The sequence below is a fragment of the Canis aureus genome, chromosome 30 (genome assembly GCF_053574225.1).
Source record: "Canis aureus isolate CA01 chromosome 30, VMU_Caureus_v.1.0, whole genome shotgun sequence".
Taxonomy (NCBI): domain Eukaryota; kingdom Metazoa; phylum Chordata; class Mammalia; order Carnivora; family Canidae; genus Canis; species Canis aureus.
The window spans coordinates 10982390-11054478 of NC_135640.1; positions in this window are offsets into that span (position 1 = coordinate 10982390).

Here is a 72089-nt window from a genome sequence, read left to right on the forward strand (position 1 = left end):
CAGATAACCTTAGGACATTGCCCTAGAACTAGAGGAGAGATGAGAGTATTTGAAGACACCGCCCTTTCTTTCTTTGCCAAGTTCATTTAAATCACTCTCCATTCTCACTCAACCTATAGTGGGTTTATATGGTGACTCTTTCCCTACAAAGGATAGGTTCAAGTTCTTAACCCTGGACACCAGAGTGTGTGATTTTATTTGGAAATAATCTTTGCAGATGTAATTAAGACTTTTGAAATGAGATAATCCTGATTTAGGGTGAGACTTAAATCCAATGATTATTATTATTTTTAAAAGATTTTATTTATTTATTTGACAGAGAGCGCACAAACAGGGGGAGCAGCAGAGGGAGAGGGAGAAGCTAAGCAGGGAGCTTAATTGCGGGGCTCAGTCCCAGGGCTCTGGAATCATGACCTGAGCCAAAGATAGATGCTTAACCAACTGAATTACCCAGGTGCCCTGATTATTGTTTGTATAAGAGAAAGGAGAGGAAGGGATTTGAGAGACCTACACTGAGACACAGGTAAGAAGACCATGTAAAGATGGAGGCAGAGATTGAAATTAAGCTAATTAATTTAAATAAACCAAGGAACACCAGGAGAATACTTTGAAATCAGTCTGTTTTGTTTTTGTTTTTGTTTTAGGAATTTCATATTTTAAACCTTTTGTAGAGAGAATATTTTTAAAAATTCTAAATTACACAGAGTAATAATACAGTGAATGTCCATGTATTCACAATTCACCATCCAGACTTTAGAATTATCGATTCTGCCAATCTTGTTTCACACATAACCCTTGTAACATACAAGGTTGGTTTCTCAATTCTTTGTGTACTTGTGCCTTCCCGTTGTTCTCTCCAAGACAGTAGTGCCTGGGAATTTATAAGTTGTTGCATGGCTCTTGAACAATTATTGACAGATGTGGAGCATGGAAGTATAGCTCCTATGTATTGGGTCTGGAAATCTCAAAGGTTTAATTTGTACACCTGACCTCCACTGCAGGATCATGTTAAAGCTACCTTCTGCAGAACATTCCATGAAATCCCACCTGTACTCATTCTCATTCGCTTTCTTTGGCTGGCAGAGCTAACTTGACAAAAGAGGACCATAAATCCTTGTCACCGGGTCTGCTTTGGGGGAATTTGACTTAATACCCTCACCTACTAAGATCCTACTGTGTTATAATGAAATAATCCACAACCTAATAGCATTTCAACTATATTTCAATATGTTTCTCAAAAAGTTAAGGACTGAGTATCTGAGTGACTCAGATGGTTAAACATCTGGTTTGGGCTCAGGTCATGACCTCTGGGTCCTGGGTCCTGGAATAGGGCCCCGCATAGGGCTGGCTCAGTGAGGAGTTTACTTCTCCTTCTCCCTCTGCCTCTCCTCTGCTCAAGCTCTCTCTCTCCCTCTGTATCTCTCTGTCTCAAATGGATAAATAAAATCTTAACAAAACGTTGAGGGCTTTATAAAAATGCATTACCATTATCACACCTAAATATGACAATAAAATCTCTTAATGCATAACATACCAGTCAGTATTCTTACAATTGCCTGATAAATAAATATAATTGTTTGTTTGATTGATTTGATATGCAAGCAAGATTTTCACAGTGCATTTGATTTGAAATGTCTTCTTACTCTCTTAATATAGTGGTTTCCTCTCCATCTTTTCTTTTGTTGATGTTCTTGTATTAGAAAAACATTGTCATTTTTCTTTAGTGTTTCCCACAGTCTGTATTTAGCTGACTGAGTCTTCATGGTGTCTTTTAGCATATTTGTCTAGCCCCCATATATTGTATGCATTTGTAGTTGAATTTAAAAGCTTGATCAGATTCAAATGTGATATTTTTGCTAAATCTCCTTCATTGGTCGTGATAGATCCTTTCATTAGAAAGAAACAAAATTGTGTTTCTCTTTCTGTTACTTAGTTGCCATTAATGATTAATGTCTTTATTCATTAATATTTCAGGGACTGAAAACTGGTGATACTCTGATTCTTTTAATTCCTTTTTCATTTATTACTGGGTTAATTCTGAAAAGACAAATATTTGGTTTGTCTATTTGGTTATCGTTTGGTAAAATTCACATAGAGAAAGCAGGATAAATGTTTACTTTTTTTCTTTTTACCAGTTTTTAAGATAGTGGGTTAATTAGTTGACCAAATATTTTTTTTGTATTTCAGTATAATTATGAATTCATTAGTTGAAATATATTTGATGTACTTCCTCCATTATAGTGATTATTCTTCTAGTCCACTCCTTGGCCAATGGGAGTTGACTTATTTCTTTTGGTATGACTAGAGTAGTCTTTGATATCTTCCTTGAGAGTTACGAGCTTCCATGATCATCTTGTATCGATATTATGATTACATTTTTAAGGGTAAATATATCAGGAGTTCAACTGATTCTTTTCATTATAATTCAAAACTATTGAATTTTTATTTAACCAATTCTAATATTATTTTAGGTCCCCTTTCTGCCACACAGAGAATGCCAATTCCCAATAGTGCTAGTAATGATAGAGTATCATCTGCTTTCTCCCACAAAACATACAGAAGTCTCTGTTGATAATTATAATTTTCACCAACAGTATGATTATCGAAATCAGTGTAAGTTTTTGTTTTTGTTTTAGTTACATTACTATATTAAAGACTCATGAAATATCTATTCTCTAGGTGGTTATGCCACCAACAAATTGCACAGTTTTGTTTATTGTTATTTGTTATATATATATATTTTTATTTTTCAGGAGTAAATATATGTGTGTATGTGTGTGTGCGTTATGTGTTCAAAGGTATATAGCTCCTATTCCTTTGTCTGTGATCTTAAACCCTTGTTCTACCTATTGGTAAGCATTTTTTTTTTAATCTTGGTTTTATTTCATTGCTTGTTTGTCAAATATAAACGTGTATATTCATATTCTTTCTTAGGTAAACAGTGATATACTCACTTTTTTTCTCCCTCGCTTTTTTTCAATTAATGATAAATGTAAGAATATATTCTAGAGTAATATATAGAAATTTTCTTCATTATTTTTACAGTAGCAAAGTGTTCTACCTTGTGGTCCATACCATAACTTATTAAAAACAAGTTTTATATTGATGGATATTTAGGCAAATATCACTTTTTATTTCTAATATAAAAAAACAGTTCTTCAATAAATAATCTTGTCCATATTCCTTTTCATATTGTTACTAGTATATTTTTGGGATATATTCCTAGAGATGGGATTGTTGGGTCAAAGACCAAATGTATCTGTACATTCAGTAGTTAATATTAATTTTTTTCTTCATAACAGCTATACTGCTTTAGGAAGTATATTTTTGTCTACTTTAAAATATCACTTTGAATGTTTTTATTTCATGTGAAACAAAATGTTTTATTTTGCTTTACTTTAAATAAATGAGTTATACCTAGTTAATATGTATTGGTAAAATCAGTGTATATAGTCTTACCTTTGTCTTGTTATGTTATAGGAGTAAGGTTTGTCTTTTTCTGACCATTAAACAAAATAGGACATCCAGTGCCTTTAGAACACAATAAAAAATTCCAACAAATATTTTGTCAGTTACAGTCATATTTTGAGAGAGCACATTCTTAGAATTTCTTGGAAAACAAGAGAATTTAACCAAATATTATGTTAAAGCTAGTATAAACTTGTAAATCTACTTGTTATTATATTGTGTTAAAGAGAGGAGGATACTGTTGGGTGATTCATGGTTGACAAGAAGAAATTAGTGAACTGCCCCTAAGTACTATCAACCTACTGTAGATTAGGACTCTTCTTCCATCTGCTTCTCATATTTTCTGTTTCAAATTCTTCATGTAGCAATGTCAAAAGCAGCTGTGGGTGTTTTTACCTAGTTGCTGTATTTCATTGTCAGGCTGTTTTTATGATTCATTATTTGGTCCAAAAGGATCCATATTAGATGAATCTCTAGCCTCAGATTATCCTTTGTCATCAAGCACATTTACTGCCTGATATGTATGACTACCCCTTGCTGAATATAATATTTGTTACAACTGGAGCTTCTTACTTTGACTTGATATTTGGAGATGAGATTAGTTCTGTTCTGCAGTTCTACTTTGTGCTATAGTATTTTCAACAAATTTGATAATAATGCATGCAGGTATATATCTTATATGAATTGGATATTTTCAATTTACTTTTCCCCCCATTTCATTGTGTTATCTCACCTTTTAGGGAAACATGTATATGGATATTGAATAAAACAAACAAACACAAAATAAAATAAAAACAACAAAAAATAGCTTTGATGTAGGAAATAAATATGTCACTTCAACTGTCATTTACTAATTTTTGGAATTTGGAAAAGGGTAATGATTAAAGATGACAGAAAACAAACAAACAATTTTTTTTTCTTTGGAAATCCTCTGCCCAAGATAACTTCAATATTACTATTGGGTAAAGAAGGATTCTTTAATGAATGCATTGATATGATGCCTTTTTTGTAAGCAAAATAACTCCATGAATATGCTAACAATTTGTGGTTTGATGTTAATGAATAGAGAGTGGGACAGTAAAGCAAAGAATACTGGATGGGTGATCCAGCAGCCCACCTCAACAGTTTATAAAATAATTTTGGTATGCCAGAAGAGAGAGAATGAGATCAGTGAGGGCAGCTTTGTATATACTTGTAGCTCCTGATGTTTAGGTGAGGTGAGGACAAAAAAATGCTCATTGGTTTGCATGAACTAATCCATGAACATTTTGCTAGATCAGTAAATGGACAATGAGAATAAGTTCTTTTTCCCCCTACTTATTGTTACTACTTCATACTAGAATTAGAATCACAGGGTAGCATAAAATGTTGCCCACGAAAAGGATTTTCAAAGTTATATATGATCCCTGATAAAGAGGATGATTCTTCAGAGACATGTCACTATCACTTGGAATCTTTGTGAATGTTATCAAGAGGGGAGAACACAATCATTTAAACCTAGCCCACTTTGGTTTTTGATAGCTTTAATTGTTACATACCTTATCTTATATTTTTCTTATATTTTCTTATATTCCCTGTACTTTCCCAGTATAAATTCTAGTCCTGCTTTCTGGAGAAATTCAATGTAAGGTTAAACTCCATTTGGAAGCCAGAAAAGTCCTTCAAATATCTGCAGATGAATATCAAATTGGTCTTAGATTTTTCCCTCCCTCATTCTCCCTGAATGTCAAGCATTCCTCAGGACAAACTCTATCTATACCAATACAAGCTTTAAAAATTTGGTTTCCCAAACTGACACAATGCTTAGGATGTTGCATGACACATCCAGCATTTGGTTAATGTACTATATCTGTAAGTTTCAACACCTTATTTTCTTTAATCATTTCCCATTTTAGTACTGAGTCATATTGCTAATCCTTTCATAATATTAGTCAACAAAAACTTTAGGCATTTTTCATATGAACTATTTTTTGTCAAGCTTTCCTAAAAATATAATTATAAAATTGATTCTTTGAGCCCACTTGCAGGATATTTATTTTGGTTAAATTGATTTGTGTTAGTTTGGGCCCATCATTCACCCTGCCATTTTTATTTTTGCACCTTGATAATATTAATTGCATTAGTTAATCCTCTCAGATTTGGATAATCTAAAAATTTAATCAGCATTTTTCTTTCTACATCTAAGGCATTAATAAAAGTGTTAACTGGCTCAGAGTCAAGGACAAAGTAAAAAACTATGACATTTATTAAGCATCTTTCTAGTTACATATTGATCCATGGTTCAATGCTTTTGTGTATTCATTTAACAAGTATCTATTGAGTTTTTATTATGCGTCAGAGACTAATCAAGGTACTGAGGATATGACAATTAAAGCATACCAAATGCTTGTCCTCATAGAAAGGACTATTGATGCTTTATATTGCACCTTTGTGCAAATTATTAAAAAAAAGTGAAATAAAACAAAACAAAGTACCCTGTCAGGTGAATTCAAGCTTTTAAAAATTATTAAATAAAAAGTACCTCTTTTATTGGAAAACAGTCAAGTGTCAGTTGAATGATTTTTTAAGAAGAGCTGGCTGGACATCAGTTTCCAAGAGATCTGCAACTGTCAATTTTATTCGATGTACAAACTGTACAACTTTCTATGATGAGCCCTGCACAGTCTGTTATATTCACATTCAACTCTTTCATGCCCTTATTAATTTTTACTCATTATTCGATATTCATATTTGTTGGACTTGCTTATAATGCTCTTGGAAGCATTATAAGCATTCTACTACATTAGAATGAAGAATGATTAATCTACCTTATAAGAATTACAAAAACAAGAAATGGAGGAAATGTGAAGGTGGTTTAAGATGATGATATAAGGAGATCATGAACTCACCTTCTTTCAGAGACACAACAGAAGTATATATAGGAAAAATCCTCTGGAAAAAAAAAAAACCCGAGAACTAGCTGAAACCTGCCACACGACAAGGATAAAAGAACCACACTTTGAGATGGGTAAGAGGGGCAGAAACATGCTTTCAACAAAAATCCCACCACCTTGTGCAACAACCTGTAGATGAGAGGGACCTCAAAGAATAAAAACCAAAGATTTCTTTTTCTCTGAAAAGGATGAAAGAAAAGATTGGTACTCCACAACAGGCAACTCAATACTCAGGTTCTGCACTGGAGACATAAGCCCCAAACATCTGGCTTTGAAAATCAATGAGGATTATGTTGGGGGGGGAGGGGGGGGAACATAGGGTCATAAGGAACAAAGATTCTACTCTTTTAAAGGGTTCATGAGCAGACCCACTTGTCCTGGGACCTAGCACAAAAAAAGAACAATTTGGGGACCCCTGAGTGGCTCAGAGTTTGAGCGTTTGCCTTCAGCTCAAGGAGTGATCCCAGGGTCCTGGGATTGAGTCCCTGAATGGGGCTCACTGCAGGGAGCCTGCTTCTTCCTCTGCCTATGTCTCTGCCTCTCTCTCTGTGTCTTTCATGAATAAATAAGTAAAATCTTAAAAAAAAAGAAAGAACAATTTGAAAAGAGCCCAGAACATAGGTAAAGAGATTTGCTTGCTAAACTTAAAGTGTCTGTCGGAGGGTCAGAAGTCTGTTGGTACTCTCTCCAGGGGCAAACCACTGGTAGATACCATCTTTATAGTCTCTTTCTACATTGTTGGCACTGGCTTTGGAAGGTGCCATTTTTGCACCCTCCTTCTAACCACCTTACAATGGCAAGTAAACAATGAAGAAATCAAGGAGAAATTAAACATTTTTTAAGACAAATGAAAATGGAAATATGGCATTCTAAAATGTATGGGATGAAGCAAAGATAGTTCTAAGAGGGATGGCCATTTCATAACAATATAGACCCACCTCATGAAACAAGAAAAATTTCAAATAAATAATTTAATTTTATCCATAAAAGAACCAGAAAAGAAGAACATATGAGGCTCAAAGTTAGTAGAAGGAAGGAAATAATAAAGGTAACAATGGAAATAAATGAAATAGAGGCTAAAAAATAATAGAAAAAATCAATGAACTAAGGACTGGTTCTTTGAAAAGATAAAATTGACAGACCTTCAGCAAGGCTCATGGAGGAAAAAGGGAGAGGGCCCAAATTAAATCAGAGATGAAAGAGAATTTACAATTGATATCACAGAAATACACAGGATCATAATGGAATAGTATGAACAATTATATGCTAACTAGTTGAACAACCAAGTATCAACCAACTTGATGCATTATATTAACAAAATGAAAGATAAAAACCATATATCATCTTAAGAGATGAAGAAAAAAGCATTTGACAAAATTAATACCAATTTATGATAATAACTCTTAACAAAGTACATATAGCAGGAATAATAATAGCAAAGGCCATAACTGAAATACACAGCTAACATCATACATGATGGTGAAAAGTTGGAAACTTTTCCCTTAAGATCAGGAACAAGGCAAGAATGCCACCCTCCTCACCACTTTTGTTAAACATAGTATTAGATGTTCTAGCCACAATAATCAGGCAAGAAACATAAGTAAAAGGCATCTAAATTGGAAAAGAAAAAGTAGAACAGTCAGTAGTTGCAGATGACATGATATATTAAAGGGTACACCAAAAAGCTATTAAAACTAATAAACCCAACAAAGTTGCAGGATACAAAATTAATACATAGAAATATGTTGCATTTCTATATACTAATAGTGAACTATCAGAAAGAGAAATTAAGAAAACAATCCCACTCATAATTTCATCAAAAAGAATAAAATACCTCGGAATAAATTTAATTAAGGAGTTGAGAGTGATACTGATGAAAGAAATTTAAGAAGATACAGGTAAATAGAAAGATAAACTATGCTCATGGATTAGAAGAACTAGTGCTTCTAGAAAATGTTTATGCTGGGTAGCCCGGGTGGCTCAGCGGTTTAGTGCTGCCTTCGGCCCAGGGCGTGATCCTGGAGACCCTGATCCAGTCCCATGTCGGGCTCCCTGCAGGGGGCCTGCTTCTTCCTCTGCCTGTGTCTCTGCCTCTCACTCTCTCTCTTTCTCTCTCTCTCTGTCTCAAATAAATAAAATATTTTTTTTTAAAAAAAGGAAAATGTTTATGCTACCCAAAGCAACCTACAGATTGAATTAAATCTCTACCAAAAAATCTCTACCAGAAAAAAATCCATGCCTATATGGTCAATTAACTTACAACAAAGGAATCAAGAAAACACAATGGGGAAAGGATAATCTCTTCAATAATGTTGTTGGGAAAGTTGGGCCACTATCTTATACCATGTATAAAATGTAACTCAAAATGTATTAAAGATTTAAATGTAACACTGAAACCATAAAACTTCTTAGAGGAAAATATTGTCAGTAAATTCCTTGACATTGGTTTTTAGCAATATTTTTTCTGATCTGACTCCACAGGCAAGGGCAACAAAAGCAAAAACAAATAACACTAAACAAAACAAAAAAATGTTTTCACAGAGAAGGAAACTACTAACAAAATAAAAGGCAATGTACTGAATGGGAGAAAATATTTGCAAATCATGTATCTGACAAGGGGCTAATATCAAAGATATACTAAGAATGTATACAACTCAATAGCAAACAAAACAAAACAAAAAACCAACAACAAAACCCAGAGAATCCAACTTAAAAATAGGCAGCTTTGAACAGACATTTATCCAAAGAAATACAGGTGGTCAATAGGCACTTGAGAAGGTGCTCAACATCAATAATCATTAGGGAAATGCAAATCTAAACTACCATGAGCTATCACCTCAAACCTGTCAGACGGCTATTATCAAAAACAAAGCAAAACAAAACAGCAAAAACAAAAATGAAACAAGAAATAGCAAGTGTTGGCAAGGATGTGGAGTAAAGGCAACCCTTTGTACTGTTGGTGGGAATATATATTGGTGCAGCCACTAGGGAAAACAGTATGATGATTCCTCAAAAATATTAAAAATAGAACTACTGCATGATCCAGCAATTTTGCATCTGGGTATTTATCTAAAGAAAATGAAAACACTAACTCAAAAAGATATATGCATCCCTATGTCTATTGTAGCATTATTTACAGTAGCCAATATATGGAAGTGACCTAAGTGTTCATCAACAGTTGAATGGATAAAGACGATGTGGAATATATTTACAATGGAGTATTACTCTGCCATAGAAGAATGAGATCTAGTATTTGCAACAACATGGGTAGATCTTAAGGGTATTCCACTAATTGAAATAGGTCATATAGGAAAAGTTAAATACCATTAATCATTTATATATGGGATCTAAGAACAAATACAGAATAAACAAACAAACAAAAGAAAACAAAACCAGACTCAAAGATGTGGAAAACAGACTGATAATTACCAGAGCTGAGGGATTTGGGGATTTGATAAAATGGTTGAAGGAGATCGAGAGATACAAATTTCTGGTTAAAAACTAAATAGGTCATGAGGATGTGATGTACAGCACAGGTAATATAGACAATAATATTTTATTAACTTTGTATAGATGACAGATGGTAAGTTGCCATACTATGATGAGCATTTTATAATGTTTATTTTGTTGTACACCTGAAACTACTATAACATTGTATTTCAATTATACTTCAATTTGGGAAAAAAGAAAATAAAAAGAAATAGAAGAAGCTCAACTGAGGCATGTTCTTTCCTTTTAGAAATATCTTTTTAAATTTTTTTTTAAGAATTTATTCATGAGAGACACAGAGAAGCAGAGACATAGGCGGAGGGAAAAGCAGGTTCCATGCAGGGAGCCTGATGCAGGACTTGATCCTGGGACCCCGGGGTCATGAATGACCTGAGCCAAATGCAGATACTCAACCAGTGAGCCACTCAGATGTTCCTAGAAACATCTTTCTAAGAGAACAATTACTATTACTATTGGAAATTGTGGAAGGGACAATTATCTGTCCACTAAAGATTTGCATTCCTGGTTGTAACTTCCTCATTCTCATTCCCCAGTTGCACATGAAAAGAAAATACATGATGCCCTCCTGTAGTAGGTCTCAAGATCCCTCCCATTGCAAGCTTAAACAATACCGAAGATCTCAAGAGCATTCATATTTATAAATTATATCCATCAATACTTACTATATTAGAAATGAAAATTGAAAAAAATTGGGATCCCTGGGTGGCACAGCGGTTTAGTGCCTGCCTTTGGCCCCGGGCGCGATCCTGGAGACCCGGGATCGAATCCCACGTCGGGCTCCCGGTGCGTGGAGCCTGCTTCTCCCTCTGCCTATGTCTCGGCCTCTCTTTCTTTCTCTCTGTGTGACTATCATAAATAAATAAAAATTTAAAAAAAAAAAAGAAAATTGAGAAAAATTTTAGAATTATTTATTTTAATACATTTACCATAAAAGTAAAAACCCATTACATAAACAATTTTTATGACAAATAACTATATTTTCCAAAACAAAAATAGAGTCAGAAGGGTGGCATTGTTTACATTTTGAAACTCTTTCTTAATTCCTCATTCAAGTGCCTATATCAGATATTATATAGTTTTTGAACATGCAACTATTCACCTCTGGGATAAGAATGAAAGAAAACAAATGGCATTTTATTACTATGTTAAAGCTAACTTTATTTCATGGATCCACTGAAAGTGTCTTGGGATTTTTAGGGGTTCTGGATCATTGCTGTCCTATGGGAATCCTAGGGAGCCATGACATAGAAGGAGCTGTGGTTTGTGAATCAAATGGAGGAAGCTGAGGTTTCTGAAGGAGATGGGATTTCTGGAGTATGGAAATCCACATCCTACAAAGAACACACATTCTTTACATGAGAAAATGTACTGTATAGTACATGAGTAACATGACTGTTACATGAAAGAGAAATAAAATGCTTTTATGTTAAGTCACTAAGATTTAGGAGTTTCTATATTACAGAAGTTAGAATCATCCTGTCTAGAACAGAAATCCACAGAATATACTAATTCTGATATAGGAAATTTTACTTTTTATGATGTTTATCCAGGAATGGCTCTTTTTTTATTCCTAGCATACATACCCAGCAAAATCCAGCAAATGAAAACTGACATACAATATCCACAGGAGGCCCAAGAAATAATGGGATTTATTTGGTTGGGAAAAGAATTTTAACAGGAAAACTAAAGGTATTGATCTAGCTTGGAAATGAGATGGCCATGGGAACTTACTATTACTTTTTAAGTTTATGAAGTCTTATCTAGATGATAGCTTATAATACTGTGTGTATGGGGGGGGTATTGGTAGAATGACAGAGAAGAGGCTGAAATTAGAGTACCTCGAATTTGGGTTAATCAGTAGAAATGATGACATGATCACTATTGTTTTGAAACAGGAAATTGCGTTCTTCAGAGCTCTACAAAATATTATTCTTTAGAAAGATGAGTAAAGATGTGCTATGAAGAAGTCTTCTTGAGAATGGTTAATACAGAAAGAGCACTGAGTACGTGTGTACATAATCACATATAATGATAAACTCACAATAACAATGAATATTAGGTGGAATTACTGTTATAACCAATCCCAGAGAGGGAACATGGAGGGAAACTGAGGCCTGATTTATTTATCTTTGAAATTTATGCACTGTGAAGGGGAAGAATTGGTCATTTGAACCCATTTTTAGACCGGTTTCAAATGATTTCTTTTTTTTAATCTTCGTAAACAAGTCTTTATTTAAATTCCGGTCAGTTAACATATAGTGTAATATTAGGTTCAGGTGTATAATACAATAATTCAACACTTTCTTGAACTCATTTGATGGAAGAATTGATGAATACCTATACAGTGTTGTGTAAGCTTGATTGGCATCTATTGTTAAGAAAAAAATGTTCTGTTTGTAATAGCTAAGTCTTGACACCATGAAAATTTTTTTTCTCCCATTTCTTACTTAAGAATAAAGTATCAGTAATTACATTTATTGAGCAACACATTATAGTGCTATGGTAAAAAATACTGTTGGCGGCTTCAACTCTTGACACTCAGAAATTTAAGAAGAGAACTGTGTCACATTTGATAATTCAAAGAGTGATCTGTAATTTATTTTGGGGTATTTATTATATAATGAATTACTGAGTAAGCACTGGAAAAATTACTGTGTAAGTACTGATTTAAGGATATCTATAGTTGTCATTAGACGTTATAAAATTTCTCTTTAGGATTTGGCTTATGGCTTACAAATCTTGGGAAAACAGAATTATTGACTTCACAAGGGATATAGTCTCACTTTCCTTCTTTTAAGTCACTTTTCTCCCGTATTCAGCACATGCACTATTATTTATAAGCGTTAAGACGCACACTTACATACTTCACTGAACACAAAATTAACTACAGAGAACAGAAAATGGCTTATTTATCCTCAAGCAAGTGCAGATTGAAATAGAACATGAAGATGGGAAAAGAGAGTCTATTTTGATTTATTGATCTTTGGTCTTTCTTGTTATTCTGTTCCTCAAATACTTCCTCTGTCCTGTCCTTTAAGGAACCGGGACTTCAGATGGATCTTTTGACTTTCTATGAGCTTCCTTTCGAGAAGTACTTCTCTCTCATTCTCTTTTTCTCTATGTCTCTGGGTCTTTGTCTGTCTCTGTCTCTCTTTTCTTCCTCCAATTTAATATTTTGCTTTCCTCAGTGCGTCTCAGTACTTGGGATGGGATACTTGGTGTGAGGTGTTACATGGGAATTCTGTGCTTCCTGTGGTAAATGACAAACAAGAACAAAAAGACAAAATGAGAATGGTCCAATGGTTTATGCAAATGTTGGTGGTGAGACAGAGAGAGTTGAGGGGCATGCAAGTGGAAGAATTTAATAGAAACGCACAAATATGCTTTAAGGAGATGTGAGTCCTGTGTCTAATTTCCTGGTTCATGCGTCTGAGTTACTGACCGTGGCAGTAAAGTAGGTAAACAAAGAGTCCTCCTGTCACCTCTAACTAGGTGAACTCTAGGTGCCTTAGCCTGGACAGCTCACACGTGTACAAACTAAATGTATATAATAAATGTGAATTTTTACAGACTCTACCAATAGATTGACCAAGACTTATGGTGTATGCCATTGTCAATTTTATCTTGTCTGTGCATGTTGTCATGTACACGTTAGTGATATGTTGGGGGATATTTTCGTCATGAGCTGGGTGACAGATGCCATTTTCAAAGAGAAATTCTCTTCTCTATTTGCTTTTGAACTGCAGATATGCAAGTTTCAGCTGCTAATAACTCTTTGGTTTGGGCCTAGTAATCTCTTTTAAAATGGTTTCTACTTCAGGAAACCTTCCAAATCATCAGTCGTGAAAGAGATGACCGAGAATGTTTGGCTTCTGGCTCAAAACATGCTTGTGATTAATACTACAATGATTTGAAAATACTGTGGTTTTTCCCTTTAGAATAAAGGTATAACTTTAATAATAATAATAATAATAATAATAATAATAATAATAATAATGTCCTTTGACCAAAAAGTTGCTTAATTGAGATGCACAAACAAGACCTATCATTATGAAACCACATCCAGCAATTACTCTGAGTCTATTCCTCTATCTTGGCAGCTCCAGGGAAAAAAGAAGAAATTCAACTTTAGCTAGTCAAGGGGAATCCAGTACTTTTTCAATCACTAGCGTTTTCCTGGGATTGTATCTGAACCTAGTTTTAAGGACCAAAAGGTTCAACACTATTCATTATTCCACTGTTCTGCTTCTGAAATCAGATGCACTGTTTCACTTTCAACTGTGAGGTTTTTCTAGTGTCTGAGCTTATTACCATACATCGGTTTAAGCAGATTCTCATTTTCTTCTATTCTGCCCCTCTTCCTTCCTTTTTGGTTCTTCTGCATGATTTCCCTATCCTCACTGTGTCTGCTTTGTGTTTCGTTGCTCATCTTAGAGCAAGCTTGCCTACTTGCAGCATATCTATCCTCCTCGGGAGGCATTTAAATGGCTTGTTGTTTGCAGCCCACTGCACTCTGGGGCTGCAAATGGAAATAAGAGGAGGGCTTGTGGACATTTCCCATTGTCCTTAAATATCCAGGGAGCTACACTGTGATGAATTAACTGAAGATTGTAAGAAACATAGGAACGAACAGATACAGTCTTCTTTTCTAATCCGCGTTATACAATTTTTGTGATGGATTTTTTCCTGATTCATCTCGTTCCCTTTTTGCTCGGTTTTGTGAAACAGGCTGAAACACATTTTATTTTCCTGCTGTGAAGCAGCCTGCACGAAAATGAAGCCCATTTCATTTGTCTGGTGTCACACTAAAATACTGCAATTAAACATATATAATAATTTAATTAGGATTCATTCAAATCTGCTCCTCTCCTATTTATTCTATTTTCAGGGAAGGATCATTAAAATGCCCAGAGATGTCAGCTCCTGTTGCTTTCTAGTTTTTCTCTTACAGATACAATGGAGGATTAATTGCTGCATTGTCTTGAAGACTCTGAATGCTATCAACAATATCATTTTCAATCTTAGAGATGGGTCATAGAGTGCACGCCTCTTATAAATCCTCATCTCTCTTCTTTTAATCCTACCAGTTGACTAATTGAAGTGAGAAGCATTTCCTAGCAGCATTTCCAAGACCTGATTTTCAGCCTACCTGCCTTTGCCTGCCTAGTAAAAGAATGCACACTCTGTAAAAGAATACAAGAGTCCCCTTTCCCTCCCACTCCCACTCTTACAGGTTTTTTCAGATGGCTATAATCAAAATTCTGCAGCTTCCTCTCTGATGTTATGTTCTTTACATGACATCTAGAGGCCAAAATTGATGTGAGCCATAATTAATCTTTCCACGTGGCAATGCAGACCCTTGGTATATCAGGGATGAGAATCACACTGTCTGCATACTTAAACTTACAGAACATCCCAGCACCAATCTATATTCTGAGCAATGCACAGTTTGATCCCATCATCCTACGGATATAAAAGATATAGGAAAAGAAAGCAGCCTTATGAGGAACGAAAAGACTTAAAAGAACAAAACTCCTTTCTTCTGAGTTTGCGCTTTATATGCAATAATGTCTGCTGTTAATTTCCACACAAATTGTGAAATAATCTAATTAGTGTTCCTGACATTTACCCATGACAGTCAAAATCCTGCTGGTAATCAATAATGTAAATGTAAAGTGGCTGATTAAATTTCCTTTTTTTCCCCCTCAAAAATTTTAAGGGCAAAATTCATTTTATGGTCCCTCATGTATTCTCAGAACAATCTTCTGACTCCAGCTTTAATCTGCAAATTCGCAGAAGGCAAAGAGAAGAATTTAACTCATGTGAAGGATAATTGATACTGTCACCACTTGGCTATGAAGCAGTTCTCTGCATTTTTTAGTAGTCCTCCCCAAATAAGTATCAGAACCATAGAATCACTTTAGCTGTAATTAAGGACATATTCCAAGCTTCCTTTTCTTAAGATCCGAATATCAGAAAATGTAAATCCTACCATTTTGTAACTGAATCATGGGGTAGATTAAAATGTTTAAAATCCTTATATACTGCAGTGATGCAGTAGAAGGAATGTTTATGTCCTCCCCCAATTTCATATGTTGAAATCCTCAGCCCCGAAGTGGTGGTATTAGGAGGTGGGGCCTTTGGAGGTGATTAAACCTGAGGGTGAAGCCATCATGAATGAGAATAGTACCTTGATAAAAAGAAACAGGGATGGGGGTGGGGAATCCCTTCATTCTTTCCCCACTGAATGAGAATACCAAGAGAAATTGGCAGTTTATAATCTGAAAGAGGGTTCTCACCAGAATTTGCTATGCTGGCGCCCTGATCTTGGCTTTCTAGCCTCCAGAACTGTGAGAAATAAACCTCTGCTGTTTATCAACCCCTCATTCTATAGTATTTTGTTAGAGCAGCCTGAACTAAGACAGAGGATAACCTTTTAAAATATGTTTCACACACACACACACACACACACACACACACACACACAGTTGATTAAGTCTTCCATAAATATTTTGTGAAATTTATTTTTTACACACACATATCTGGTCTAAAATTATATTCCAACTCATTCAAACAATGTAGTAAAGAATTATTTTTGTGTACCTATTTGTGTGGGTGCACGCTCCTGTATGTGTGTGGGGTGACCTTGATCACTTTCCCGCTCTGCTTTGCAGCCATCCTTGTTGCTCTGCCACAAGTGGCTTCCTGCATCTTGATGCTGCGTTATGGTCCACGCCTACTACACGTTACTGACCGATTCAATTCCCTGGTAACTGCTACTCTAGGACGCCCACATTTTCTATTACCATGGAAAATGCTAAGTCTCTCTATATATATCACGACACTGATTTGTGCACGTGTTTTCTGGAACATATACTAAGACTGAGATTTCTGTGTCATAGGAAACACGCATACGCAATTTTGCTAAATATTGCCAGATGGCTTTCCAGAATGGCTGTTGCAGTATAGACTGCCAGCAGGGCGTGAAAGTTCCTGTCTACCCACATTCTTGCCAGTAATTGGAATTAACCCATATTCTGAATGCAACATTCTGATGAACATGAAATTTTAACTCGTTGTTACAACTTGCAATTATTTCGGGCAGCCCCAGTGGCTCAGCGGTTTAGCACCACTTCAGCCCAGGGCCTGATCCTGGAGACCAGGGATTGAGTCCCACGTCGGGCTCCCTGCATGGAGCCTGCTTCTCCCTCTGCCTGTGTCTCTGCTTCTCTCTATCTCTGTGTGTCTCTCATGAATAAATAAATAAAATCTTAAAAAAAGAAACAAAAAATCAAAACAAACAAACAAATCAAAACAACTTGCAATTATTTCATTAATAGTAAGTTTGAACAACTTTACGTATGCCTGTCAGATATTTGGGTCCTTCTACAAAATGTCTTTTCAAATCTTTTGTTCATTTTTCTTTTTCTTTTTTTTTTTTTAGATTTTATTTATCTCTTCATGAGAAACACACACAGAGAGAGGCAGAGACACAGGCAGAGGGAGAAGCAGGCTCCATGCAGGGAGCTTGAGGTGGGACTCGATTCCGGGTCTCCAAGATCAGGCCCTGGGCTGAAGGAGGCGCTAAACCGCTGAGCCACCTGGGCTGCCCTTTTGTTCATTTTTCTATCATATTTTCTTTCTTTTTCTGGGGACTTGCAAGTATTTGTATATTCTCTTTTTAAATCATTTATCATAAATTTTAGATGTTGCAAATATATTCTTTCAACTGCCCTCTATTAAATTGGGCATATTTACTTTTCTGTAATTGGTTCCTTAATCTGAAGGATATGTTTATCTATTGTGTAAAGTAGGGACCCAGATTTAACTTTTATTTAAAGTATAACTTAATACTTCCCTGGAGTATTGTGAAAAAAAATCATCTATCCTTTTCCCATGACTTTGTGATGCCCTCTTCCCTCAAGTAAGCTTTTTTGAGACATAATCGACACATAACAATGTGTAAGCATAAGATATACAACTTGATTTGATATACATATATATTGCAAAATAATTATAGCAATAAGGTTCGTTAACATTTCCATCTCCTCACATAATTACTTAATTTTTTTTTTTTTTTGGTGAGAACATGTAAAATTTGCTTTCTTAGCAACGTTCAATTATATAAGACAGATGTCATAGACTATTGTTAACTCTTTTCACCATGTTGTATATTAGGTCCTCAGAAATTATTTGTCTTAAAACTGGGAGTTTAAGCCCTTAACCAACACCCAGCCCCTGGCAACCACCATTCTATGCTTTGTTTCTATGAATTTGGTGTTTTTGTTTTTGTTTGATTTCACATATAAACAAGAGCATATGATGTTTGCTTTCCTCTGTCTGACTTATTTCGTTCAGCATAATGCATTCGATTTTCATCCATGTTGTTGCAAATAACAGGGTTTTCTCTTTTATAATGGCCAAATAACATTCCATTTTTATATATGATACATTTTCTTTGTCCATTCATCCTTGATATGCACTTAAGTTGCTTCCATATCTTAGCTACTGTGAATCATGTTACAATGAATATGAGAGTGTAGGCAACTCTACAGATGGTTATTTCGTTTACTCCAGATGTATACCCAATAGTGGAATTACCAGATCATATGGTAGTTCTATTTTCATTTTTAGTTTTTTGAGGAAACCCTATACTGTCTTCCATAGTGGCTGTACCAGTTAATATTCATACCAACAGTACATAAGTATTCCCTTTTCCTGAAATCTACTCCAAACTTATTTTTCAAAATATTTTTTCTTCATTCAAATTCAAATTGCCAACATAGAGTATAACACCCAGTGGTCATCCCATCAAGTGCCCTCCTTAATGCCTATCATCCAGTTACCCTATCTCTCCACTCATCCCCCCTTCAGCAACCCTCAATTTGTTTCTCAGACCTTTGTTTTTTAAGATTTTATTTCTTTATTCATGAGAGGCACACACACACAGAGAGGCAGAGACACAGGCAGAGAGAGAAGCAGGCTCCCTGCAGGGAGCCTGACGTGGGACTCGATCCCGGGTCTCCAGGATCATGCCCTGGGCGGAAGGCAGGCGCTAAACCGCTGAGCCACTCAGGGATCCCTTGTTTCTCAGACTTAAGAGTAGCTCATGGTTTGTCTTCCTATCTATTTTTTTCCCATTTGGTTTCCCTTCCTTCCCATATGGTCCAGTGCACTATTTCTAATTTTTCACGTATGAATGAAACCATAATCTTTCTTATAATTTTGATAGTATCCATTCTAACAGGTATGAGGTGATGTCTCATTATGGTTTTCATTTGATTCAATGTTGAACACCTTTTCATGTAACAGTTGGCCACTTGTATGTCTTTGAAAAGTGTCTAGTGAGGCTCTCTGCCCATTTTTAATCAAATTAGTTTTATAGTTATTATTCGCTCTTAAGTTGCTTGAGTTCCTCATATATTTTTGGACACTAACTTCTTACGCAATATATGGCTTGCAAATATTTCTCCCAATTTTTTAGGTTGCCTCTTCATTCTATTGATTGCTTCTTTTGCCATGCAGAATCTTTTTAGATTGATGTAGTCCATCTTATTGATTTTTGCTTTTGTGGCTTGTGCTTTTGGTATCATCTGCAAATATTTTTGCCATGACCAATGTCAAGTAGTGTTTTTCCTCTGTTGCCTACTAGGAGCTTTATGGTTTCAAGTCTTATATTTAAGTCTTTAATCCTTTCAAGTTAATTTTTGTAAGTGGTGGGATGCCTGGGTGGCTCAGTGGTTGAGTGTTTACCTTTGGCTCAGGGCATTATCCCAGGTCCTGGGATCCAGTGCTTCATCAGGCTCCTCACAGGGAGCCTTCTTCTCCCTCTACCTGTGTCTCTGCCTCTTTCTCTCTGTGTCTCTCATGAATAAATAAATAAAATCTAAAAAAAAACATTTTTTTTGGAAATGGTATAATAAAGGGTTCCAATTTCATTCTTTTGCATGTGACTATTCAGTTTTTGCATTATAATTTATTGAAAAGACTGTATTCTTCTCATTGGGTATTCTTGGCTCCCTTGTCAAATTAGTTGACTATGTGTGGGTTCATTTCTGCATACTCTATGCTATTCTATTGGTTTATATATGTGTTTTTATGCCAGTATCATACTGTTTTGATTACTAAAGCTTTGTAATGTAATTTGAAATTAAAAAGTGTGATGCTTCTGGCTTTGCTCTTCTTTCTCAATATTGCTTTGGCTATTTGGAGTCTGTTATGGTTCCATATGAATTTTAGGATTTTTTTTTCTATTTCTGTAAGTAATGTCATTGAAATTTTAATAGGGGTTGCACTGAATCTATAGATGGCTTTGGATGGTATAGGTATTTTAATAATATTAATTCTCCTGATTGTGGTGCCATCTCATTGTGTGTCAAGTACTTATTTATACATTCTATTATTTAATTTATTTACCTGTTCTACACTGGTACTATACCCATGTTTTGTGCTAAACTTTCTAACTATGCTTCTGACTGGTTGGATGAGTCATATATCTTTGTTCTTTATCAAAAATTACCCTATGTATATGTAAACTCTTATATTCAACGTGAATATTATAAACATTTAAATTCAATGTGAATATTATAATTATTTTGTTAAGTCTTAAAAGTATTTCTCCTTGTGGCACCTGAGTGGCTCAGTCGGTTAAGTGTCTAACTCTTGATTTTGGCTCAGGTCATGATCGTGGGGTCCTGGGATTGAGTCCCATGTCAAGTTCCATGCTCAGCAGGGACTCTGCTTGAGGATTCTCTCTCTCTCTCTCTTTCTCTCTCTGCCCCTTTCCACTCCCTCTCTCTCTCTCTAAAATAAATAAATCTTTAAAAACTAAAAAAAAAAAAAATCTCCTCGAATATAATTGATTTTGTAGATTTGAGAGAAATTTAAGTGCTGCCATATCCATATGAATATAGAATATTTTTCCACATATTTAAACCTTATTTTTGTCTTCTAATAGAAGTTATAAATTTTCTCCAGAAAGTTCTTATTCATTTTTGACTGCATTAATAATGAGAATGATTCCTCATCTTCTATTACAGTTTCTAATTGGTTGTTGCTGGCAAGGAAAACAGCACTGATTTCAAGTTGATTATGTGTCTAGAAAACTTGAGGAACTCTTACAGTAGTTATAATATTTGATTGTTTCTGTTGGATTTTCTTATAGTTTATTGCATCATCTGGGGCTAGATTCATTGGCCTGAGGAGATCTGTTGGATATTCATTATTTGCCCCTTTAGATTAACTTCTCATCATTCTTCACCTTACTATGTGCCCTGGGAGGCTATATAACAGAATCCACTAGCTGGCTTCTTTGCCTTCTGGCTTTTGATTGGATTCAGTTAGAGTTACAAGCTGGAGGATTCCCTGGGTGGCGCAGCGGTTTAGCGCCTGCCTTTGGCCCAGGGCGTGATCCTGGAGACCAGGGATCGAATCCCACGTCGGGCTCCCGGTGCATGGAGCCTGCTTCTCCCTCTGCCTGTGTCTCTGCCTCTCTCTCTCTCTCTCTGTGACTATCATAAATAAATAAAAATTTAAAAAAAATAGAGTTGCAAGCTGGATATCAGAGGGTATCTGTCAAATGAGTCTAGGGTATTTATTCTGCTGGCTCATTCTCAGCCTTGCCACTATTCTGGTAGTGGTTGGATTTCTCTACTGATGATCACAGGTTCTGCTAATAGCTCTTTTTCCTATAGCTTTGATTCCTTCTCTGACTTTGGTAAATATTTATTTTACTGTTCAGGCTTTGGTGTGGTAGCAGCTTCCATTATTGCCAGTCCTGAGGTACTGTCCCTTCATTTGTTAGTTTTCATTAACTCTGTTTACAAAATGGGAGGAAAAGAATCAGCACTGGGCAATGTGCCACCCTCAGAGGGAACTAGTGCCAATTCTATACATGCCAGATAAGACTTACCTTTTCTTCTTGCCACAGTCCAATATTAGAGGATCCAGGCATCTTAATATAAGGAGGATAAGAAGTAGAAAACTAAGATATGGGAGAACAGAGGACTCAGCATTACTACTCCACCCAGTCCTGACTTCTGTATTGAAATCAATTAAAAGCTGGGTGGGAGAGAAGCTTTATATTAACTAGGTATTTTATCATTTAATTAAGACTGTTGTTGTGAATGAAAGTGGCTAATTTTTTTTAATATCTAAATGTATCCAGGAAAAGTTGGCCTTGTCTAAAATTTCATATGTAGCCAGAGAAGAACAATGAGCAATCATGAAGATTGTGATAAAAAGGACATCTGAAAGAATATATTTTTATTTGTTTTGTCTATATTCCATAGAGTTCAACTCGTTTTATAAAAAGGCTACTTATATTTTATAAAATATGGAGGTTCATTTGCATGGATATTTCTCACATATTTGTCTCTTCATAGTATTAGGATATGAAGAGATAATATCTCTTTGGGATCAAGAAGGTCTAAAAAACTTGTTAGAAACATGGGAAATATTGTAATCTATAGAGAATGTAGTAAAATTATGACATAAAAATTAAATATGTATATTGGAAAGAAAGGAAAGAGGGAGGAAGGGAGGGAAGAAATTTTTTTTTTTAAGATTTTAATTCATTTATTCATGAGAGACACAGAGAGAGAGAGAGAGGCAGAGACATAGGCAAAGAAAGAAGCAGGCTCCGTGCAGGAAGCCCGATGTAAGACCCGATCCTGGGATTCCAGGATCATGCCCTGAGCATGAAGGCAGGCGCTCAACTGCTGAGCCACCCAGGAATCCCTGAAGGGGAAATTTTAACAACAAAGAGTACAGTTTCAGAAACTGACTATTTTAAAGATCCAGTAGAGCCCACCTCTGACCTTCCAATATCCCTCAGTCAAAGATGACCAAGAATACCCTAGTAGCTGAACAAATTTGATGTATTGCTTTGTTGCAGTGAAAGACAAAATACTCCAAGGGGAAGGATGGGGAAGTTTCAGTAAAAATGTTAGAAAGTCTTATTACAGGATTTAAACTTGTGTTAAGTAATTTTGGAGAGGTTAAGAAAGCAAATATTTGCTCTGGATTGAGCAACATTGGGTATATTAATACATCTTACCTAGAAGACAAGACTAGAATGAGGCTAATGCTGTAGCTAGTAAAGGGGCAACAGTCATTGTTACTATTCAGTTATAGGGGATGGCTCATCATTTTTGCATCTTGGACAATGTTCATGATTTGTTTCTTTATCATTATCCATCATAGTTACAGACTATTCTTGTCTGATGTGGATATTCTCTTAAATTATTTACATCTAGTAAGAGAACATTAAAATCTGTTTTTTTTTAATGAAAAAGCATTTGAATGGCTATTAATCATAAAGGCTTTTTTAAAAAGTTTTTTTTTAAATTTTAATTCGAGTTAGTTAACATACAGCCTTATATTAGTTTCAGGTATACAATATCATGATTCAACAATTCCATACATCACCCAGTGTTTGTCGTGGCAAGTGTACTTTTCAATTCCCATCTCTTTTTTTACCCCTTTCTGACCCAACCATCAGGTTATTCACTAGAGTTAAGAGTCTGTTTCTTGGTTTCTCTCTCTCTTTTTTTCCCTTTGATCATTTGTTTTGTTTCTTAAATTCCACATGAGTGAAATCATATGGTATTTGTCTTTCTCTGACTTATTTTGCTTAACATTATACTCTCTAGTTCCATTCATCATGGCATTGCAAATGGCAACATTTCATTATTTTTATGGCTGAATAATACATATATATATAAATTTATATATATATAAATTTATATATATGTGTATATATATATGCTACTTCTTCTTTATCCATCCATTAATTGATGGACTTGGGCTGCTTCTATATTTTGGCTATTGGAAATAATGCCACTATGAAGATCAGAGTGCATGTATCCCTTTGAATGAGAATTTTTGTATTCTTTGGGTAAACATCTAGTAGCGTAGTTGCTAAATCACAGAATAGTTCTATTTTTAACTTTTTGAGGAACCTCCATACTGTTTTTTACAGTGACTGCACCAGTTTTCATTCCCATCAACAATAGAAGGGGGTTCATTTTTCTTCACATCTATACTACCACCTTTCATTCCTTGTGTTTTTTATTTTAGCCATACTGAGAGGTGTGAGGTGATATCTTCTTGCAGTTTTGGTTTGCATTTCCCTGATGATAAGTGATGAGTATCTTTTCATGTGTCTGTATGTCTTCTTTGGATAAATGTCTTCTGCCAATTTTTAATTGAATCATCTGGGGTTTTTTGGTATTGAGTTTGATTAAGTTCTTTATAAATTTTAGTTACTAACACTTCATTGGATATGTCATTGGCAAATATTCTTCTCCCATTCAGTAGATTGCCTTTTAGTTTTGTTAATGATTCCCTTCATTGTGCAACAGCTTTTATTTTGATGAAGTCCTAATTATTTATTTTTTAATGTTGTTTCCCTTGCCTCAGGAGATATTTCTAGAAAAAAGTTGCTAACACTGATGTCAGAGAAGTTATTGCCTGTGCTCTTTTCTAAGATTTTTATGGTTTTGGGGCTCCCATTTACATTTTTAATGCATTTTGAATTTGATTTTGTGTATGGTATAAAAAAGTGGCCTTGTTTCATTCTTTTGCGTGTTGCTGTCCAGTTTACTCAACACCATTTGTTGAAAAGACTGTTTTTTTCCCCATGGATATTCTTTTCTGCTTTGTTGAAGAATAATTGACCATATAATTGTGGGTTTATTTCTGGGTTTTTATTCTGTTTTATTGATCTGTTTTTTGTGTGTGTGTGTGTGTGTGTGTGTGTGTGTGTGTGTGTGCCAGTATCCTACTGTTTTGATTACTACAGCTTTGTAATATAACTTGAAGTCCAGAATTGTGATTCCTCCAGCTTTGTTTGTTTGTTTGTTTCAAGACTGCTTTGGTTATTTGGGGTCTTTTGTGGTTCCATATGGATTTTAGGATAGTTTGTTCTAGTTCTATGAAAAATGAAAAATAGTAGTTAGTATTATTTAGTAGTTAGTTTAGTAGTTACTATTTTGATACAGATTACATTGAATGTGTAGTTTGCTTTGGGTAGTTATAGACATTATAGACATTTTAACAGTATTTGTTCTTCCAATCCATGAACATGGAATGCTTTCTATTTCTTTGTTTTGTCAGTTTCTTTCATCAGTACTTTATAGTTTTATAATTTGTGCTGTCTTCAGCTCTTTCATTAGTGCTTTTAATGGAAGTACAGGACTTTCACCTCTTTGGTTAGGTTTATTTCTAGATATTTTATTACTTTTGGTGCACTTGCAAATAGTATTGTTTTCTTAATTTCTCTTTTTGGTGGTTCATTATTGGTATACAGAAATGCAACAGATTTCTGTACCCTGTTCTGTAGGATTTTATATCCTACAACCTTGCTAAATTTGTTTATGAGTTCTAGTAGTTTTTTGGTGGAATAAACAGGGTTTTCTATATATAGGAAGTCATCTGTAAGTATTGAAAGTTTTACCTCTTCTCACTAATTTTTATGCCTTTTATTTCTTTCTATCATGTGATAGCTGTGGCTAGAACTTCCAGTATTATGTCAAGTAAAAATGGTAAGAGTAGACATCCTTGTCTTCTTCTTGACCTTCAGGGAAGAGCTCTCAGTTTTTTTCCCATTAAGGATGATGTTAGTAGTGGGTTTTTCATATATGGCCTTTATAATATTGAGATATGTTCCCTCTAAACTTACTTTGTTGAGGGTTTTTATCATGGAATGATGTTGTACTTTGTCAAATGCTTTTTCTGTATCTATTGAAATGATCATATGGCTCTGATACTTTCTCTTGTCGATGTGATATATCATGTTGATTAATTTACAAATATTGGACCACCCTTGCAACCCAAGAATAAATCTCATGGATCATAGTAAATGATTTTTTTTTAATGTGCTGTTGGATTTAGTTTGGTAGTATTTTGTTGAGGATTTTTGTGTCTATGTTCACCAGAGATATTGGCTTATAGTTCTCTCTCTCTCTCTCTCTTTCTCTCTCTTTTCAGTATCTTTAATTGGTTTGGGTATGGGGTAATGCTGGCCTCATAAAATGAATTTGGAAGTTTTCTTTCTTTTTTTTATTTTTTATTTTTAACAATTTGAAAAGAATAGGTATTGACTCTTTTTTAAATGTTTTGTAGATTCTTCCTGGAAGCCATCTGGCCCTGCACTTTTGTTTGTTGGAGTTTTCTGATTAGTAATACAATTTCTTTGTTGTTAATCTGACTGTTCAAATTTTCTATTTCTTTCTGTTTCATTTTTGGTTGGCTATATGTTTCTAGGAATTTATCAACTTCCTCTAGGTTGTCCAACTTGTTGGCATATATTTTTTCATAATATTCTCTATAATTATATTTCTGTGGTGTTGGTTGTTACTTTCCTCTCCCATTTGTGATCTTATTTATTTGAGTCTTTTATCTTTTTTTCTTCATAAGTCTGGCTAGAAGTTTATCAATTTTATTGATTTTTTTTTTCCCGAAGAACCAGATCTTGGTTTCAGTGATCTATTCTATTGTTTTTTAGTTTCTATATAGTTTTTTAAAAGATTTATTTATTTGGGGGAGAAGGGCAGTGAAAGAGGGGAAAGAGAATCCTCAAGCAGCCTCCACACTGAGCATGGAGCCCAAAGTGGGGTTCAATTCCAGGACCCTGAGATCATGACCTGAGCCAAAATCAAGAGCCAGACACTTGACTAAATGAACCACCCAGATGTCCCTAGTTTCTATGTCATTTACTTCTGCTTTAATCTTCATTAATGCCTAGTTTTGAATGCCAGGTCAACTCATACCAACACCAAGTTCTAGCTGATATATCAAGCAACTAATGAATGTCAGGGGATGCTTTTCAATTTTTTATACCCCATATATTCAACAAGCCCTGTTTCAAGTGAGAGCACTTTCAAGTGAATGATAACAGAGAGGTAATAGGATTCCTAAGAGTTTTCCAGTGTATGCAGAGAAACTTTGTATAAAAGTAGAGTATTTTCTCCTAGAGTTTTGTCATTGAAGGAACAATTGGATAGAAAGAACATCTCACTGTAGCACCCGATGAGTGAGCAATGGCACTGACAAATATCCAAACTGTATATTCTCTAATACCAACCAAGTAATGGCAGCTCTTCATATGTCCATATATCCAATTATACAGACTGTTTTTCACCTACCTCCTACCATTTACATAGGTCTAGGACTCAGGACCTTCACAGATTTTAACAAGGTTGCAAACATATAAATTCAGTGTGTGAATTTTTGAGGTCTATATAGAAGGAAAGGATAATATATTAAGTAGGATGGAGTGTCCCAGGACATATAACAAATTGTTATTCCCCAAAGTTCCTCCTCATCATGCTGCCATTTTAGCTCTTCGATGCTTTCCCTTAGAAGACTCTAGATCTTTGATTGCCTTCACATATTTTAGATTTTGATTAGGACCACCAAATTTATTATCTCTGCACTCTTAAGAAATCAAATAATGTAAGCCACTCTTTAAGAAGAAAAATCATATAATCATAGATATAGCCTTTTACAAAGAAAGAATTCACCTTTAAAGGAAAACTATAATTTGATCATATGGAACTATTGTTTTTCTTAGTAAATTTTGTTAAAATTTTGTTTTTCTTAGAAAATTCTATTGTTTTGGAATATTTATGGCTATACTTTGTTTTATGCAAACTTGCTAGCTATTTATTAGACAAAAAAAAAAAGCTCACTTTTCCACCTATCTTTGGTTTTGACAATTTCATGGTATACTAAAAAATGTCACTTAAGTTTGTGCATATTGTGAGTTAACCTCTAATAAATGGCACTTTTAGGTTTGTGCAGCGTACAACCTATATAACTGTATATGGGCGTCCTGGGTGTACTGATACCCCAAATCTTTTTTTTTTAAAGATTTTATTTATTTATTTATTCATGAGAGACACACACAGAGAGAGAGAGAGAGAGAGAGAGAGACAGACAGACAGACAGAGACAGAGACACTGGCAGAGAAAGAAGCAGGCTCCAGGCAGGAAGCCTGATGTGGGACTTGATCCTGGAACTCCGGGATCAGGCCCTGAGATGAAGGCAGATGCTCAACTGCTGAGCCACCCAGGCATCCCTGATACCCCAAATCTAAAAAGATAATACCTCTCTAAGGTTATTACAGGGTCTATCATAACTTAAAAAATAGAAATAATTGTTTATCCTATGTATGAGTATCAAGGTCTGTAAAATATACTTTAGATAATAGCTAACAGAGGAGATAGTGATATTGTATAAGTTATATCTGCATTTAGTCCCTTCAGGTGTAGGTAAATAAAGCCATAGGCAGTTCATTGAGATATATGTAGAAGTTTGTTAGATGAAGGGTGAGGGGATAGAGTTTAAAGTGACTCTCAGTTTATGAAAGCTTAAAGGGAGAGAGGATATATATGAAGATTTATATGTGATAGAAATATAATGCTGAGAGTTTAAAGTATTTTATTTTTTCTTGTATGTAACAGAGAATATGAGGCAGAGAGTGGCTATATATGACAAAGATTGAGAATTTTAGTGATTAGTCAGTGGCTGGGGCTAGATTTCAATAGAGTTTTAAACATACTAAAATTTTTAGAATTAATCTCATGGCGAATTCTATTTATTTGATTTCTTTTGCTGTCTTTTATGATTTAGCTTTGTTTTTGAGGGGAATAACTTATAGATAAGAAAATACTCAAACCATAAGTGTACAGCTTGATGATTTTTAAATATGTGTATACCAGCCAACTAGATTATTAAAAATATTCAGTATTTCTCAAAGCTTCCTTTCTGATATCTATATTTGTTATTTATTTTTGTTGCAATATTTCACTAATAACATGTCCAAATAAAGCATTGAGTAGTTGTTCCTAATTCTTGGGGGAACATTTAAAGTTCCACCACTAAGTTAAATTATAAGATATGAGTATTAAAGCAAAGAAGCATGGGGGGAAAAGAGAGAGGGGGTGCAAACCAAGAAACAGTCTCTTAGTTATAGAGAACAAACTGATGTTGACCAGAGGGGAGGTAGGCAGGGGGATGAGTTAAATTGGTATTTGGGATTGAGGCCAGCATTTGTGATGAGCACCAGGTATTGTTACGGTAGTGCTGAATCACTAAATTGTACACCTGAAACCAATATTAAATTGTATGTTAACTAAACTGGAATTTAAATAAAAACTTTAAAAAGAGACGTGGGTGTTTTATAAATGGCTATAAGAAAAAATCTGAAGCTATTGTTGATGTTTGGCTATGGGCAGCTTTTAAGTCCTACCCTCCTCCCTCTCCTTTTGTTTTACTTTGGGAGAGCTGAAAAGAAAGCCTAGTTACTTCTCTTGTGCTGGTGGAAATGTCATACCATACATGTAGCAGCATGGGAGAGGATATTACATACTTGATTTCTTAAACAAATAAAGGATTATTAAGAATTGGTTTCAGCTTTTTTTGAGGATATGGTAATTAGAGAAAAAAAATCTCTCACCACATCTGTGGTTTGAATGTTTCTTTGGTGTGATGTCCGCAGAGACACAAGAGCTCTGCACAGGTTATATCACGTAGCAGCAAAAGACAGTAATTTTTTTTTCATAGATTGTGTATCCACAAAAATGTAACAAGCAGACGTTGTAATGAGAAGATGGGTGGCTCCTGGACTGTGTCACGGGCCATTGTGCATAGTACCTCTAGCTCTGCAAAAGGGCTGCAACCAGAGCTCTGTCACCATCTCTCATTCATTTTTCCTTTTATGGGCCCCATGGTGTGGTAGTCAAGTTTTTCTTCCTCTACTTTCATAAGAATTTGCCTGTCTTAATTAAGTTATGAAACCTATTGATCTCAAGTAGTTCATAATATTCCATCATTATCCTTGTATGGTGTATAAAGTCTGTAGTAACGTGCCCATGATATTGGCAGTTTCAGGTCTCCCTAGGAGCTTATTAGTTTCATTAGTCCTTTTAATAATCAAACTTTCTCTCTGTTGGCTTTCTCCATTGTTTGTTTATTTAATTGATACCTACTTTTATTACCATTACTTTATTTACTCCTATACCCCTACTTATTTTTATTTTAATTTGCTCATCTTTTCTTCTCTTCCTAAGCTTGAAAATTAGATCACTAATCATTTTAAACTATGTTTCTTTCTGAGCATCGTCTGCATGTTCAATGATCCTTCTGATGTGCCAACTCAATACATTTGATGCTTCAGAACTTTGTTGTTCTAGATTTATTTTTTATTTTCCTCAGATGTTCCATTTCTCTTTTTCTAATTCTTAGCCTGTTATATCATGTATTTTTTAAACATATGTATAATGATTGTATATAAGTCTTTCCTATGACCAATAGATGGTTCATCTATAGATCCACTTATATTAGAATTTTAAAATTGTGAATATAATTTCTTGCTTTGTATACCTCATATCTTTAAAAAATATATATATATATGTATATATATATTGGAAATTCTGATAAAAACCCAACAATTCCTAAGGTAGTAGATTTTACCACTGTCCTTAACCCCAAATGTGTAAGCCATTTATTCTATGCACCAATTAAAATAAGAGGCTGATTTTTCAGATTCTTCTAAAATCTATTTAATCTAGGGCATCTGGGTGGCTCAGTGGTTGAGTGGCTACCTTTGGCTCAGGCTGTGATCCCAGGGTCCCAGGATCAAGTCCCATATACTCAGTACCCAGGCTCTGGTGTTGCTACCACTGCCGTTATGATTGTTCTGATGTTCTTAGTATTTGAACTGGTAGTATATTTGAACTGGTAGTATATATAGTAGGACCATAGTTTTAGATGGTTTTGATTTACCAATATATTTCATGTGAGTAGTAACCTGGAATCCAAACACCACACGATATATAGAATTGTATGAATTTTCTCTGCTTTCCAGACTTTCTCAAGTGTCTCAGCAAATTTCTAGGAATGGAAGAGTAAGTGGAAGAAACAGTGACTTTAATAATTATTACTTTTGCATTTGGGGCTTTTCTACTTTATAATCCATTATACCTGGCAATAGTCTTGACAAAATTCATCTGATTTCTCTCAGCCCACATTGGTGCCCAAATGAAGTGCTTACTTTTGGAATGAAAGTTGCCATCACTCTTTGTTCTTTGAGGAATTTCTCATTTTTTCCTGAATTTAATTCAAGAATATGTTGTGCATTTACTACTCTTTGATATTCCATATTAAAGTATACATTTTTAATCTGTCCATTTTCCCTTTTGTTGTTTTCACAGATTTTCTCTTTCCTTGTTCAGCTAGAAATGGAATTCTCATTACATTAAACAATTTTATGCAGGTCAGCAACATACTTAGGTTTTATTTTTTAAAAATCTATTTTGATATATGGAGACTGAGTAAAAGGAAGGAAGATACCTAGCTGAAAGAAAAATTAAGAGAGAGAACAACAGTTATGGAGAAAAAAATATCCTAGCTTATACTTGGGTAATGTCAAATGAAGAATATTGGGTAGGTTTGAGAGCATCCTTTCAATGGTAGCACAGAAAGAACTTGATTATTGATTGGGTACTAGGGTGAGAGAACAGCAGAATTACAACTGATATTCAGATGTCTGGGGCAGTAGATAGATCTCTAGAATGTAAATTCTATGAAAGCAGGTATTTTCATCCATTTTATTCATGATATATCACAAATATCTAGAACAATACCTAGCAAATAGAATGTGATACATAAATATTGATGAATATGATGGATGAAAAAAAGGTTAGAGCGGTAGGGAGCATTTTGTGATCATTTATCTTGACTTTGAAGTTCAGTGTTTAAATTGGAGTATATGGTAGGTATGTCAATCTGTAAACTAAAAGAAAAGCCCTAGCTGAAGACAATTATGTTGTATAATCATCATTCAAGCCTTTTTAGATCTTTAACAATGACTAACAATTAGATATTAGAAAATAATGAACATATTAAATTTACATGTTTATTACAGATAAAGAGAGTCTATTATATGAATGAAACTTTGGCCTAAGTATACAATTACTAATGATGATGATTTTGTTATGCATAATATCTACAGAGTTTTATTCACAAAATTGTTACCATGTTACAGTGGTTTCAAATGTCTTTTATAAAAATCAGAATTATTCTATACCTTTTTGTTATCAGTACCTATAAAGTTTCAGGAAAATGCCTTGAAATGTACATTTTAAAGTTTTGATGAGCCATACATATTCATGAAATCAATATCTAGAATCATAGAAGTTGCAGCAGTAACTCTTATTTTGTGAAGAGACATGTTTTATCAATGTATTAGTTTTGATTAGAAAGTCTAAAAATAGGCTGATGGCTTTAGTGAATCTTGGAATATAAATCTACATTTCCTTTGTAATAAAAGATAAAAATGAAGTTGGATTTTAACATGATAATGTGGAGTTTACCAAGAATTCATTTCTACTTATCGTTCTTTAAAAGTAGTAGGGGATATTATACTAGTTGTTCAGCTGTCCTAGATTTAAAACTATAAAGTCAGAAATGTATTAAAAATAACAAAAATCTTCAAGTGACTTTAATATCATCTGGAAGGGTGTGTGTATGTGTCATGCATACACCCCACACTTACTCCTGCCTTAGTAAAGTTTCATAAGTTTCTAGGGTTAGTAATGTGTGAGATAGATAGACAGTATTACCTCTTTTTTTGTGTGTGTGGGGATTATATCAAATTATTTATCATGTAATTTATTTGTGTTGCATATTGATTATACCACTACTTCCTAAATATAATACTTGATATCCAGTTAATTATTTTGCGTACACAGAGAGGCATTTTATAAATTAGTGTTTTTAATATCATTTAACTTCAGATGAATATTAGTGTGTGTTATGTGTGTGGTGATAGAAATTTCTTTGTAAATATCCCGATTTTACTGATCATTTTGAATATGATCTTTAGTATTGCACTTCCTTCTGGACAAACATAGTAATAGAATATAGAGTAATATTTTCTACTTTTTTATTGACTTCTTTATATGAGTAATGTAAGATTATAAAATATACATTACAATTTATTTGTAGATGATGACATTACCATCTAATATCCATTGCTGCTATATCCAGTATCCTTCTTTTATTTCCATACATAAAAAGTTCTTTTATTTCCACTGCAAATGTAATAATTACCTCTTCTTTTTATTATTTGGGAAATATAATATGTCTTTAGGTATGTTTGTATTATTATTATTTGACCAAAGGATTTCTTCAAGGAAAATGCTTACTTTTAACTTCATTATATTTTAGCTGGAGACACAGAAGATGAACAAGATCATGAGTCAAATATATGATATTATAGAATGTGGTTAATCCTATGAAGAGACACAATACAGGAAAGTGTCAGTGTGTATATGTGTGCATGTGTGTAGGGGTTTGGAGGCTGTAACTTTCAATAGTATATTAATTTCCTGTGGCTACTATAACAGATTATCACTAACAACAGAAATGTATTCTCTCATATTGAGACATCAGTAAGACCACTCTCCCTCCAGAAGCTCATTAACCTGCTGGTGGCTGTGAATATTCCTAGTGGCTACATCACTCTATTTTTGTCTGTTTCACATTGCCTTACTTCAGTATCCCCTCCTCTTCTGTCTTAAATCTTCTTCTGTCTTTCTATTATAAGTACTCTTGTCATTGGACTTAGGGCACTCTTGAATAATTAAGGATTACTCCATCTCAAGATTCTTGACTTAACCATATCTGCAAAGACTCTTCTTCCAAATAAAATAATGTTCACAGATTCCAGTAATTTGATGTACCTTTTGGTGGTAGCAGTTTTTCAGACTATCACAATGATTAAAGCCAATCAGATTAAATTCTGAAATGGAGCAAAGCAATGTTTGCAAGGAGGAAGAGAAATGAAAAAATCTTGAGATATACAACTTTGCAGGACTCTGCAGAAATAAAAGTTTATGCCTTTGCTATTTAATTAATTGGGTAATTAGAAATAATTATGGAAAATGTGTATGCCAATGTGTATATTGGGAATCAAGCTCTCCAGTCCCCATTATTAATTATCATATTTTCCTAGGGGAGCAGCTAGCCCCAGAAATCATTAGCACTGCAGAATAGCAGACAGCTTTAGGTCCCACACTGCATAGCACCATTATTATAAACATGAAGGGCCAGGTTGAATACACCAGAAAGTCTTTAAATAAAGATGGATGCAGAAGGCATTTTGAGATATTCTTCTATTACAGAAGTTCTTTCATGTTATAAGTGAGGGTGAAGTACTTTCTTGAGAAGCACACTATGGAAGGAACTTCTACCTCAGGGAGGAGACAAACTGAAAATAATTATATTTAATTAAATTACAATGTGGTTAGTGGTACATTTAAGGTAACTATATGATGTGGGTGAGCATCAAGGGTTTTTCAAAGCCAAGGAAACACAATACAACTAAAGTAGCAACAAAGAACACATCATCCAGTGGTGGTGAGAATGGTGAAATGGTGTGAAATAGATTGACAATAAGTGAATTTCGTTGAAGAAGGAAAGGTGGTAAATGATGGAGGTTTTGGATATTCTTCCAGAAATTAGTTAACTGTGTTAAGGCTTTGGTACTTCAGGGAAGCATCCCTAAAGAAGCAAGAGTGATAAAGCTGTGTTTGATATAAAATAGAGCTTCAGAAGAAGGACAATAGCTCTATGCTCACTCTCCTTTCCAAACTGAGAGAAATGATGGTTAGCTCCCTGCTGATGATCAAAATATTTGATTCTGACTATCTTTCCTGTAAATTTGTGAAAGCTCTGTGTTGGTGAATTGGACCCTAGAACTGTGAAGCTCTAGATAATGTCTGGCCCAGGATTTTTTACAGTGCCAAAACAGGAACAGGACAAATTTGACATACAAGCTATGTTGGAACTTTTAAATATCACTTGCCAAACTAACCTATGTCTACCAGTAAGACGACTGGTGATGAGACAAAGTATCCAAATATGGATGCTGTGATCTCACCCTCTCTTACCTCTACCCAAACCTCTTCAAGTGTGGATTTTTCTTTTCATTTTCTGATCAGAGTACAGGTGAAAATGAGAAAATAAATAGAAAATGAAATGATTGGATGACCACGGAGCAGGTTTATTTAGAGTAGAGGAAGAGGGAAGGGAGGAGAAATCAGACAGATGCAGGTTGCTAAGAGTGAGGTCTGGAACTTGAGGATTGAAGAGTTTTGAGAAATTTTCTTATGCTATCTACAGCCTATTTCCACATCAACTTCCCATACAGATAAACATATTGCATCAACAGGAAATTTCAGTAGAGAGCTACGCAATTCTTTGGTGCTTTTGGAGTCAGATTATTCTTTACAGAATGCCAGCATTTTGTATTTATCTTTTTCCTTCCTTCCTCCCTCCATCCATTCCATCCTTTTCTTCCTCCTCCCCCACCCCCCCCCTTTTTTTTTTCTATTTCCTGTCTTTCTGTCTTCATACATTTCCATGAACACTTACTGTGTTCTCTCTTTTGGAGTATCTTATATTCTGAAATCTTGTTATTTTTACATTTTAACTTTATAGTTTCTTAATTTCTTTTTTCCTGTACTTTTTTTTCTTTTACAAAATTATGTCCAAAGTGAATAGACGTTTTTACTTGTTACCTGACAAAATAATGTTAAAAATATTATGCTTGTTCCTCCGTTAATTTATGTGTTTATATAAAAAGTGATATAATTTGTTCTGTAGGGGATCCCTGAGCCACTGGGTAGCTCAGTGGTTTAGCGCCTGCCTTTGGCCCAGGGCGCGATCATGGAGTCCTGGGATCCAGTCCCGCGTCGGGCTCCTGGCATGGAGCCTGCTTCTCCCTCCTCTAGTCTCTCTGCCTCTCTCTCTCTCTCTCTCTCTGTCTATCATAACTGACTAACTAACTAACTAAATAAATAAATCTTAAAAAAAATTATTTGTTCTGTGAAATCCGAATACTATCTCAGGGGGTAAAAAGGATCGGTGAAAATTAAAAAAAAATTACAAGGTTTGATCAGATTAATCATTCACAGAAAGAACTTTGCAGTGTGGACAGTGGATAAGAGAAGGGATAATAGATGATGGGGAAAATCCTGTGGCTCAGCAAATAAAGTAGGAATTTATGAGTATAGATCAGGGGAATGATAATATAAACTATAAGAGAATAAAAGTGAAGAGGAAAATGTATGCTGAAGGTGAAGTTGCTTTTGCTGTTTTTAGCAGAATAAACAATGTTTGTTGATAAATTAGATATGAATGATAGGAGAAACGAAAAGGTTAGGAGGCTCTGTCTTCAAGCTTACATGGATGAGTGAACAGAATCACCATAATGTAAAATAGGAACAACAGTAGGAAATACACATTTTGAAAAGGAGAGAAAGTAGTGATTATTTTGACAGATTATAGGAGGTCTGTAAAACCACTCAGAAAACATATAAAAACTGGGAAGAATCTCCCAATTACAGAAAACACTAAAACAACAAAAGAAAACACAGAAAAAACTCCCAAACTTAAATTTATCTGAAAAAGTGCTTTATCTAATTTCGGTGCTAAACAGTGTTGGCAGAGACTATACATAGATCTGTGCCTTGATAAACGTGGAGTTTCATTCTTGAATATAAGCCTGAGTTTTCCAACTGCATGCAGTTACTGTGTGTGTGTTTACGCACGCACTATATACTCTGTGTATGTATATATATGTATACATTCCATACACACGTGGTATCCATATATTTATGTATCTTATAGCCTTGATGAAGTGTGATTTGCTGGAGTATTGAAAAGACTGTAATTCTCTAGTCTCCTAATGTTTTCAGTTTTATTGTGAAACACTTTAATTATTTAATTTATGCTTATCTTCTGAATACACAAGCCAATTTAAACTTTGTTAATTTTTTAATTTATTTTTTTCCACCAAATAGAGTGCATTTGTAAATACAAGTTGCGTTAGTTTTCCGTGGCTTCTGTAACAAATTATCACACATTTAGTGGCTTGAAACAACACACATTTATTATCCAGTAGTTCTGTAGGTTAACGGTCAACATAGGTTTCGCTGACTAAAAGTTAGGTGCTGGCAGGGCTTCATTCTTTCCTGGAGGGAGACTCTAGGGGAGAATCTATTTCCTCACCTTTCTCCAATCTAGAGAGGCTGTACACATTCCTCCTCTAGTGGTCCCTTTGCTCTCTAACATAGCATCTCTTGACCCTAATTCCATTGTCCTATCTCTTCCTCTGACTCTCTTCTTTTACCTCTGTCTTTTATTTTTAGGATTCTGCCCTTGTGCTTACATTGGGCCTGTCCAGATAAACTAGGATAATCACCCTATTTTAAGGTTAGTTGATTACCAAACAGTTTAATCTGAAACCTTAATTCCCTCTGCCATATAATGTGATATTCTCGGGTTCTGTGGATTAGGATGTGGACATCCTTTGGAGGTCATTATTATTCCTACTACATAAATTTACTGGGATTTTAGGTATTTGTCTGGATTCTATGATTTCCTAGAATATTTTAGAGGGTTAAACAAATTCCAAACTCCTTTCATATCTATGAGAAGCTGCCTTTAAAATGGCTTCAAGAAAAAAAAATAATAAAATGGCCTCAAGATCTCCACATTCCGTTATCCACACCTTTGTGTAATCCCCTTCTCAAGTATGAGCTGAAATTATTAAGTTATTTTTAATCAATAGAGTAGGGCAGATATAATGGGATGCTGCTTCTGAGACTGCATTAGATGGACTGTGGCTTTTATCTTAGTTGCTCTGTCTTGATCTACTGCTTCCTTCTTCACTTGCTTGGATGTCAGCCAGCTGCCATATGAGCTGCCCTCTAGAGAAGACTTTATGACAAGGAATTCAAGTTTCTGGCTAAATATGGTAAATATCTGAAGTCTACCAATGGCTACATAAGTAAGTCTGGAAGTGGAACCATCTTCAGATGGAAAACTTGAGACTATCATCCAGCCTAATACTTTATTATAGCTTTGGAAGAAACTATTTTTATTTCATAAAAATGACCCCCAACTAGGCCATGCTTAGATTTCCCACCCATGGAAACTGTGAGGTCACAACAAAACAACAACAACAACGACAATGACAACAATTTAAGCCATTAAGTTTTGGTATACTTGTTATAGGCTAATAGAGAAATAATGCATTTTTTTATATCTAAATGTAGGAAGCTGCCTTAATACACACACAATATACATATATACACATATATTGTATACATATATGTATTGCATACAATATATGATATATAGTTATACATTGTTAACAATATATGTTATATATATTGTTATATATATACACACACACACATATATATGTATAAAACTTTGGATATAGGCAATAAGCAAAAGCTATAAAGATTTGAGGAGGGGTTAGAGAAAGCCTAAATTGCGCTGGACAGACCATTCACAGAAATACTGACTTTTAGAATTCTGCTAAGGAGGGCTCAAAAGGAAGTAAATAATATCTTATTGGAAACTAGAAGGAGTATCTTTGTTTAGTAGCACAGAAAGCTCTGCACCACTGTTGTCTACAGTAATATGGAAATTAGAAAGTGTGCCTAATGAATTTGTTGATCTAGCTAACAGTATTTATGAACAAAGTGTTGAAGATGCAACCATCTCTTTTATAGAGAGCTGACTTGAAGGAAGGGCCATGGAAATAAAAGGACTTTATGATTTTGAAAATTCTCAGTTTCTAGATAGCAAAGATGCTGTAATTAAGAAATGACTTCTGAGCAGTTTTCAAATACAGGACATTGCCGGAAAATCTGGCCTGGAGATGAGGATGAGTCTCTGTCTCAGATTTTTCTCGCTTAAGCAGTATGGCCTATAAGAAACTATATGCATATAGGGAAGAGATTTGTGGGTGTTGTATTTTGCCTAATGGGAGTGATATATTTATAGAAGGTTAGTATATTTATAGAAGGTTCATCACATTAAATACTGCCAGCTTGAAATGAAAGGGGTAGAATTTCACTACAAAATGTAAAGAGGCAAGGATAGTCTCAAATTTCTGTTGGCAGGGAATAGGCTGAGAAAACTATTCATTTGCAAACTTGTACTACCTTTCCTGAATTATGGGATTTCCCGGATGGTGAACCCAAGAGTGAGGACTGTTACCAGGTTAAGAACAGTTATCAAACTTTCGAATTTCAAAAATTATCTTCTCTGCTGATACTGGAGTGGTTCTAATTTTTGAAATACCTATTGCAATATTGTAAAATTATTTTTCCCCATCTTTAATTCTATTACATACTCAGCTATGAGTTGTTTAAAGTATGAATTTTGTTTTCCACCTCTGTGACCTTATTACTTATCAATATCTGGCACTAGATATAGTGCTTGATAAATATATATTGAATGAATGAATGAGAGATCAAATTCATGAATATATGACTTGCTATTAGAAATAGATGTAAAATAACCCCATTCACTGATGTTAATGAAAATTTTTTTACATATGTCCCTAAAGCATAAACATCTTTTATCTTTTTTTGATATGATTAATAATTTTTACTTTTAGGAGAGTTGCTTTTTATTTTATTTTAGCAGCACAGGGACTATTTTATTATTTTATTTTATTTCTTATTTTCTTATATTTCTTTGCTAAGGCTTTTTTTAAAACTTATATTAGAAAATATCTAAGAAATTTTCCTCTTTGCACTACTTTTATTTTTAAAACATACTTTCAGCAAGATTGTCTTTATCATATCTTATAGATGATATCTCAGTTCAACTTTAATTCATTGTTAGAAATCATTTTGGCTTATTGGATTATCTTTAACCTATTTTCAAGTTGTGATTTGCCTTTAAATTTTAAATTTAGTAATCCTACTGGATGTCTGATAAACCTGTCATTTTAAAAATTATACTTTTTTATCTTTCAATTCTGTTTCCTGGATACCCAATGAGGTGAGAGAGGGCAAGGAAACATGACCACTTTGGTGGCTTTTTATTTATCATCTTCTGTGTACCTACTTGTTTCTATTCTGAGCCTCAAGGGGATGTTCTTTGTAACATCTGTCTTATTATTTAGAATGTATTTTTACTAATAAAAACCTAGAATTTAAACATTTCCCCAGTAAATCTTATTTGTTTTCATAAAAGTAGCTTAAAAAATCTCCTTTATGGTAAAATAATTAATTTCAGTCCTATATTGTCATGAGGACTGTCATGCAGTCTTTTAGTATGTGTTTATTCTTCACAGTTTATAATGTAGTGCACCAGAAGAATTTTAATGATAGAAATCTGCTATTTCTGAAAAACTGACCAATTATTTCTTGCTTTCTTGAAATTGGTTTATGATTTTTTAAAAGGATTCTATTTATTTATTCAATCATGAGAAGCACAGAAAGAGAGAGGTAGAAACACAGGCAGAGGGAGAAGCAGGCTCCATGCAGGGATCCTGATGTGGGACTCGATCCCGGGACTCCAGGATCAGGCCCTGGGCCGATGGCAGGCGCTAAACCATTGAGCCACCCAGGGATCCCCGGTTTATGATTTTTACAGTGTTGGTGCTTCTCTTTCGAGTTTGATATGTCTCATCTATTAAGGATATGACTACTGTTCTTAATTATATATTCCTATATTAAAGGCATAATCTTTCTCTCCTTAATATTAAAATCTTCATAATCTTTAAAATAAGAATATACTCTACATACATTACCATAGTTGTACTTCAATTTAAAAAAAATATAGAATGATATGGGTGCCTTGGGAGCTCAGTTGGTTAAACATTGAATCATTGTTTTTGGTTTAGGTCATAATCTCGTGGTCATGATCTCAGGGTTGTGGGGTCGAGCTCTGCTCCAGGTTACATGCTGAACATGGAGCCTGCTTGAGATTCTCTTTCTCTGTCTCGCTCTGTACCCCTCTCCCCAAATATGGAATGATTTAATTACATTTTCCATCTGTATTTCCCTCACATGCTCATCTTTTAAGTGAACATTTACCAAATTAGGAGGTTATATAGAGTAGATGCCTTTTTTATTATTTTTATAGAGTGATTAAATTGTTTGGTAATCATAAGAATAGGATGGAAATATTATTTAAGAAATTTAATTTATGCAGTGTCATTTAGTATTATTTTACTCACAGGTTTCCAAATTGCAGCTAATCTTCAATTAAAATTGGGTATCTGTACTCTATAGATATTCTATGTTTATTATGTATTTGCATGTTAACAGCAAGTAGTTTTTATTTCTTGATATAACAACCTTTTAAGGCTTAATATTGTCTGTCTCCATGAAATTGCTTATCCAGTTATTCCTCATCATGATTCAGGGCCAATCTTTCAGAGAAGAATCCTGGGGGCTCTTTTTCTGTGCACAAAGGCAGTTACTCAGATTAACAAAGAGCAGTAGTTCCAGTTTAGGTTTTAGTTTGAGCAATAGCTTCAGGTATAGGATAATGAAATACTTGTAGAACTGCAATAAAGTCCGTCTACTCAGTATAGTAAGTGAAGAGAATGGGGTTAGGTGAATTTAGAGAGGTAGGAAGAGACCAGTTGTAAAAGACTTTTAAAGCCTAATAGGCATTTCAAAAAAATCTCATATTAACAAAGATGGATAATGATTAGACACTTTTAAGCAAGGAAGTGTGTTTGTGCAGAAAATGGTTTGGCAGTGGGACCCTGGGTGTGGGCAGACTCTGGACAATCACAATGGGAAGCAGAGGAGGATTCACCCTGCTGATGTACATGCTGGTCCTGGCTGTTCTCTGCCATTTAGGTAATAGCCTGACATGCTATGCCTGTACTGAACCAGAAGGTAGTTGCAGTAAGACCACCACTTGTTTGGTTAATCTTGATACATGTCTTTTCACCAAAGCTGAGACCCCCAAATTTTACCAGCAGTGTTAGAGGTTTGAAGATTGCAATTTCAAGTACATTTCAAAAGCCTTAGGGCTTGACAACTAGAGAACCATTACTGCCAGCAGGACCTACGCAGCAGAAATGCTTTTCTTGTGACTCTGCTGCTGGCAGCAGCCTGGACCTTTGTCTCTAAATTAACACCAAGAGGGCTTCTTCTAAACTTTCTTGGTTCTGTGTATTCCTTATTTCCTTTACAGCAGCATTCCTCGTTTTTCACCTAGATCCTGTTGGGAAAGACCAGAAGTAGTAGCTCGAACAACTTGTTTAAGAGAGACTCTGAGAGACTTTGAAGATCAATCCTGTCAGCAGCCAAGACCCATTGGAGGGAAAATAATTTAAGATTGCAGCACCTGTGATTTGAGCTGGATCACATGCTTCTTCCTCTGATTTTTGCAAGACCAACTCTACAGTGACAGCTTGAGTACATAAGATTCTCTGCATCCCCCAGTTACTTCCCCTCTGATTCCTTGGATGTAGTTATTAAATACTATGATCAGTGCTTTTTGGGGGGACTGGGGCAGGGGATTCTTTTCAACAGCCTCTCACGAAGGCTTTCATCCTTTCCCTTTATGGCCTCCTGCTGCCATACAGGCACAACAAATCTCCCACATGTCAGCTCTCAGTCTGGGCAATGCAGAGTGATCAGAATGACCTTTGTATTCTCAACTGGCAGGTGTCTGGCAGGGAAGGAGGGGAGTTTTCCATATGGCAGGGTGTGGAAACCCCAGGTCTGTCTTCCGAGAGGTAGCAGTGGCTAAAATATGAGTTTTCTTCTGTCCCTTAATTGTGAGTTGGCTTTGCTGTCTTCACTAGAAAAACTTAACAGTGTGTATTAATGATGTATTAAAACTATCCCCCCAACTTTTTTATTGGATTGGTGGAATGTCTTGGCAAACAGTCTGAAAAGAATCAGTGAAGTACACTGAAAAGCTCCCAGAAATGAAATCTATCAATAAGCTGAGTGAAGTTGTGCAGGGTAGTTTTTGTCAGTGTGCTGGAGTTAAGCTACCTGATTACAAACCCTGGGTTTCACATTAATGGGGTTCAGGTTTGATGTAAAGTTGGTCTCTTAACCTCTTTATTCTAGGTCCCATTGGTAAACAGTGACACCTTAGTGCCCATCTTACAAGGTCATTGATAGGACTAAAAGAAATGTATTTTGTTCATTGCTACATTTTCAATAACCTTAATGTATAGAATAAACTGAGCATATAATAGGACCTCAATAAATATTAAAGTTACTGTTATTATTGCTGGAAATTGTCCACTGGTGTCCATTGGTGACTTCAGGAAGAAAGAACATAGTAAAATTTGGGGGGACAGAATTGAGAATAGAGATGCTTGAAAAATGAATGAAAATGAGAAATGAAAAAGAATGCATAATAAATTATTTCAAGAAAGTTTTGTGTTAAAGAGTATAGAAAGCTAAAACAAGTGGAAGGAGGTATGAGGTAAAGAAAATGTTACTGAAGTATGAGTTAAAGTAGAGGACATTAGAATCATTAAAGAAATGTTCCAGAAATATAAAATGGAGATAGCAGAGTAAAGTTCTTGGAAAGAAAGGGAAGGAGTCCAAAGAGCATATGGAGATGTATTTTGGTAAAAGATGAAGTAGCTCTTTCATTGTAATATTAGGGGAAAGAAGAGAATGAGGCCAGATGAAAATAAAATTTTCAGATTTGAGTACAGGATGATGAAAATGAATTTTTGTTTGTTTGATAGCATCTATTCATACAGTTATTTAATAATTTTTATTGAATGTCTCCCATGTGTCATGTACTATATTAAATAGTAGGATATATGAAGGCAGAAAATGAAGTAGAAAAAATTTCCTTCAATTATAGAATATATATTATTTTAGGAGGTGGGGAGACATAGAATACTCCAAATAAATAAATAATCATATAGTATTTTAGGTGATAAAGGCCATGGAAAAAAATAAAGCTGGGAATGGGGATAGAGAACTCTAGAGTGGCTGTGCCTTTGAATAGGATCATCAGGAAAAAAACAAAAAGGTAAAAAGATCTCACAGAGAGATTGAGATCTGAAGGAGGTAAAGCATAATGTTGATATCTGGGGAATGGCCATTTCCAGAGTGAGAGAAGAGAGAATACATGGTGCCTTATGCGGAAAGTGCTTGGGGTGTTTAGGAGGACTCCGTGCTTCCCACATAGGAAGTAGCTTTTGCTCCAACTGGCACAGGAAGACATTAGACATTAGAAATGTTTGTGCAGAAATCATGTGCAACAACATGATTTCAATTATATTTAACAGAATCTCTCTGGCCACTGTAGCAAAAATAGACCAAAGTAGGCAAGAATGAAATCAATAACACTTAGAAGAAAAGTAGTGGAGTTTGTGGATTAGAGGTACTTATGTCTAAATAATTAAAACGATCCTAGTTTGATCCAAGGTGATAGTAATGAATTTAATAAGAAATGAATCTAGATATATTTTGAGAGTGTATGTAGTGAGATTCTGGATATGTTTTGAAGGCATGCATAGTGAGAAAAAGTAGGAGTCAAGGATGACTCTGAAATTTTAAGACTGAATATCTGAAGAATACAGATTTCATTACTGAGATGAAAGATTTTAGGGGTACAGTCAAGAGAGAATGTAAGGATCGTGTATTCTCTTCTCATGTATGAAATATCTTTTAGTTACTCAATTGAAGACATGGAGTGGCCATATTTAAATAGCCATATTTATGGGACACCTGGGTGGCTCATTTGATTGAGTATCCGACTCTTGATTTTGGTATAGGTCATGAGCTCAGGGTCCTGGGATTCAACCTCTATTGGGTTCTGCACTCAGCGGAGAGTCTGGATATGTTTTGAAAGTAGAGCCTGTAAGATTTACCAGCTAATGGATTGTGTGTTGTGAAAAAAAATAGGAGTCAAAGATGACTCTAAAATGTTTAGACTGAAAAAAAAATAAAAAAAAATGTTTAGACTGAACATCTGAATAGAGATTATCTGGGTGTTTTACCGTACTTTTAAAGAATTAAAGTATAGTTGACATACTATGTTATAATTGTTTCAGGTGCACAACATAGTGACTCAGTAAGTCTATATGTTATGCTGTGCTCACCACAAGTGTCACCATACAGTGCTATTTAAATACCACTAACTATATTCTCTAACCTTTTATACCATGACTTATTCATTCCATAACCAGAAGCCTGTATCTCTCACTATTCTTCACCATTTTACCCATCTTCCCATCTCCTTACTCTCTGGCAACCAACAATTTTTCTCTGTATTTATGGGCCTGTTTCTGCTGTTTGTTTGTTTCGCTTTTTTAGATTCCATATATAAGTACAATGATAGAGTATTTATCTTTCTTTGTCTGGCTTATATCACTTCACATAACATCTTCTAGGTCCATCCATAGTGCAAATGGCAAGATTTCATTCCTTTTTATGGCTGAGTGATATTGCATTAAGTGTGTTTATCTATACACCACATCTTTTTCCATTTTCTGTTGATGGACACTTGGGTTGTAGGTTATTCTGAGCCAGGTCTCATACCAAACAGTCTGATTTAATTGGTCTGAGGTGGGACTCAAGGCAGATATTCTAATGTACAGTTAGTGGGAGAATCCCTTTGTGCTGCCGTGCACTGCTCCATTTTCTCCTTCAGATACTTTGTGTTCACATGATTAGAAATGTCATCCAACATTGGGTTAGAAGTCAGATAAGAATTAGTCAGGCTGTTTCTTCCTCCTTCATTGCCTTTCCCATTATTTCTCATGTCTGACCTCTAAACTTAAGAAAGTACTTATTAGCACTGGATGTTATACTATATGTTGGCAAATTGAATTTAAATTAAAAAAAATGTTAACAAAATAAAATTAAATTTAAAAAAGAAAGTGCTTATTAAATATTTGCTGAATTAGTAAATACATAAGTGAATATAAGTCCCATTTAACTATTATAAGTAGTTGGATTTTGGATGAAATTTTATGTATTACTAAATTGCATTAAAATCTAACTACCTGTTTGGCTGTTTTTCAGCTATATGGAACAAAATTGTAGTCAATAAATGCTTGAATTATCTATTTTATGATTGCAATATATTTTAGAGATCCTTATTAGATGGGTTTGGTTAAAATATATATTTTAGCTGACTAAGCTATATATATATATATAGATATGCATCAAGTTCCATAAAAACTGATGGGCCTAAAAACGTTCTATCTGTGAAATTAAACAGTTAAATTTTAGTTCAATGGTCAAAATCTAGTTTTGACCATTTTTAGATTTCTGAGTCGACCTTTCTGAGTTGAGAATTCTTAGATAAAAGTAAAATACTGGGATGTCATAACTTTAGTCTCTGTTGTGCTAAGCTACCATTTGTGCAGTCTCTTATGGTAATATCAGCAATAGAAAACTGATATTTTGCTTCTTTAATAGCAACTCTTTTGTCAGTTTCTAATGAAATTTAAAGGGATTTAAAATTACTTAATTCTGGTCAGTGTTTTTTATATTTAGTTTTACCTTTTGAGCCCAAATATCACTATCTCCTTTGTATGTAGACAAGGCCAATATGAAGATGGCAGTGTCAAGAATTAAAGATGAAACCAAATTTACTAGGTTTTGCTTTTAAATTCTGTTTTCAAAACTGCTTAGAGGCCCTTCAGATACACTGCTGTTTACAAGATTACCAAATTGGTGGAAAATATTGAAACATTAAAATGTTGAACTGCTATAGAGCCTCATAAACACATTCATAAAGAAAGGCAGAGCCAATTAAAAAAAATAAATTCCTCATGTGCTGTAAGATAAATCGCTGCAAGCCAACCAGTAAAAATAATAGAGCTGTCAAAACAATATAATTTCTGTGCACAAACCAAAGCATATCCAATATAATAATAGAATGAAGATTTCCTGAATAAATACTTAGGAATGAACTGCCAGGGAAAATACATTTATTTAGGGCTCACTTAGTTCATCGAAACAAATGTCTGCTTATAAGTTTGTAATATTTGACAGGAGGAAGATTATAGCTCAGTCAGGGCCTCCAATAACATAAAATATTTGAGGCTTTAGACCTTGCTCAGTTAAATGAGTTACCCAAATGTTCACCTCTCACAGATTGATAATCTGGATATAGACTAGGACACTTCACTATCTGTGAATTGATGAATGATCAAGGCATTTAACTTGATAGATCAGGGTCTTTTGCTAAATAAATTAAAGTAAATAGGAGTAACTGAGCAGGCTGTTGGATGGTCTAATGGGTATTTGTCAAATTAATCTCAGTCAGTGGTTGTGAAAAGATGTGTTTTAATTCCATCCTGTTCATTAGGGGACAAAGTGTATTGTTGAATTCTGAGTGGTCACACAGCATTTGCTTAGATGAAGTATATAAGATCACACAAAAGCAGAATTCTATGTAAAGCTGCCTTTTACCCATACAAAAGTCTAAATATGGGCTCAAGTAATAAACACCAATATCTGTAATAGGAAATCAGTTGTGGAGGCACAATAACAAAATCATTCATGCAGATCCTTTGATTTGTGAAGACAGGGATGCAGGCACACCTCATTGAGGTACACTCCAAGTAAGGGTTGTTGGGGAATCTTTTTTTTTTTTTTTGAGGCATACAGAGACTGCTCAGCAGAGATAACATCTTAACTTCAAATCAGCAGAAATATGTCAGAGAGTTACAATTACTTGGAAGAGAGATTATGAGAATCAATTGTGTCAAGACTTAGTTCTGTAACACAGGAAACCAGATATATTCAGTGATTTGGTGGTGAGAAATAATATTTGTGGAAACTAGGGTTTCTTTTGAAAGCCCAAATATAAATAAGAAAACAAGACTACTAGAAGTCATTATTTGGCACAATTTAGTATGAACAAAATAATTCAAGGTAGTTACCTCACCATTACTACCTATGTAAGATGTATTTTGTAAGATGTCTTTAACTCACTGATATTTTCTCAATTTTCTATGACCTTATATGATCAGGTAACTCTGGTTCCAGAGTTGCTCACAACTGGAACTAATTCCTGAAACTCATACAATCATAAATATCCTGACTCTGCTTTCTGTTACAAATGGTCTTTATTACTGTTAGAAGATAAATTGAGGCATATTAAATATTTTAAGAGCTTATTGAGCAAAAACAGATTCAAGTTGGGCAGCATCCAATCTAGCAATAGTAGGGAGCTCTGAGGAACTACACAAAATAAAAGACTTTTAAAGACAGAAGATGAATGACAGGAGTCTATCAGGCAGATTACCTAACTAGTGCTCATCAGGTGATTCCTGACTGGTTTAAGATTCCATTTCTGGGGACACCTGGGGGGCTCAGCGGTTGAGCATCTGTCTTCAGCTCAAGGCATGATCCGGGGATCCAGGATAGAGTCTCACATCAGGCTCCCCATAGGGAGCCTGCTTATCTCTCTGCCTATGTCTCTGCTTCTCTCTCTATGTCTCTCATGAATAAGTAAATAAAATCTTTAAAAAAAAGAAAAAAGATTCCATTTCTGAGAGAGCTGAAACTACAACTAAGTTAAGTCTCAGGTTGGTGATATGGGGCTTAACGTAAGCTACTCCATATTTGTTTGTTTATTTTTAATAGTTCCCCTACATTGATAAGACTCTCAGCCTAATTGAGAGAGTCAGAAATTTTAGGCATTTATGCTACTCTCAGCTACTATTCTAGAGTTCTTGGAGTTTTTGCTAAATCTCTGTGTGGTATTCATAGGGCAGTAAATTGGGGTCACATTCTTTTTTTTTTATTGGGGTCACATTCTTAAAGTTGATCATTTTCTTTGTTCCTTTTTCTATGCTTTATTTTTAGGAAGATCATTCGCCTGGTGGTTAGTGGCTGCAAACTGCACCTAGAGCTTTTGAGAGATTGCAATATATGAGGAAGGCTACCATGACTATTGGAAGTAAGATAAATCCCAATGTCTGGAGTGTACTTTGGAGCTTTGGTCACCAAGACCCAAGCCAATCAGAATCAAATAAGTCCCTGTTGAAGGAATCACTTTCTTAAGCCAACTGGCATTTTCAGTGACCTTAAATAGCTGAGTTTCAACTTTCCTAGAAGCAGCAATTCAAGTGCAGCAAGTGATATTGGCTATAGAAAAACATCTCCTTGCTCAGCTGAAAGGTTATCAACGGCTATTCTGTTATCAAGAACGACTTTGGCCAGAGAGTCTAGGGATTGATTGATTGATTGGCAGCTGTTTCTTTAACCACAAAAGCTTTAAGAGTTAAAGAAAGTTTCTTGATCAGAGTCTCATTTGCATTTACTCCTAACCAGGGAAGTAGGGACCTAAGGAAACAAATTGGATCATGAATATCTCCTGGTAATTCCCACTTGAGCGTATGGCTTGGGAGTAAAAAGGTGACAACCACAGAGGCCAGTAAAATTTAAGGGTTTGTAAACCACATAGGTAGTATTATTCTAGTTATCCTAGCCTTGAATTCCTTTCTTTGTACAGAGCTGGGATGCAAGATTCCCTGGGTCTGTTTTTTTTTTTTTGTTTGTTTGTTTTTTAATCTTTTTAAAAAAATTTTAAGTCTGGGAGCCTGCTTCTCCCTCTGCCTGTGTCTCTGCCTCTCTCTTCGCTCTCTCTGAATGAATAAATAAATAAATATTAAAAAAAATTTTTAAGTCATCTCTTTTAAGATTTTATTTATTTATTTATGAGAGACACACAGAGAGAGGCAGAGACACAGGCAGAGGAAGAAGCAGGCTTCCCACAGGGAGCCCGATGTGGGACTCGATCCTGGAACCCTGGGATCACACCCTGAGCCAAAGCCAGACACCCAACCATTGAGCCACCCAGGCGTCCTGAGTCTGGGGTTGTTAAACAGAGACAGGGAAATGGACTCTCAAGTTAGGACTCTGACACAATAGAAAGTCAACTGAGTTTATTCTAGAGGAAATGAAGCATTGAAAATCCAGGAGGAGTTTGTCATAGGCAGGATTATAGGATTACCCCCATAGTAAATATAACAGTTATTTGGTGGTTGGACTAGCCCACTTTGCAATGGCCTTCAAAATGTGAACAATAGCATGATATTTCCATGACAGAGAAAGGCAAAAGTTGAACAAAAGAATCATAAAGACTGTCATGGTGTTAGAATTAGGAAAAGGATGGTCAGAGAGGGAAGGAAGAATGGAAAGAAATGTTCTTGATCTGACATCTTGGGAGGAAGCTATCTACCTCAGTATTGGCTACATCTCATCCTAATCAATTTGATTTTGAGGTCTTCAGCATTTACTTAGATGTCAGGTGGAGCCTTCTTTAGTTGTGAAATAATCACCCAAGTTTCAACACCGTATAATTTGGAAGCAGTATCATTGGTCAGGTGTACTTGTTAGTATCCTTTCCATAATCTCACTTTTTTAAAACGTTAGAATAAAATGAGTCTGTAAATGACAAATGACTTTAAAATTCCCATAGAGAATTGATGATAGTTCATTATGGTGGAATTGATAAAGAAATTTGGTTATTTCTGTGGCATACAACATTAAGATAATAACTGGAATTATGACTGATAACTTTATGCCAGAACATATTAGATTGTTAGAGATTTTATACAATATTTAAAACACTTGTACTAATAACATGCATTCATAAAATATAGTCTAAGAAGGTTTATCACTTATTTGATAATGCTTCTCATGTAATTTAACATATCAAATAAGCCTAATTAGTTTAATACATCTCTTTTACAAGGTGAAAGACAGATTATTTGAGATTTTCTAGGAGACCTCTGGGAAATCTCAGAGTTACTTTGAGGTCAAAAATATTCCAGTTAGAATTTGATTTGGGGAAGCTGCCAAAATCTCAAAAGGTCTGATCATTTGATAAAGAAGATCAAATATCATTATGAAATAATAATTATCTATTTAACTAAACTGCAACAGAATATCTTAAAGGCAATACAGAAGCTTACATAGCTGTGAACAAAACACATGGAGAAGATTGGGTATCTTAAGTAATCATAGAACTGACAATGGGAAGCAAAGAAATAATTTGGGTAATACCCAAAAAGTTACACGCATGCACACACACACACACCTTTCACAATCTCATCAAAAGCAGGCTGATAGTCCGAGGACTGTCCTTTGAATCAAAAGAAAACCAATTCTAATTTTCACCAGTGTTGATGTTAAAATCCATTCTTTAAAGACTTAAATAAATTTGTTCCAATCTTAGCTTGACCACACTTAAAATGTATCTCCCAAGATTCCTTTTCCACAAACCTTTATAACTATTTTATGTCCATTAATGTTTTGTGCTATTTTTTTCTCATGCTGGAACAACCAGTCATTTTACTTTCTTTCCTACTTTTCATGTATAGTTGTTTCTTTTCACTGTTATTATTCTTAATATTCTTGATTGTGTATGTTGATTAGAATTTTTAACCCTTAGAATCTTTTATTCCTAATGAAAAAAAAAAAAAGAAGTAATCAACGTGGATTGTCCGTTGTACCAGCATGCTGTATATTGGTAAATTTATAAATACATTTTGTAATTTGTAGAAGTATATTCTTTTTCATGGCAAATTTTTCAGTGTGACATAAGACATGCTTACTAATAGACAAAGATATCTTTAGTTCATTTGTAATAAGAACACAAAAGTAGGTAAAGTCGAGTTCAATAATTAATATTTCAGTGTTCTGCCTTATTTGGAAATGATCTAGATAGTTAATGAATATCCATCCTTTAACTTTTCTCATCGTAACTTTAAGCTTCCAAGTTACCAAGGGTCTGTAGACTGCACAGGTCATTTCATTCTAGTTATTTTTGCCCGGTGTCCCTTTCTCAGAGCTTCGATACAAGATTCCATGGACTTGGGATTATTAGCCAGGTGCGGAAGAATGGAACTTCAGAGTTAGGGAGTCTGACACAATAGAGAGGGATTGAGTTTATTCCAAGAAAGATTTTGGAAGTTATTTTTAAGTAGATATATAAGGTATAGTTATTGATGAAAAGTTTATTTGTAAACTTTTATCTTTCTTACATCTGTTTAATTTACTTGTTCTTAAATAGTTATAGATTACTCATGAAAATTTCATAAGACATGAAACAGCCAACGGTTGCAGGATTTCTTTTCCTTCAGTGCCTGCAGTTCTTGGTCCTGCCACTTCAAAAAATAAATAGATAGACCAGACAGAGTTGGGCAGCAAAGCAAAGTTTATTGAGTGATAGTAAACTTCACTGAGTGATAGTACAAAGCTCCCAAAGAGGGGAGGGCACTTGAGAGGGTTGCCATCCGAGTTTCTAAGTCTAGAGGTTTCTATGGGCTTGTTGGAGGGCTGTTTTCATCTGATTAACCCTTCTAGCACCTGTCATCCAATCAGGTTTTTGTCATCTATCTATCATGTGGGGAAGGGTAGAGGGATCCTTATGGGGGGTGTAAAATCCTTTTAAGGGTGCTTTCCTCTTATCATGGGGTGGGGGTCTTGTCCTTGCCTGCATTTCTTCCAACTATCCTTCATCACAACTATCATCTTAAATTAACTTTTTTTTGCTGACAAATTCTGTAACAGAGATAATATGCACTTATTTGAGTTTTAGTAAACCTGGGTAGAATAAAAGTATATTTAATGCTGATAACCCTAAAGACTATTTTAATTAAACTGACAAACTTAAACTAGCTTTTATTTACTGAAGAGTATCCTAGATCATGTGAACTTGAAAAAGTTTTGGTTATTTTCTGTATTTCTGATATACTTGATTTATATAGCACTTGTTTGTCTCTAAGCCAATTAAATAGAACTCTTCACTAATTTTGTCAATCCATCCAGAGATAGGAAAAAAAATCATACATCAATAGTATACATATATAGATGTATGTAATTACACAGATAATCACAAACAGAGATCTTAGGGTTTTATATAACCATGGTAAAGCTACAATAATACAGACTTACTAGTTTATAAAACTGATGGATCCAAATTATGTTTCTGGCAGATGGAATAAGTTAATGTTATTTGTCCAGATGGGTAAGCTTTTACTAATATTTGTAGAAGAGACATAATATTTTTCATAGGCCTGGTTTTCAAAATAACTTTTTCTTTCTCTCCTCCTCCTTCTTCTTCTCTTCCTCCTTTAGAATTACTTTGTTTCCTAGAAAGAACAGATAGAATATTTACATTTCAAAAAACAGAAAAAGAATGCAAGTTCCACCAAAAGAACTTTTGTTCCCTAATTCCACATCTTTTACAATATCTTCCAAGCCTTTTGAGACAATTAAAGAAGGTTTGGTGATTGGTAAAAAGGAAAGATGGGTTTTGAATTGGTTTTGGAGTTAAATTTCTATAACATGTATAGTTGTTTTCAATTCCCCAAAGAATTGGGCAACCTGAATTATATCCAGGCTGGCCCACCCAACTAACTACATTTTCTTCAATTTACTTCTTAATATCAGGGAGGAGTTCTTCAACTAAGATGAAAATAAAACAATTTTATGTTCTAGATTTACAGCTGTGTGTCTTTGGGATGTTTTAATAAATTCTCTCACAAAGGCTTCAGAATGCCCCACCTCCCTGTCTCGTATATAGTTTCAATTATCTTAGGAAAGAAGACTTTTAAAAAGTTTCTTTCACCCTCTAATATCAACTTCCAGTTGGCTAACTCCTTACTACAGAGTTACTTAAAACAAACCAACAAAAAATCCTTTTGGGCATCTTATTAGGTTTGGATATCTTATCAGGATATCTATGGACACAAGAGACATCCTTAAAGAGATTGCAAAAGACACCACCCTTCTGAAATCCAGAGTCATTCCCAAAGATAACCAACAGAAAGAAAGACTTGGACAATTCCCCTGAGAGCTGGCAATAGTGAGTAGAACCCAGGCTATAAATACAGTGCAGTCCATACATCTGTCCAGCTTTACTCTTGGATGCCTAGACTGACAGTTCCCAAGCCAAGCAGTCAGGACACAAAATGAGACAAGAAGGTAATAGCTCTCCCTAGGAGAGAAAGTACCTACATCTGATGGGTACTTGAAAGTAAATTCATGAATCACAATTCAAAGATCTGATTGTTACTTTTTGTTGTTGTCAATCTGAATTTGGAAAGGAATGGACAACACTAAATTTTACATTCCTCTCTTGACCAGGCATCATGGATAGATATCTGGGAGAGCTGACTTTGGTAAGCATTCTCATTTGCTGGCTTCTGCCAGTTTTTCCAGGATCCTGTTTGCAGGCTTTTGAATGAACAGCCAGTCTTATCCTGGTCACCAGATATTGTAGAGGAGGAAAAATAATGTTCCCTCTATGCTTTATCATGAATACTTGACTGAGACCCCTTTTCCTCAGATAAATGGATACGCTTTTCTGAGTTAAAAATTCTCTACTGTGGCCACTATAATTCAAGATTTGATAAGGTTAACCTCTTGTTCAGGCTTAAAACAAAATTTTAGTCACTGAGGCCTCATACTGGACTCAGTTTGGTTTTTAAATCAGACCCAGTTTGGCCCTGGATCCAATTTAGTTTTGAAGTTGGAACTAATCTGACTCCAGCTTGTTTCCAGATCCAGTATAGAGAATGAAATGCTCAAATAAAGTCATAACACGTAACTCATAACACAAGAGCTACAGAACTAGGATCTCTGAAGGACATACCCACTACCTCAAGGGTCAGTAAGAAAGCAGTGGGCTCAAGGGACTTAACAGGTATCTATACCTGCTTGCTTGTTGCTCCTGGGGACTGTCAGGGGTCTCCAGTTCCCTCTTCTGACATTAGAAGTGTTAAAAGGTAAACTGAGGCATATACAATTTTCTTAGTTTATTCGAGAAAAAAAAAAGCAATCTTAATTGGGCAGCAATCCAGTCTAGCAGATAGAAAGGATCTCAGAGTTGCTATACAAAATAAAAGACTTTTATAGGCAGAAGGGAAAGGGAACAAGGAAGTCTTACTAGGTGAAAGAGTGGGTTGGTTTTTACATGTTTACTGTCCTTTAGTGGAAAATAAGGATCTATCCAACAGGGATCCCTGGGTGGCGCAGCGGTTTGGCGCCTGCCTTTGACCCGGGGCGTGATCCTGGAGAACTGGGATCGAATCCCACGTCGGGCTCCCGGTGCATGGAGCCTGCTTCTCCCTCTGCCTGTGTCTCTGCGCCTCTCTCTTTCTCTGTGACTATCATAAATAAATAAAAATTAAAAAAAAAAAAAAAAAGGACCTATCCAACAGATTACCTCATTTTGTTGACCAGGCAATTTCTGATTAACTCATTTAAGATTCCATTTCTGAGAGAGCCAAAACTATGAAGTCTCAGTTTCATGACATGGGGCTTAACATAAATGATTTCATTTTGAGTCTGTTGTATTTGTTGTTGTTTGCTTGTTTTTAGCATTAGATAAACCAATCTGTGATAGCTAAGCATCTTCTTACTTATACAGTATTATTTTTGAAAGTAGGTTAAGTGTATCTATTTCTGGAATAATACTTAATCCATGGCTCTACACTAGAAATATCAGATTCACTGGACATTTAACAGGGAAGATATCTGGGGTGAGGAAAGAGTCTTGATATAATGTAAATTTGATCTGCTATCAACTATGTCTACTGTATGCCCTTTTAACATTAATTTGAACTGTAAAATGAAGTCAGAGGTGGGACTACTGATTCAGGAGAGAGTTGGAATGCTGCTCAATTTACCATATTTTCCACTGCTCAGCATCTCCTTCTAATCAGCTCCATGCTGGGAGAGACATTATTACCTCTGAAACTGATAAAAGATAGCCCCACCTCCTGTTGTCTGTTTCCTGTTAAGCAACTTGTTCATATGCAGAGAGGCACAGAGAAAATACTGAACCACCTACAGGTGTCTGCAGACCAAGCTGATCACTTGAGTGAAACATCCTAATGGCTGTTTCCATTCCATTCTGTGTTTCTAATTGGCTCCAATATGCCTGTTACAGCTTTTTTTTTTTTTTTTTTTCCTATATTTTTCTCCTAACCTTTTGTGAGTTAATTTAGTTTTGTGGTACTTATAAAGAAAGATTGCAGGTACCATGTTTCAAGTCTAAAGAACACCAAGCATATTAGAGCTCGGCTTCTTTGACTTTCCTAAAAGGGCATCTGGAATAATACTTGTTTTCTGGTAAGGCTGATGTTTACTTGGCAATCCTATCACTATGAGATGATTATTCTTCAATAATATTCTCTGGCTAATGACAGCACATATTTTATCTCTGTGCTTGTGCTGATGGTCCTTTACAATTAATTGCTTAATTTTTTTTCATAGCTTATTAGAAACTGTTTTTTTCCTCCTAGTAAGTATTGCTATCCTACTATGCATTTAACAAATATGTACTGACCACATTCTAACTGCTAAGAGTGCTAAAAGCCATCCTAGACCCTGGGCTACAATGATAATAAGCAAATGGAGACTCTGTTCCTACCATCATGAGGTTTTCACTAGCTAAACTATTATTTAAAAATGTAAAATATTGGGCGCCTGGGTGGTTCAGTGGTTGAGTGTCCGCTGTCTGCTCAGGTTGTGATCCCAGAGTCCTGGGATTGAGTCCTACATTGGGCTCCCACAGGGAACCTGCTTCTCCCTCTGCCTATGTCTCTGCCTCTCTCTGTGTCTCTCATGAGTAAACAAAATCTTAAAAAAAAAAAAAAAAAGAAAAAATGTAAAAGAAAATTGTAAAATTATCACCAGCTTTATGTGGATGGGGAAAAGTATATATGGGCAAGTATGCATGACTTACTTGCATAAGTCATGTAAGATTTTACCACACCTGGAGACCAGGCAAGTCTCCACTAAGAAAATGATTATTGTGCTAAACTCTGAAAGCAGAGTAAAAATTAAATAAGAGGGATGAAGGAGGAAAGGGCATGCATAAATACCCTGTCGCAGAATGAAGCATGTACTATTTGAAGAATTTATGAAAGCAAGAGAAGAGCTAAATTTGGAGAGATTGGTAGAAATGAGATCATGAAGAAATCAGCCATGGAGGGATTTATAAACCATATTAAGAATTTGGGGCCTTTCCTCTGAATCATAATAAATCAATGAAGCATTTTGTGTTTAGTTTGGGGAACATAATCACAAGATTGTTTTGCCCGCAGCATAGAGAAAAGGAGAAAGTTTAGGTGCAGGGTGCCCAGTTAAGAAGCTATTACCATGGCACAGAGTAGACATAAAAGTAAATAAGAATAGACTAGTGGGTATAGAACTGATTGGAAAGAAAGAGGCAAATTCAAGGAATATATAAAATGTAGTATCAGTACATGTGGAGATGGGTTGGATATAGGTGTAAAGGTTATGGTGAGGGAAAGGACAGTATTAAGGATATTGCCCAGTTTTCTGAGCCGAGAGAACACAAGGCTTTGGAGAATAGATCATTAGCTCTGTTTGGGACTATATTGAGTTTGAGATAACTTTAAGAAACCCAAGTTAATATTAACGAGAGAAAAAGTTTGTATGTATTGGTTTCTAATAGAAAGAGAATGTTTAGGCCACTAAAAAACAATTGTGAACCATCTGCTTACATGCGGGTGGTTAAATCTATGTTCTTTTGTATTAGTGATTTACAAATATAGATTCATTTAATCTTTGTGACAACTCAATGAAATAAATACCTTATAATCCTCATTTTAAAATAAATGGTAAAACGGAGATAAAAGAGGTCAAGCTCTTGCCATAATTATAAAGCCCATAAGTGTTGGAGGTAAGATTTGAACCCAGGCAGGTTGGAAAATAGAATCATATTCTTAATCATTCTATTATGCCACATGTCATGAATGAGAGTGTTTGAGGAGTAAATACAGATTGATTAAAGAGCCTATGACTGAGCTTTGAGGACTTCCAACATTCAAAGACTAGAAGATGGATCCAAGGAGGAGACTAAGAAGAAGCCTGAAAGGAGGAAGAAAACCAGGAAGGTATGATGTCTTGAAAAATTAGAATCTTGTAAGATGTAGAAAATATCAGATACTCCCAAGAAATCAAGTCAGATCAGATCCAAGGAAAAACCCAAACTTTGGATTTAGAACACTATAGTTTATTGGTAACCTTACTGAGAGCGTCCCTCAGAGCACTAGAGGCTGAACCTAATTTGGAGGGAATCAAGGAGTGAGTGAAAGAGTTTGGAAGAAGAGAGAAGAGACAACTGTTTTTAAACTTTGATTTCAGCGACAAGAGAACTAGGTTTATAACTGGAGTAGATGGGAGGTGTTTGCTTTGTTTTCTTTTAATAGAAGGGTTTGGAATGTGTTTCAAAGTCTAAAGATCTAGTTGATCCCACTCTTCTGGATTTAATACTTCCTCACTCATGACTCCACCTGTTTTTTCTCCTGGCTTCCTCTCAGCTTTTTCTTGTGAAAGTGTCCCAGGGATCAGACTATGAACAGTTCTCTTCTCAGTCTAAATGCAATCCCTTGGTGGTTTCATCCAATTTTTCTAATGCATCTAGAACTGAACTCCTGTTTTGTTTTGTTTTTTTTTTCTCCAACATGCTCTGCCCATACTCTTCCCTATATCAGTACATGGTTATTACACCCTTCTATTTGTTCAGACCAAAATAGTTGGAGTTATTCTTCACTCTTTTGTCTCCTACCCTTTTCCCAACTCCTTAGTAAATCTGATAGTTCTAGCTTCAAAATGTATCCAGAACTGTTAGAAGTCCTACCGGGTCCACTGACATCACCATAGTCCCAGTTCAGCTATCTCTCATTCAACGTACTACAATAGGCTCCTGTCTCTTGTCTCCATATGCCCTACTAGGCTCAATTTGAACAAAGCTGCCACAGTGATCCTATTAAAAGGTGATCCAAGTAATGTCACCACTTTTTAGAAAATTGAGGTATATTTTACAGAAAATGAAAAGCACCAACCTTAAGTATAAAATTTGATGGGTTGTAAGAAATACAGCTGTGTAATCTATATCCCTAGGAAGAAGTCAACTAACTATTTCTGTCCTTCATGATTTTTTTCATATGCAGTTCAGTGTTCTGGCACTGATGCAAGGGGACCTGTATCCAGAATTCCAAAACTCCTCTTCTGTACAGATCCCTCTTACCTGTCTTCTCAACTCAGTGAGACCACCTTTCTCTCTGTACCATGGTATATAAAGTGCTTCCAGGCAGAAGGATGGGAAGATAATGGAATTCATCTTACTAGTTTTCCTTCACTCAGTTCTCTGTTGCCTGTTGTGTAACATTTGAAAACATAGTTCCATATATTTTGTTTAAATTTCTCCCCTTAGAGAAGGGAAGAAGGATAGTCTTGTGTCAGTTACTCTAACATAACTAGAAATGGAAGATACTTCACTGTCAACATGTCAGATTACCTCACCATCTTGTTGTAGGCCACAACAAGTCTTTATACTTATATTACTCAATTACTTTTTAAAATTTTCCTGACTTACACTGGTACTTACTTACTCTGTCATGTGGACTTCTCATAAATAGTATCACCGCCTGTACTTTGAGTCATAGTCCTTCATTTATGCTTGTCTCATGGCATTTTAGCTCATTTGGGTAGCTAGTTATATGTGCTTGCGTTATCCTTCATACAAGACTGTAAACTTTTCAACAGTAGAAAGCAGCATGCTATAAATATTTATAGGATTGAATTGAATATATCAGAGAACCAAGTGAATAAGAATGAATTTTGATGATTATGATTTTATGGTGAACTAACTGTAGGCCCAGGAGATGAAGAAATCTGTTAAATTTTTAATTACTTTTGGGATGTTGTGGGTAACTAATACATATTTATTGGCTGACAGGCAGGACAGGCTCCACAATAAGGAACCCATGACAGTTGAGTTAAATATCCAGAAGTTCTGAGTATTTGCTTGCATTCTATTCCCATATTCACAACTAAAACCTATGCAAATACTCTCCCTTCTAGGGTGTGAGTTGGGATGAAGATGACCCCACTATCTAGCCATGTGTGAATGACCTCTGTCAGGCTAATTTAATGGAAAAACTATTATAAAGAAAACCATTTGTTTTTGTAACTTTTCTTTTGTGTGGAAGCAAAATCCTGTTTGCCATGAAGGGGCTTGTTTGGAAGTTGATAGAATATGCAAGAATAGTCTATTTAAATTGCTTTTTCAAAAGAGGCAATCCCAAACAAAACAAAAACAAAACAAACACATACACTAATGAGAAACAGAATAGAAGGAAATTGATTTTCTGACTGTTGATCCTAACCAGCTACTCATAAATTTAACAAACTGGTCTGTGGGGCCACCTATACAATTGATTCTGTAACTCTGATAGCAGTAATGTAATACATGAAAGAAATCAAATCAATGCTCTGATCGAGTGAGGTGCCACAAAATGAAATTATCAGTTCTGCTGTGATGTGGCCTTTATCTCACGGTAAATTTTGTAGTATTCATGGTTAAACTATTAGGCAATCTCTTAAAAGTTTATGTTACTTCATTTCAAATAGTAAATGCTTATTATTATTATTACTATTTTACAATGCTGGGCAGGCAGATAGAACTGTCATAATAAATGTATCTGCTTCCCAGTCTTAAAGGTTGCTAAGAATTTCTTAGAAATAGATAACAAAGCCTGCTAGATTTGTAAATGAAAGCTTTCTTTTGGGACTGTTTGGGACATCTCGGAAGCAATAAAGTGACAAATAAATATGTTACTATTGGCTATGCACATAAGTTTTTTTTTCCCCCATTCTGGTGTGGAAACAAATGAATAAATATTGAAATTGCACTGCTCTAGAAGTGCATTTTATTTACAATGTTCACTACACCTCAGGCCATTGTCATTTAAGAGACAGAATTATACATGATTCTTTTGTGTTTGAGGTTGTAGAGTTATTCCAGGTCTCTGACCCTACTAAAGTACTCACAATTCTTGAAAGATAAGCAGTAGTTTGATCTCTAGAGGAGTAATCTGACATCTAGAATTAGATTAAAAGAAGGGTCATATTTCAGGAAAAAATGGTGTAATTATGGCTGGATATCCTGAGGTGCTGCTGCTGAGCATATATACTTGAACCTTTCTTAAAGCTAATGTGTTTTGGTTGCATTTCAATTATTATCAGTGCGAGATTCTAAAGGACATTAACTGTTATTTGTGTTGTTTTCTAGACAATTACACAGAAATAGGATCCTTAATAGATATTTTTGTTATTAATGCTATCATAGAACTAACCTAATCTGGTTATACCTTACAAAGGTAGAGAAGCTAATACCCACACAACCAAATGTTGGAAATCTCAAAGGGAAGAGAAAATGAAGAAGCAAAAGTGCTTTCTTAACATAAGAACCTCATTCACATTGAGTAATGATTTCTACAAATTGAGGAAACGACAAGGAACAGATGGAAGGTTGAACAAAATGGAGCCCCTAAAATATCAAATTCTAGCCATGTAAGTCAGTGGTTCACAACACTACAGATGGGAATACTTCAGGAAGATTTTGAAAAATACCTATGCAGCAATCTCATTCCCCACCCCACTCAGTTATGATTTAATTGGTCTAGGTCCAGCTTTGGCATCTAAGGTCTTAAAATCACCCATGGAGATGTTAATGAGCCAACAAGTTTGAGAAGCACTGTTCTAAGTCTCTTTTATGAAAATGATATCATAATACTAAGCTAGAAAATTAGAGAAATATTTTAATGTATTTTAAATATATACATAAATATTTATCATTATAGAAAGCCAGATTAAAAAAAATATCACTTTTCCCTTTTCCTAGTTAAAATACTGAGGCAAATTCTGGCCTTCTTTTTTTCTCATTCCCTCTCAGATACATTATGAAAATGAAGGATTGAAATTTCTAGCTTCTATCAATGGATTATAGGCACCATGCCAAGCAAACCCCAAATTACATAGAACTAGGATTTACTGTTTTCATTATAGCTCCTTGTTAATTCTGTCTATATGGTGAAGCTCTTGTGGGAAGGGGGTTGCTCATAATATTGAGATTCATTGTATGGTTCGATAGATCTATGGGATTTCACATTAGTGGAGCCATTATTATTTTTTTCATGCATCTGTAATTTGAGGAGGAAAAAAATCTAGCCCACATAATGCAGATTAAGGTGATGGCCTAATAGAATTTTCCAACTTAAGTCTTTTCAAAATAACATCACTGTTAATTGGGCTGATGGTCAGGGATTCATTACATTTATTTCTGTGATAGTTAAAAGTGAAAAAGGAGATTTTTGACTGACATATTGCAAGAAAAATCATCTTCAAGTAGCACATCTATTTTTCTACAGCCTAGGTTTGTCTGTTAATTGTGCTTACTTGGTGAGAATTGCTAGCCTATCATGTTCACTTTAGGCAGGCTTCCTCGCTGATTATACCTCTTTAATGAGCTAATTCTACCTCTATATAGACAAGGAAAAGTTGTCCTGCATCGTTATCAAGTTTACCTTAAAGGCAGTTGGCAGGGGAGAAAGTGAATGTCACCCAATACTGTGTATTACTTGATAGTTATTCATTTGACATGTTTATATTTCTCCCTAGGCATACCAATTAAGAGAGTTCACCTGCTTCTGTTAGAAAATTGAGAATGGGCTGCTAAAACCAACCACAATGCCCAAGGTCATTGTCTAATAGAGTAAATTGTCCAATTATAGAGTCAGTTGCAGAAACAATAGGGAAAACATGATAAAAATACTTTAATTAGTGCTGTCTCAGTAATATACTGGCTCCTTCCCACACTGTCTGGACAGTAAGATTAAGCTAATCTTTTCATTTCTTCAGGGTGAAGTCTTGGCAGGATTATTGTTGTAGGAGGGGCTAACAAATATTTCAAAGCTGCCCATCTCACACCTACAAAATGCTTATGATAGTCAGGAGCTATTCTAAATGCTCGACATTTACTAACAAAATCCTCACAACAATCTGAGAGTGTAGAAATTAATAATGTCCCTATTTTATAGAAGAGGGAACAAAGTTATTGAGAACAGACTAGAAAGAAATGATAATTCAATTGTTTTAGAACTGAACTGAAATGATTTAAGAGCTATTTTTTTCTTCAATAAACATTTATTCTTGTATTGGATTTACTAACTTTCTCAAAAAGATCAGTTTAAGTCCTGAACCCCAGGGCCTATGAATATAACCTTATTGGAAATAGGATCTTTGTGCATGTAATCAAGCTAAGATAAGCCTATATTGGATTAGGGTGGACCTAACATCCAACGACTGGTGTCTATATAAGATAAAGGAGCTGGACATTTGGAAACAGACATAGACACAGAAAGGGAAAATGGCCATATGAAGGTAGAGGCAGAAATTGGGGTGATGTAGCTGTAAGCCAAGGGATACCAAGGGACTGTAGACAACCACAAACTGAAAGAGGCAACAAAGGATTTTTTCCTTAGTCTTCAGACAGATCATGGCCTTGTTGACACCTGGATCTTGGACGTAGAAGTCCAAGCCTCTAAAACTTTGAGAAAATAAATTTCTGTTCTAATCCACCTGGTTTCTTATGGCAAGGCTAGCAAACAAATATACTGCTGCTGTTGTCTAGTGGTATTTTTTACTTTACATGTTTACCAAGATAAGGAATTGCATTGTATATCCATATTCATTACTCTCTCCTTATCATCCTTCCTCTTTTCCTTCTTTCTCTCTCTTTTCGGTTTTGTGATTTTAGAATCAGATAAATTTCCCCTGGAAATCTAAATATACATGCAATTTACTTATTGACTTATTTTATTAACATTCAAGAGCCTCCCTGAGATAAGTGACCTACTGGATATTCAGGGAGCAGTCAGGATATATGTACAGAAGAATAATTTTTTTTAAAGATTTTATTTATTAATGAGAGAGGCAAAGACATAGACAGAGGGAGAAGCAGGCTCCCCGCATGCGGGACTTGATCCTAGGACTGGGATCACGACCTGAGCTGAAGGCAGATGCTCAACCACTGAGCCACCCAGGTGCCACTGTACAGAAGAATAAATTGTTGAGCTACATCTCCCTGGGCTAACAATCAAAATCCAGTAAGGTGAGGACTCCCAGATCAGGAAATCTTAATGTGCAATTACCCTCATGGCTCTGCTGCTCTGACCATGGCAATACAGTACATTTCGTTACCACTGAAACTCAAAATTGATACAATGGGCTAAAAAATGTGGTGCCAGGAGTGGAACTAATAGCAACATCACAACTCCATACCCAGATATTAGATGGAAAGCTATTGTCCAATTTTCCCCTATATCCTTTCTCTTATCTTCTGACTCCAAGTAATCTAATATCATTACAATTAAATTAGGACCTTTGTGCCTATTGCCAAGACAATTTCTTAAGTTCTTTTCCTTTGCTTCTACTTTCACATCTATATTGGTAAATTGTTTTGTTCCTACAGCATTGGTACCCATGTAACCTTTCAATCTGAGGCTTATTATTTCCCTCTAATCCTACAATCAAGGGGCTAGTTGGAGGTGTCCAAATCCTAGTTCTCCACTGCCTTTCTCAGGTCATTGTTTTGCTCCCTCCTATTCCATGCTTGTACCTATACTCCTTCTGGCTTTCAAAAGATTCTCTCCTACAACATACAAATAAGCTCAACTACTTAAACTTTAGAAATCATCCTTGCTCAGATTGTCATTTTTTAGAGCATCTTTTCTCACTTTTCAGAAATCTTCCACATGAAGTTCCTTACTTCTAATTTACCTCTCAATACACTTTGTTCTCACGTCCCTTCCCCACCTGACAGTAAAACTATTCACCAGTACCACTTCCTCATTGTGCTTCATCTCTTACTCTCCTGATAGGATTCCTTTATTTCCTTTGTATTCCTTTCTCTCTCTACCACACATCTGTCCTTACATACAGTGAAACTAAGTTAACAAAATGAGGTATTGTAAAAGAAGAAGGAGCATAAAAGGGATCTTAATTTGGAGACCACAAGAGGAAAGAGAAAGCATTGAAACCTGAGTGCATTTTTCCCTAGTGACCTCAGAAGGAGATCTACTTCAGTGGTCCTAAGGGCATTGGTCAATACACCCATTCCTCATGAGGAGGTGGTAATGACAAGTTAAATAGAGCAGCACATCTGAAAACCTACCTCTGTCTATTCCACACGTTTCCAGAAGTTTAAAGATTTTGTACCTTCTTCTTCTGCTGTGTGTGTGTGTGTGTGTGTGCATGTGCTGAGGTGATAACATGAGGGTTTTTAATAATGGATTGTACTGCTAGGCTTTGCTAGTACTATACTTTATATTTTAATTCTGAGAGAACTCATGTAACTTTATGCTTTAAACTACCACCTGCAATCTGATAATGCCAAAATACACACCCCTAGCCCACAACACCCTTCTGATTTACCAAAGTAATGGCTTTTTTGATGTGGCAACTTGGCTAGGCTTCTGTACTCAACTAATCTAGTTGTTGCTGTGAAGGGATTTTGCAGATGCAATTAAAGTCCCAAATCAAGTGACTAAGTAAAGGATAATACCCTGGATAATCTGAGTGGGTCTAACGTAATCAGCTAGATAGGAGGTAGAGCCAGATTTGAGGCTTCAGAGAGGGGGAGAAAGAAAGAGAAAATAGTGGAAGAAGGAGAGGGAGAGAAAGGAAATTCTATGGGTTTTGGCTGTTCTTTGCCACTTGAATCCTTATAATCATGTAAACCAATTTCTTATAATGTACCTTTCTCTCTCTTCCCCTCCTTCACCATATGTATATCATAATATCCATATTTATTTATATCTATATACAGACACTTATAGATAGATATAGATATGTGACATATACACGATGCAGGTAAATATGATATCCTATAGGATATATTATATTTATATCTCCTACTGGTTCTGCTTCTCTGGTTGAACTATGACTGATTCACTTACTAAAATCTCCACTTGAGCGAATGTTCTACAGGTACCTCAAGCTCAATATATCAGCATTTAGCCTTGCTTCTGGAAAAGAGTATGTGCTTATAAATCTTTGCTGAATTAGATATATTAACAAAAGCCCAACTCTACATCGTCATCCTCCCCAGTTCAGTCTTCTTTAGTCCCTACCTCATTATTGGTACCACCATCAGCCAAGGACCCATGCTTCATATTAGAAAACTTCTCTTTTCCAAGCCTCATCATTCAAGCTCCAAGCCCAAAAGAGCTTTTATATTTTTCATCTATTTTCCATCTCTCTTGCCTTAGATCAGTTTACGCAATAATGCCTTAACTACTTGTTTCTCCAGGAGGACATTTTCTTCCTTGAATTTGAGTGTTCTTTCTCAAATGCAAATCTAATGAGCCTACCTTCACATTTTCAGTGTTAAAATAATTCCACCCATAAGTTATTTGAAAATACAACTTAAACTGCAAATACGTTTTGCAATTTGGCTCCTGAGTGCCTCCAATCTTACGTATAAATTCCCCACTCAAGTTCTAAGCTCAGCCTCATAAACAAATTCCATTTTTTTTGAATTCCTCATGCTGTTTTCTACCTTTGCCTTCAGTCTTGCTGCTTTCTCTACCAATAACACACTTCCCAATTCCTTAATTGCCTACTTAAAGGTTACCCACCCTTAAGATTCAGCTTCAGCTTTCTTTCCAAAGGGAGAATTCCTTCCTTCACTTCTCCCCATGCTGTTGGCGTTTCCTCTCTATGAAGCATCCTGTTCCCACCAACTCTACAGCACTCATCACACAGTTCCCCAATCAGTGCTTTCCTGATCCGTCTTCCCTATTGAAAGGTAAGCACTTAGGAAACATGTGGAATTCAATTTTGTGTTTGGAATTTAGTGTTCACAGCGTATTTTTTGAATAAATGAATAATTAAAATCTGCATCTTGAAAATCACTCTCTTCGCCTGCCATGCAACACTGTGTTCAGTATTCACTGGGAAAGAATTATCATTTGCTCATCTTCCCTTTCATCCTCCATGGAGCCTCTCTGACTTCACCTTGTCTTAGTAGAAGCAGTATTTCAACTCCTTCTCAAGCTGCTGATTTTCATATTGTCTTTTTTGTTTTCCCCTCTTGTAACATAAATCTCTTCCCCACTGACATTCTGGATCTCAATTTTCAAATATATGGAGATATCCTCTGTCCTCAAAATTAAAATCTCTGACTTGTTTTCTTCTTCCCTTAAGTTGCTTACATCCTTCTTTCCCATTCCCTAAAAGAATGTCATTGAATGAGTTTTCTGCAGCTAACCTCCTATTTCCTCCCATCACTCTCCTTTCTCAACCAACTGCAGTCCAGACCTCTAGTTGATTTGGTCATAGGGCAAACTGACATTTCTAAGATACCTGGTCAAGCTAAAAATGAATGCTAAAAAAAGTCTCCGAGAGTTTTGTTGGCTGTTCCCCGCTCCTTTTCACTCCCTTTCTGCATCTTACAGCCTGCTCCCACCTTCCTCTTACTTCTAGTGAGTTCCTCCTAGTCACGTTCCTGGCTTCCTTTCTTTGCCTTTGCTGACCACCTTTCACCAGTAACTCACACTCATGTTCATTATTCTGAAATCTTTTTTTTTTTTTTTTTTACGATTTTATTTATTTATGAGAGACAGAGAGAGAGAGAGAGAGGCAGAGACACAGGCAGAGGAAGAAGCAGGCTCCATGCAGGAAGCCCGATGTGGAACTTGATCCGGGGACTCCAGCAGCACGCCCTGGGCCAAAGGCAGACGCTAAACCACTAAGCCACCCAGGGATCCCCCATTATTCTGAAATCTTTAACCATGAATTGCTTCTGCTTTCCAGACAACTTTTAAATGCCAACAAGTCATTTTCAATATAATACATATAGGACACTCCAACATCTACACCTAAGACTTAAATTACTATCTTTTCTACCAAGCCTACTTTTTCTCATGTACTCTCTGCCCAGGTAATATACTTCCAACAGGTGAAAAATCCCCAAATACCTTTGAAGTTTTCTTTATATCCACAACTTACAGTTAATCAAGTACTGTTTGTTACCTCACCTCTAAAATGTTATTCAAATGTGGATTTCTTTTTTTAAAGATTGTTTTAAATACAGTTGTATTAAGTGGACTCCACACTCAATGTGGAGACCAAGGTGGGACTTGAATTCATGACCCTGAGAACAAAACCTGAGCTGAGATCAAGAGTTGGATGCATAACCAACCGAGGCACCCAGGCACCCTTCAAATGTATTTTTCCCTTTTCTTTCTTTCTTTCTTTCTTTCTTTCTTTCTTTCTTTCTTTCTTTCTTTCTTTCTTTCTTTCTTTCTTTCTTTCTTTTTCTTTCTTTCTTTCTTTCTTTCTTTCTTTCTTTCTTCTTTCTTTCTTTCTCTTCTTTCTTTCTTTCTTTCTTCTTTCTTTCTTTCTCTTCTTTCTTTCTTCCTTTCTTTCTTTCTTTCTTTCTTTCTTTCTTTCTTTCTTTCTTTCTTTCTTTCTTCTTTCTTTCTTTTCTTCTTTCTTCTTTCTTTCTTTCTCACACTTCAAGCTTAAGTCCATACCATTCTCACCTGCACTAGGACAATAATCTTCCTTGATATCTCCTGATATATTTCACCATAACCATATTTGCTTTCTAAAATTAATACCATAATTGGACTCATTTAGAAATATTGCCATTGTTTAATATTTACCTGACAAAACTAATTTTCTTTATAATCTTAGAGCACACAAGGTCAACTCTTTGTAGATGCTCAATAACCGTTTATTAAATTGTAGTTGCCCAGATATTAAGTGGGAAAGTAGAAGTTTAGTCTCTAGTTAGTGCAACTCCAAAATTCATTCATTTTTTATGATACCAACATAAGAAAGTTGTGTCAGAGTATTAGAAAGGAAAATTTTCAGTCTCTCTCTGGGAAAGAGTAAATATTTAACCAATTTACAATCTCTTTCACAACCTTAAAGCTCTGTAATGAGAAGTGAAGTTCAGAATGGTAACACTGGCATTAATAATAATAGCAAATATTTTGTTAACCCCTACACGGTGAATACTAAACTGTACATTATGCCATTTAACCTGCAATATAGCTTTGTGTGGTAGGTAGCATTAGATTACCTTGTGGCAGAGACTTCTACCTATTCAATAAATCCATTTTCTCTTCTTCCTAGCCACACAGCCAAATAGCATCTCTACATCCCTTACAGTTAGGTGTAGCCACTTAAATTTTAATCAGTGGAAGATGAGCAGAAGTGATATGTGATTGATACAACTTCTACACTTGATTCTGCATTCTCTATTCTTGTCTCATCAGCAGATTAGGCAATATTAGTAGTTACAAATTGGAGACAGCAGAACATTTATTCTTCTGTCACTACTAGACCAATTCATATCTCTCCACTTCTCCCTACTACACACTGCTGGCTCACCAAAAGCAGTTACTTTAGCTTTTTACTGAGTCAGAAATAGAAATATAGTCTACACAGTAAAGAGTGAAGTGTTCATTTGAACTGAAATCTACCCAACTCTAGAGTTCACAGGTAGATCATCACTACTGCCTTGACACTCAAAAAAAAATGTCAACTAATATATTAGAAATCTTTTTTCAATGTAAGATTTTCAAGCAAATAATTGTGTGTTTAAACTTGTACTAAGCAATTCCTTGAAAGAAAACAATCAAAAGAAAAGAGTTCCAGTTTGTCAGTATTTTTCTGAGGTCTTTACATCCTGCTAAATTATCATTCACATGCAGGAATTAGTGACATATTCTTTTTTGAAAACAGTGTTTTGCTTGTAATCTTGTCATTGCTAAGTTGCTACATAAGTGTTCAGTAAAATCCCTTTATAAGGAGAAGGCAAACTAAAGTTTATTTTATTTTATAAATAAACCTGTATTATTTTATTTTTCAAATTAATATTTTCCTTTATTGATCTTTCTGGTTATGTTTGTGTTTTAACACAAATTTTCAAGAAAATTTTGTGTTCTTAATGGGGAAAATGTTTGGAGAAAACCCTTGAAAAACATCATGAAGATAGTTATCTCGGTAACCACCTAGAAATTTACCTAGCTCTTTTGAACCAAGTTTGTATTTGTTTGATCAGGGACAGAACCAAATATTCTAGTGAAGAGATAATAACCAATGCTATTAGATAAAAATTTTTTATCTGTCTAACACACAGAAAAAAAATTATCTTTCAGTTGAGCTAGGCCTTCTTTTTGTTTCCACATGTTGTCACTCTTGTTTGACACTCACTTCTTCAGAGGAGTTATTCAGAAGTGAGGTTCAGAGTAGAGAGCATTTTCATTAGTGAATAAAGGATGGAAGTACTTGCTTTGGAGAGTGTTTAGACAAAACTTTATATTATCTTCTACAGACTAGAACTATGTTTCCTCTTACTAGCCCCCTCCCAGCAGAAGAGGTCTTAGATTTGTTCTCTTTGCAGATTGAAGCACCCTTCTAGAGGCAAGTCCAGGCTTGATGGAGAGTCTTAATCAAAATCATGGTGACTTGAATAAATTGTCTTCATTTATTTTCATGGTGACTTGAATAAATTGTCTTCATTTATTTTCATTAAGATCATCTCATATCTGAAGTCATCTCATCTAGATTCTACTCTCAGATAGAAATGAGGTTTTCTTCTCAAAAACTTGTCCAAAATGATCTGGTTATTTATTTAGGTTGATTGTATTTTGTCAACAATTCAAATTTTAAAAATTTCTTTTTTTATTATTTATTTTTTTTAAGATTTTTTTAAATTCATTTATTCATGAGAGACACGGAGAGGGAAAGAGAGGCAGAGATACAGGCGGAGGGTAAAGCAGGCTCCATGCAGGGAACCCGACATGGGACTTGATCCCGGGACTCCAGGATCACACACCAGGCAGAAGGCAGGTGCCAAACCGTTAAGCCACCCAGGGATCCCCAAATTTCTTTTTTTAAAAAAGCTTTGAGAGAGAGAGAATGAGAGAGAGCACCTGTGTAAGAGTAGGTTGGGGAGGGGCGAGGGAGAGAGAGAGAATCTTAAGCAGACACTGCACTGAGCTTTGAGCCCCAGATGGGGCTCCATCTCATGACCCCATGATCATGACCTGAACTTAAACCAAGGATTGGATGCTTAACCGACTATACCACCCAGGTGTCCCTAAAAAAAAATGTTTCAATCATGTTGAATTTCATAGGATATTGGATTGGGACTCGTTATGGAAAATGGAAATGTTGAGGATGTATGAATCTGTTATTACATCTTTCATTTTTTCCACTAAAATACTAGACTAGTATATTTTAAACTATTCCTCTCACGACAGATTCTCAGCTAATGTCATTTGTATTTTTTAGAATATAAATAGTCCCTATATACTATATTTTAAAGACCAAATTGATAATGGTAAAGTATTGTCACTCAGAAGGATTCAGAACTGTTTATATTTTTGTGATTTTCTTCAGTTGTCAGAGACCATATAAACCTTGACAAGATAAATTAAATATAAAAGTATTCTTCTAATTTAAAATAAAATGGGATAATGGATAGATGTGGGTATGCAATGGTGTATAAAATTGAAAACAGAGCAAATATTAGTATTTATTGCCTAAGTCATATTAGGAGTACTGTCTTATAATATGTGTTATAAGCCAATAAAGTTTGATATAATTTTGAATGTCCAAGACATTCAGATATTTCTCTCCCCAAGAAAATATGTTTTCATCAAATTATTAAGGCTATAAATTGTTTAATACATGGAGCAAAAAGAATTTCCTCACATCTTGCTCGAAGCATCTAACCTCAGAAATAATGAGGTTTTATATATAAAAGAAAAATGATTCAGTAGTATTTTACCCCAGAATCACTGGTCTGAATTTAAAAACAAAATTTTAACCAACATCAAATGTTAAATAATAGAATTTATATCCTTGCAATTTGATTAATTCGATCAAAGATCTCTAAGGGAGGAGGTAGAAATCACTACATTTTGCATGATAAATACTCTTAAGTAAAAAATGAATATAAAATGTGTTTTAAAGAACTACTCAAATGCACATAAAATTATCTATGTATTTTAAATATTTTTTGTTTAATTTTGTGTGATGTTTATTTACATATAGTCTAGGCAACTTTTTGTGACTTTCAAGTTTGTAATTCCTTTCAATAATTCAGCTCCTCCTCTTAGATCTTTGATTAAAGATTAAAGATATTGGTTTAGAAAGGCTATCATGTAAATAACACTATAATTGGTTTATGGAGAAAGTAGACTTTGAGCTTTCTTTTAGCAAAAATTTTGGAAACCCAAAGAGGAGAAACCAAGAGAAAGTCTCAAGTAGATATGATATAGCATGTATAAAGACTTAGTGCCCATCTTAAGGCTGGTATGACTGGAGAATCCTAAGATGATCACTTTTACTACAGTGAAGAATTTGAGTCAGAGAGAATTTGTATCAAGAACAGGGTTGAATAGTTCAGATAAATCTTACTTATCATATGGAATCATTGTGTTCTTTTCCATTGGACACTGATTAGGAGATAAATGTCATG